We start from the raw sequence: 53854 nt of genomic DNA, 5'->3' as shown, positions 1-53854 counted from the left end.
GTCTGTGTGTGGGTTTGTTTGCTCATGGGTTTGTTTGTGTGTTCGTGTCTGGGTTTGTGACTGTGTATTTCTGGGTGTTTCTGTCTGCATGTGTGTTTTGCTTTGTAAGTGTGGGTGCGTGCTTGCATGTGTGTGTGTATTTCTGTGTATGTGTGTGTGTATTTCTGTGTATGTGTGTGTGTATTTCTGTGCATGTGTGTGTGTATTTCTGTGTGTTTTTCTGCTTGTGTGTATTTCTGCGTATGTGTGTTTCTGTGTGTGAATATTTCTGGGTATGTGTGTATTTCCGCATGTGTGTGTAATGCTTTGTGTGTGTGTTTTCCTGGGTGTGTGTGGGTGTGTATTTCTGGGTGTGTGTATATGTGTATTTAAGGGTGTGTGTGGGTGTGTATTTCTGTGTGTGTGTGTTTCTGTGTGTGTGTATTTCTATGTGTGTGTATTTCTGGGTGTGTGTATCTCTTGGTGTGTGTGTCTCTATGTGTATTTATGTGTGTGTGTGTATTTCTGGGTGTGTGTATTTATGTGTGTGTGTGTATTTCTAGGTGTGTGTATTTCTGGGTATAGTTGTGTATCTCTTGGTGTGTGTGTCTCGATGTGTATTTCTGTGTGTGTGTGTATTTATGTGTGTGTGTGTATTTACGTATGTGTGTGTATTTCTGGGTGTGTGTATTTATGTGTTTGTGTGTATTTCTAGGTGTGTGTATTTCTGGGTGTAGTTGTGTATCTCTTGGTGTGTGTGTCTTGATGTGTATTTCTGTGTGTGTGTGTATTTATGTGTGTGTGTGTATTTATGTGTGTGTGTGTGTATTTCTGGGTGTGTGTTGTGTATTTTGTGTGTGTGTGTTTTTTTGTGGGTTTGGATGTGTGTATAACTTCCAACACACAAACCAACACACATACCCGCCGACGCTGGAAGATTTACACCATCCTCCACTGAGGAAATCCTACCAATGAGGAGAAGAATCATCAAGACACCCAATGACTGGGGGTCTCAGACGGGGTACGACCCTCCTACACCTGCTCTTCCAAATAAGACAAGGGAAATCCCCCTGAGACAAAATCAGAGCCCATCAGCGCCCCTTCTACACAAATAAAGCCAGGAAGCCCCAAAAAGTAAGGAACGCCAGGATTAGCCAATAGATGCCAGGCACCGTCCACCTTCACAAACAAGGATACCAGGGACCGAACGGATTAGCCCCACCAGAACCAGGACACTACCGTCACAGAGAAGCCCAGGCCTCAAGGAGGAGGGCAACCTGAAAGTCTCTACATAAGACTGCTTGAAGGACGGCACATCAGTCCCCATTCAGCCCACCCTCCAACCGAAGAAGAGCCCAACCACGACGATCCACAATACTCAGACTTGCACTCAGGCCTTATAGTCAACAAGTAACTACCTCCCTAGTGGAAGCCTATCTTGAGAAGGGGCCAGGAGCCTCCCAAAGGGGATAACTATGGGAAGGGTAACCTACTCCACCACCCATCATACCCTCCACCCTACCCGGGTTACCACAGCTCTAACCTACTCAATCAAGCTCCAATCCCCTCAGAAGAACGGGCGCACCGACATTCCCTCTCTGGGCCCATCTCTCGAATTGATCAGGATATTCGCCATACCCCAGAACAGGATTTCCAAGGATCGAAGGTGGGCTCCCACCGAGGAGACTGCCCTCTCGACTGACGGGACTCTTTCCCCTGCTTCATCCATTCCCTTCAGGCAATTCTCGCAGTTCATCAATATGAGCACCAGCAACCCGTTCCAAGGAGCCGACATCATCGTCCCCAAAATCATTCACAGTGGCAGCCATCATCTCGCATCTGACAGTGTCACCAAGATGTAGGCCTACTCACCAGCAGAACTGCCAATGCAAGCTGGGCCCCAGCCTAGCCACTCCCCCCCCGCCCCAATCAAACAAGGATTTGGTGACATCACTCAGCTCCTCATCGCCGAACTGTAGCCAGGACATATACACCGGGAACAAATAATTATGGGTTGTGCATTCGGATGTAAAAATGGATTAAAAGATGAACAGTGCCAGAGCTTGCGAGAATGCAGCCGTTCCTGAGCTCACATCACATAACCCCCCCCCCCCCGCCCGCCCCCAAAAGTCTGTTTTCAAGCACAGCACCATATGTTTCCTGTTAATTTGGTTATCTGTGATTTGGCAGCACTAGTTATAAGGGTTTACAAGTAACTAATTACTTAATAGCTAATTAGTACTAAAATACAATGAATGGGGGCTGATGTTAACAAGAGGGGCTCACAGATTTTTGCTAAGGAGAAGCGAATGCAACATATGTGAAGAAAACAATACGGGGGGGAGGGGCATTATGCATCAGCAAGTAAGGTGACATTGTTTCTTCTGTCATAATAATGTCAATTATATCATTTCAGGTCATGTTTCCCTGAGAAAAATGTACTTTACTGGTGAGGCTGCCTTTGCATTAAGACTGGAGAAACAAGGGTGGCACGGTGGTGCAGTGGTTTGCACTGCTGCCTCATGGTGCTGAGGACCCGGGTTCAATCCCGACCCCGGGTCACTGTCCATGTGGAATTTGCACATTCTCCCCGAGTCTGCGTGGGTCTCACCTCCACAACCCAAAAGATGTGCAGGTTAGGTGGATTGGCCATGCTAAATTGCCCCTTAATTGGGAAAAACGGATTGGGTACTCTAAATTTAAAAAAAAAGACTGGAGAAATATTGTGAGACCTGTTAACCAGCACAGACACACATTTATCCAGAATCCAGGGTGATTTTAATTGTTTTTATTCTCTGTAATGTGTCTTTCTCGAAAATGCTGAATCTCTGATTAATTTGTGGATCTTACTGTAACATCCTGCACGGGACTTACAGGGTGGGAATGATTGTCTTCCCCGCGGATTATGACCTCCCCCCCCCCCTCCTGAGAGGGGAAGGATGTCCCGAAGCGTGGTACATTGGCGAGACCATGGAGACACTGCGACAACGAATGAACGGGCATCGTGCGACACTCACCAGGCAGGAATGTTCCCTTCCAGTCGGGGAACACTTCAGCAGTCAAGGGCATTCAGCCTCTGATCTCTGGGTAAGCGTTCTCCAAGGCGGTCTTCAGGACACGCGACAACGCAGAATCGCCGAGCAAAAACTTATAGCTAAGTTCCGCACGCATGAGTGCGGCCTCAACAGGGATCTTGGATTCATGTCGCATTACATTCACCCCCCCCCCCCCCCCCCCCCCCCCCAACCATCTGGCCTGGACTTGCAAAATCCTACCAACTGTCCTGGCTTGACAACCTGGTGTTGTCAGACTTCTTACTGTGCCCCCACTGAGAGGCAGGGAATCCATTTAGCATTGTATAAAAGGATGGCGAGTAAGGCACCTACTGGAAAGAGACCTGGTAGGAATCAGTCGGGAAGTGTACATACCATTTGTAAATAAATCAAAGTTCTTTCTTTTACTCGGTGTGGACTCCCTGTGTCCTATTAAACTGGCGACAAGGAGTAAACTGGTTTGTTGATTCTGTGACCTACTCGGCTGTGCCACCTTCCTGCTTTCAGTCATAATACTGCACAGTCTCTGGCAGTCTAGTTTATTGCTTCGGAATTACATTTTCCAAGTGCGTAGGGGGACTGGCCCGAATCAGTTGAACTTGAAGTATTTTTCTGGGTCAAATCGTCCAATCTATTTTGAGCAGCAGTTGCTAAGTCTCGTTTCACTCCAAACCCACTGGAGAACACCAGCGACAATTGTTAGCTGAATGAAACAGTGAGAGAGCCACATGCAATCATCTCAAACTCAATCCACACAGTATCAATTCTTTTCACACTAAGTTTTGAGTGAAGCACCTTGGGATCTTTTTTTCTACTTTAATGGCGCTATATAAATGCAAGTTGTTGTTGGGCTGGTAACAAAACTCCATTTGACAACCAATAAAACTGGCTGGACATTATTCAAACCAGGCTCGTGTACATGCGGCTTGAACGAGCTACATTTCAAAACAGAATACGTGATTGGCTGTCGAGCACTTTGTGATGGCTTGAGGTCATGAAAAGCACTATATGAACGTGAGTCATTTCTTTCTTTCAAATGTCAATTTTTCTATACTCAGTTAATATCGGACTGCAAAATGAAACACTGAGAAGAAGGGACCCAATTATATTCGCCTTCCATCCACAAAATGGAAGATCCTTTTCAAAACATCCGACCCCTTGGCAAATGATGATTGGACAGGATGTGTTGTGTACTTGAAATTCCAAAAGGCATATAATACGATGCCACGTAAAAGGTTACTACACAAGATAAGAGTTTATGGTGTTGGGATGATGTATTAACATGGATAGAGGATTGGTTAACTAACAGGGAACAGAGTGTCATTGACAAAGTTTAACTAGTGGAGTGACCACAGTGACCAGTGCTGGGGCCTCAGCTATTTACAATCTATATTAATGACTTGGATGAAAGGAGCAACTGTATGGCAACTAACTTTGCTGATAATACAAAGATTGGTAGGAAAGGAAGTTGTGAGCAGAATACAAAGGTTAAGTAAGTGGGTGAAAATTTGGCAAATGAAGTATAACGTGGGAAAATGTGAGGCTGTTCACTTTGGCAAGAAAAATAGGAAACAGAATATTATTTAAATGGAGGGAGAGAGGCTACACGAATGCTGCAGTATCTGGGTGTCCTTGGACATGAATCACAAAATGCCAGCATGCAGGTACAGCAAATAATTAGGAAGACAAATGGAATATTGGCCTCTATGTCAAGGGTATAAAAGTAGGGAGGTCTCACTGCAACTCCCTCCTCTCTCCCCCTCCTTCATCAGAGTTACGGGGGTTAATATCTGACTGCAGGGTTACCGGGGTAGGGCAGGGGTATGGGACTATGTAAGGTGCTCTTTCGGAGGGTCTGTGCAGACTCGATGGGCTTAATGGCCTCCTTCTGCACTGTCGGAATTCTATGATTCTAATACAAAACATTTGCTCCAATTAGTTTCATATAATAGACATTCCCATGATGATTCTGAACCCCAGCATATGTATTTCATGGTGCTGTTTCTCATTTATGAACCTCTCCTCATTCCATGCAATGATCAGCTCCCTGTCCTCATCATGCCGCTATCTATGGTTCACTGTTAATTGCTCTTTTCCTGTGCTTTACCATCAGTGAGTGTTTAGTCACTAATAGCCCCGTCCCCAATCTCGAAGTCAGTCCACCATGCTCCTTGTCTCGCTTCCTTCACTGTCTCTCCTCGTCACAGCCACTTATCTCTCTGTTTACCATGGGGCCTCTTTATTTAATCGGGGGCGGCGGTGGGGGTGGGGTGGGTGGGGGGGGTGCAAAATGTGAAAATCCTAATGGCAGAGTGGCAAGGCAGATTGGGCTCCTTCTGTCCTGTGCTGGGCTCCTCCTTGTACTATATTTTTATGTCATCAATACTCATTCCATTAAAACGTTTTAAAATGGAGTCCTATCTTTAAGATTAAGTCAGCAGTGGACAGAAAACCCATGGCACATGGCTCATGTTCATTTAGAGGTGGTGACCATCACATGGCTTTGTACAGTTGTGTCTGTGGTGAGCGGTTGTCTTTGGTAAACTCTGCAGTGGGGGTGGGATGGGAGGCAAGATAATGGCAGCTTGCATCGAGGCTTGTGGCCAGCAAGGGGAGGTCAGGATGAGGTGCAGTGCAGGGTTTGGGCAGGGGCATGGAGAAGTCAAAGAGGGATCCATGGGAATAGAGGGTACAGGTGGTAGAGTCAGGGCATAGAAGTGGGCAGTGGGAAGGGCCTTGCGCCTTGGGCGTGGTGGAGCGGGAGAGGGTTGGCTGGGGCAATGAGTGTTGATGAATAACATGTGGGATCTATAGGGCAGGGTCAATACTGGGGTATTCACCAGATCTGACAAAACATTTAAGGATGTGGGAAGATCGAGAATAAAAGGATACATTTTGGCAGTAGGGTCAGGGGTAGGGGAAGTTGTCGGGGGAGAGAGAGATGCCAGGGTGATGGGGACTGTGGTGAATCACAGTAGCGTAATTCACACTGTATTACACATGTTGTACTATGTCTCTGTAAGCTCGGCACACGAGCAGTTGCGCTGCTCTGCCACTAGGGGGAGATGCACTGGGAGTGTACGGGAGTTTGTACTGGGCTCCACCCTTGGCTCCACCCATGACTCCTCCCCCTAACCGGAAGTATAAAGATTGATGCTGAGAGCCTGCCTGCCAGTTCATCTTGAGTTCATCTTGTCACAGGCAGGCTCTGTTGTAAGACGATGAAAAACCACTGTTCACTTCTAACCACGTGCCGCATGAATTGATGGTCTCATCAATTTAATCGTCTTAAGAAACAGTAAGGAATGACCACGGAATCAGCCCTCAAGCCTAATCGAATGGAACTCGACCCGCAGGATGCAGAGGCGAAAGAAATCTTTTCGCATTGGCTCCGATGTTTTAAGGCCTACCTGGCTGAAGCAAGCACCACAGAAACGACGGAGGAGCAGAAACTCAGTCTACTGCACGCAAGGGTGAGCCATCGTATATCTACTCAGCTAAACTGTACCGGCTCATATACTGAGTCCCTAGCCCTACTCGATAGAATGTATGTGAGGTCTATCAATGAGGTCTACGCGCGCCACGTTTTTACTACTCGCCGCCAGCGCCCTACAGAATCGCTAGAAGAATTCCTCAGAGACTTAAAAGCCTTATCCCGGGACTGTAATTATCAGGCTGTAACTGCTGCAGAACATAGAGAACTTGCTGTCCGCGATGTCTTTGTTGATGGCCTTAGATCGAATTACGTGCGCCAGCGACTGCTGGAGAAGGGGGCCCTAAATTTAGAAGATACTGTTGAACTCGCTACAACTATGGAGGTCTCATTTCGTAGCCTCACCTCGTTTCCTGCCGACTGCATGGGCCCCCGACCAGCGACTCCCCCAGGCCTGCATCGCGCGGCCACCCAGCCACCATGCTGCCCCAGCCTGCCACTTTTGTGGCCAGCCCCAGCACCCGCGGCAGCACTGCCCGGCCCGCAACGCGACCTGCAGCAGCTGCGGGTGAAAAGGCCACTACACCAGAGTGCGCCTGGCAAGGAAGGCCCCAGCCCCTAAACCTCCAGCGGCACAAAGTAATCGCCCTCCGCACCCACAGGCCCCGGAACGCAGCGGCCTATGTCCCGACTCCGCCCCCACCCACCACGTGCGATCCATGGTGGCCGCCATCTTGGTGGACCCTCACCACACGGTCCACCATGGGCGACTCATGGGGTCCGCCATCTTGGACGCCATCTTCCTCGCCGCCCGATTGAAGACTGCGACCTCAGCGGGCACTCATCGCGGGGCCATCCCAGCGCAGCCGACCGAGCCGCTGACTACCCGCAACTCAACGCAGTCACACTGGACCAATCGCGCCCAAAGCATCTCCACAACTCTATGACGATGGTCCAAATCAACAGGTACAGTACACCGTGCCTATTCTACTCCGGGAGCACCGAGAGCTTCGTACAACCAGATCTGGTAAGACTCTGTTCGCTCCCCGTTTTCCCTGCACAGCAAACTATCTCCCTCGCTTCGGGTTCCCACTCTGTCCATATCCAAGGGCGCACCGTCGCAACTCTAACAATCCAAGGCGTTAGCTATTCTAATTTCCAACTATATGTCCTGCCCGAACTCTGCGCCCCACTCTTATTAAAAGGGGCTGTTTAGCTCAGGGCTAAATCGCTGGCTTTGAAAGCAGACCAAGCAGGCCAGCAGCACGGTTCAATTCCCGTAACAGCCTCCCCGAACAGTCGCCGGAATGTGGTGACTTGAGGCTTTTCACAGTAACTTCATTGAAGCCTACTCGTGACAATAAGTGATTTTCATTTTTTTTTATTGGGACTCAACTTTCAATGCAATCTCAAGAGTCTCACCCTCAGCTTCGGCGGACCCCTACCCCCACTCACTATCTGCAGCCTAGCCACGCTGCGAATTTCCCCCCCCCTCCTCTCTTTGCCAACCTCACTCCGGACTGTAAACCCGTAGCCACTCGCAGCAGGCGGTACAGCCTACAGGACAGGGTGTTCATTCGATCCGAGGTCCGGAGGCTTTTACGTGAGGGGATCATAGAGGCCAGTAACAGTCCCTGGAGAGCTCAGGTGGTGGTCGTCAAGACCGGGGAAAAACTCTGCATGGTCATAGACTATAGTCAGACTATTAATCGGTTTACGCTCCTCGACGCGTACCCCCTCCCCAGGATTACAGACGTGGTGAATCAAATCGGCCAGTATCGGATTTTTTTCCACGGTGGATTTGAAGTCTGCATACCACCAACTCCCAATCCACCCGGAGGACTGCCACTTCATGGCGTTTGAGGCCGATGGCCGCCTCTTCCACTTCCTCCGGGTCCCCTTTCGTGTCACAAATGGGGTTTCGGTGTTCCAACGAGCAATGGACCGAATGGTGGACCAGTATGGGCTGCGGGCCACGTTTCCGTACTTGGATAACGTCACCATCTGCGGCTATGACCAGCAGGACCACAATGCCAACCTCAACCGATTTCTCCAGACGGCCCAGAAGCTTAACCTCACATACAACAAGGAGAAATGCGTTTTCCGCACAACCAGACCAGCCATCCTCGGCTATGTCGTGGAAAACAGAGTCCTGGGTCCCGACCCGGACCGTATGCGCCCCCTCTTAGAACTCCCTCTCCCTCATTGCCCCAAGGCCCTCAAACGGTGCTTGGGATTCTTTTCGTATTATGCCCAGTGGGTCCCTCAATATGCGGACAAAGCCCGCCCACTCTTTAAGGCCACACGATTTCCCCTGTCAGCTGAGGCTCGCCAGGCCTTCAACTGCATCAAGGAGGACATCGCCAAAGCAGCCATGCGGGCGGTGGATGAATCCGTCCCTTTCCAGGTAGAGAGCGACGCCTCAGAGGTAGCTCTTGCAGCCACATTAAATCAGGCAGGGAGACCAGTGGCATTTTTCTCCCGAACCCTCTCCGCTTCGGAACTTCGACACTCCTCAGTCGAAAAGGAAGCACAAGCCATTGTGGGGGTTATTCGTCACTGGAGGCACTACCTCGCAGGTTGAAGGTTCACCCTCATCACCGACCAAAGATCGGTTGCCTTCATGTTTGACAACTCGCAAAGGGGCAAAATTAAAAATGACAAAATTCTGAGGTGGAGGATCGAACTCTCCACCTACAAATACGATATTATATATCGACCAGGGAATCTCAACGAGCGCCCAGATGCTCTGTCCCGCGGGACGTGTACCAGCGCACAGAGCGACCGCTTAAAAGCCATCCACAATGACCTCTGCCACCCGGGGGTCACCCGGCTCGCCCACTACATTAAAGCTCGAAATCTGCCTTTCTCCACCGAGGAGGTAAAAGCCATCACCAGGGATTGCCCGATCTGCGTGGAGTGCAAACCGCACTTCTACAGACCAGACAGGGCCCACCTGGTCAAGGCTTCTAGGCCCTTTGAACGCCTCGCTATTGATTTCAAAGGGCCACTCTCCTCGACTAACAGGAATGTGTACTTCCTGAACGTCATAGACGAATTCTCCCGTTTCCCCTTTGCTATCCCGTGCCCCGATATGACCTCCCACACAGTCATTAGGGCCCTGTATAGTATCTTCACCCTGTTTGGTTTCCCCAGCTATGTACACAGCGACCCGGGTTCGTCCTTTATGAGCGATGAGCTGCGCCAGTACCTGCTTGGCAAGGGCATCGCCTCGAGCAGGACTACCAGCTACAACCCCAGGGGGAACGGGCAGGTGGAGAGGGAGAATGCGACGGTCTGGAAGACCGTCCTACTGACCCTCCGGTCCAGGAATCTCCCGATCCCCCATTGGCAAGAAGTCCTCCACGACGTGCTCCATGCTATTAGGTCCCTCTAATGTACCGCTACCAACCAGACCCCTCACGAGCGGCTCTTTATTTTTTCCAGAAGCACTACCACGGGGGTTTCGCTCCCGACATGGTTGAAGACACCGGGCCCTGTACTCCTCAGGAAGCACGTCAGGGCACACAAAACTGACCCACTCGTAGAGAAAGTGCTTCTACTACATTCAAACCCCCAGTACGCCTTTGTAGAGTTCCCTGACGGCCGTCAGGACACTGTATCCCTCCGGGACCTAGCACCTGCAGGATCCCACCCCCCACTACCACTGCCGAGGTACCCCTCACACTACATCCCACCCAACTCGCCCCCCACACCTACCAGTTCGCTACATTTTTTTCACGCGCCCGTGCCAGCTAGCTCCCAGTGCCCCTAGTCCCCAGTCAAACCAGATGGGTACGAAGCTCAGGCGGAATCGCCCCTGGAGTCCGCCATCGTACCCCAACCCACAGTGCTCATCCAGCCACCAGAAGGGGCTGCAACCCCGGTGCTCCGCCGATCACAGAGAACAACTGGGCCACTGGACAGACTCAATCTGTAAGCCACCACTCCTGCCGGACTTGATTTTTTTACAGGGGGTGAATGTGGTGAATCACAGTAGCGTAATTCACACTGCATTACACATGTTGTACTATGTCTCTGTAAGCTCGGCACATGAGCAGTTGTGCTGCTCTGCCACTAGGGGGAGATGCACTGGGAGTGTACGGGAGTTTATACTGGGCTCCACCCTTGGCTCCACCCACGACTCCTCCCCCTAACCGGAAGTATAATGGTTGATGCTGAGAGCCTGCCTGCCAGTTCATCTGGAGTTCATCTTGGCTCTGTTATACGACGATTAAAACCACTGTTCACTTCTAACCACGTGTCGCGTGAATTGATGGTCTCATCACGGACAAATGTGACACGGGTAGGGCAGAGTGTCCCAGTTTGTAAATCAAGAGTCACTTGCACTAAGTAGCTGGCCATTTTCAAAGCCTCACTTGTAACTGCTGAGGTGCCAAGTGGAAGAAGGTCAGTGTGGGGTGGGTACAGTCGGTGTGGACAATGGGAGGGGTGGAAAATCTCACCACTCAGTAACTATATTGTCAAAACCCACGGATACACAGGTTCTCTTACCACTGCCTTTTTCCACACAGCTCGTTTGGTGGAATACATTTGGGCCTCTTACACCTTGGGTTGGATTCTCTGCACCCCAGCACCAACATCGCATTCAGCGACGGGCGGAGAATCCAGTTTCCCGCTCTGCCCTACCCGTGTCACATTTGTCCCCATCACCTTGGCATCTCTCTCTCTCTCCCCCGCCAACTTCCCCTACCCCTGACCCTACTGCCATCTCTGCCAAAATGTATCCTTTTTTTCTGGATCCTTCCCACATCCTTAAAGGTTTTTCCCACATGAAATCGGGAGCAGTGCCGGATCGGCGATTCTCCACCCCCCCGCCCCCGAAATGCAGGGGAGTACACCGCGCACAGTATCCACCACCGGAGGGCAATGACCCTGCTATTGAACGGCACTCTGTTTTTTTCCCTGATCCCAGCGGGCAATGCCCATTCGAGGCCGCACGTAGCTGGATATCAGGAGGAGATTGGGACTCCATTTTTAAATAGCGCCCCGATCTCGCAGCCTCCTGGCGTGACCCCCGAACCCCCCAATGCCCCAGCAGTGTCAGGGTGCCAGCCTGGTCAGAGACCAACCACCAGGGGGCCTCCTATCGCCTGTGAGACCTCCCTCCCCCTCCCCCCCACCCCAAAGTGCCATTCCTCCTGGTCTCCCCATCTGTGGGGACCAGTACTAATTGGCGCACAGCTGCGGTTTCCGCGGCGACGCAAATAGATGCCGGGTGGCCGTTCGATCCAGTATTAGCATCGCTAAGTGGGCTTTGTTTTTATTGAGTTTTCACATTTTGTATTTCACAACTCATATATTGTATGGTCCACTTTACATAACTGCACCGACCAGAGAAAAAAAAACCCAAAACAAAACAACATAACAAAAAAGAGCAAGAAATAAAAGGAAGTAAATAGACAGGCAGATGTGAGGACAGAAATTTACATACAACTAAGTGGGCTTTAAACTCACTTAACCATGTGAGAAATGACCCAGCTCATTGTGGGCGTAATTCGGATTGTGACATCTCGCGAGATCTAGTTAGATCTCATGAGGCATAACAACCGGCTGGAATCCCGGGGAAGGCCTCTCCCGGAATCTACCGGCCGCGTCCCGCTCTGGTTCCGACGAGATGCTGGTGGTAATTCGCGCTCGGTATGTTGCAGAACATGTCCACACGATGCGGTGAACCCTTGTACCAGGCTGACAGGGAGGAGCAACAGTCCTCCTCAGATGAGGATGAATGGGCTTCTTGTGGCTGCGACCAGTGACCCATTGTCAGTGTGGAGTTCCTAGCAGTCCACCGAAGGTCTAGGACCTCGCCTGTCACTGCCTCCCTCAGCTGCTTGAACATGTCTGCTCTGCTCACTAGAATGTGGTGTTGATTCTAAATCCAACCTCTCTGTGACCCGGGTGGGTGTAGCTGAGCTACTGGAGATTGTGAAAGAGAGCGAGTGAGTGAGAGGCAGATGCATTCACTTATCACTGCTGTCATTATGCTCAGGAGTAGGATCTTCCATCTCCAGGGTACCGGGACGGTGTGCTGTGGTGGATCATGGGGTGGTGTGTCCCTCTGGGATTCTGCCACCTCCCTCTGTGTCTAGTTCAGGTCAGCCAGAGCCAGGCCAATGTTCTTGACGCCCGCAGCCACGACCCGTTCAGACTGGGCCATGCTCTGGAGTGCCGCAGCAATGTCCCTGTGGTCCTGGTACATGGCTGCCTGTGACATGGCTGTCCTGTCCTGTGCCTTGGCCACTGCCCGCACAGAGTGCCCCAGGCCTTGGACATCCTGACCCATGGTCAATACCATTGCACCCAAGGCCTCTATCGCAGGCATCACCTGTGTGGTTTGGCCTGGGTAGCATACATGGTCGGCACCACTTCCTGCTGCTGGTGCTGGATGGTTGCTGACACCCCATCATGTAGTCCCCGGAACTGCGCCCACATCTGTAGCATTGATGGGACCACACGTTCCAGAAGCTAGAGACCTGTCTGAATGGCAGATAGTCCCTTGGGTTCCGACCTTCCGTCCCCTCGGGAGTTCCTACTTCCACCTGCTGTACAGATGCAAGTGTGTGGTGCGCAACCAGGAGCCTCTTCACTAAAGTGCCCAACCAAGGTGACTCTCTGGGATGGTGGAGGGTGTTGGAAACAGATGTGATGGAAAGTCAGTATCATCCCTGGACTGGTGCTCCAAGGTGTTTTATGGGCTGGCATGGGGCTTGCGTAGCTATTCCATCCAACCTCGTCACTTGACATGTCCTGGGATTGTGGCCGGGGGGCATCAGAAGGTCCCTCCTCGTTGCCAGGTGATCCTGCAAGACACAAGACATGACGCATGGTTGGTTCACGAGTGGGGGTAGTGGAGAGGTGGTGTGGAAGTGATAAGGTGCTGGGGTTGGGTGGTAAGGGGTGGTTTTGAGGTGGTGAGCTGCTGGGGTTCAGTGCTGGGGTGGGGTGGTGTGGAAGTGATAGGGTGCTGGGGTTGGGTGGTAGAGGGGTGGTGTGGAGGTGATAGGGTACTGGGGTGGGGATGTGGAGAGGTGGTGTGGAAGTGATAGGGTCCTAGGTTTGGGTGGTAGAGGGGTGGTGTGGAAGTGATAGGGTGCTAGGTTTGGGTGGTAGAGGGGTGGTGTGGAAGTGATAGGGTGCTAGGTTTGGGTGGTAGAGGGGTGGTGTGGAAGTGATAGGGTGCTAGGTTTGGGTGGTAGAGGGGTGGTGTGGAGGTGATAGGGTGCTGGGGTGGGGAGGTGGTGTGGAAGTGATAGGGTGCTGGGGTTGGGTGGTAAGGGGTCGTTTTGAGGTGGTGGGCTGCTGGGGTTGAGTGCTGGGGTGGGGTGGTGTGGAGGTGGTGGGGTGCTCTGGTGGAGGGTGGTACCATGCGTAGGGACACCGCAACTCAGCCTGGGCTCACATGGTTCCCTGATGCCGACCTCCATCTAGGTGACTGCTGACTCTCCGTGCCCACTGCCACCGACCAGGTTCAATGCCCGTTGTTCGATGAGGGCCGGAGATCCAATGGTTCCCCTCCACTGTGCTCTCTCTCTGCGTTTGTGCACTGCCTTCTCCTTTGGGGGGTGGGGACACAGAAAATGCACAGTGTGAGGCAGTCGGGCATGGGCAGCACAGGGGGTGGGCAGCTAATAACCTGTGTGTGAAGGGCACCCTGCCGTGGCGAGTGGTATGGGTGTTGGCAAGTGAGGAAGGGTGGGGTGCCAGGGGCACTGTGCTGGTTACTCACCCTGGGCCGTCCTGAGGAGGTTTTGCAACTTTTTCCGACATTGTTGGACGGTCCTGGCGGTGGGGCCCACGGCCTCTGCCACTTGTGCCCAGGCCCGGTGTACGATGGTGGGTGGCAGCCTCCTACCCACCACGAGGAACAGGCTGCCCCTCCTTTCCTCCACAGCATCCAGCAGGGTCTCTAGTTCAGCATATGTGAAACAGGGTGCCATTCTTTGGGGTGCCATTTCCTTGGCTGGAATGAGTGTATGTGAGGAGTGGAGTGCTTATATATGGCTCAGCTTGTCAGCCTCTCGAGTGTTAATCCCGATCCCGGTGAATTGTGCGGCATTTTGCATTGGAATTGCACTAGTTCCACGTGGTGCAGGTGCTAACCCATTAACGGATCCTGAATCGCTCTGGGACTGGTACCACTTTCATGGTCATAGAACACCACCGACTCAGTCTTGGCATCAGCACTTAGGACTGAATTCTCCGCCGTCGGGAATCTCCGTTGTGCCGGCAGCTCGGGGCTTTCCCAACGGCATGGAGCTGCCCCACAATGGGAAACCCCATTGTCCAGCCGGCGAGATGGAGTAACCCGGCCCGCCGTGCCACATTTCTGTTTCAGCATGCCGGCGGGATGCTCCGTTACGCCTGCTGGTCAACGGGGTTTCCCATTGTGGCGCAGCTCCACTCCATCGGGAAACCCCCGGGGCTGCCGGCAAAACGGCGGCGGAGAATCCAGCCCCTTGTCTCTGAAACAAAGACCTGGCCCAAGGCGTCTACCATTTAAGACAGAGCTGAGGAGAATTTCATTCTCCCGGATAGTTACTATTATGTGGAATTATTTTCCCAGCGAGCAGCTGGATATCAAAACTGTAGCCTTAATGCAAAGCCTCCATGCTTGTCCTGGTGGCTCTTTTATAGACCGTCCATATCTGGCTCCTGGCAGTGGAGTCCTCCAATAGAAACCTAGTCCCACCATCTATTTACATATGCTGCTCATTACATTTTGATTTGAATGGCGTGGGTGCCGGCTCTTTCCAGGAACGCTGTGCCACTGATTAAATTCTGCCCCCAGAATCGGTTAAGTGGTGGTCAGGGAGAGGGCCACACTGTCTATTGAGACTGCAACCTGGATCCTTCTCCCTTGTGACTACAATGTTTCATCAGAAGCTGATAGACCCTTTATGGAGAGGGAGAAGCTAAAATGTGCTCCAAATGAGAACTCCCTGTTACAGAGCCAGAGGACAGCTGTGGAGAAATTTGTGTAAGCGGCGAGTTGTTCTGAACTGGCCACTGCCTGAAAGAAGCAGATTCAACAGTAACTTTGCAAAGGGGATTTTGGGGAGGGGGGAGGGAAATACAAGTGCTGGGTAAAGACCTGGGGAGTGGGACTAATTGGACACGAATGGGCTGAACGGCCTCCATCGTGTCAGAGTGTGTGTGTAGAGCAGTCTACTTGTACACTGAGCGGACATTGCATCAGCTGCTGGTGACTGAATCCCGCCCCGCCCGTCACAGAGGCGGAGATCCCGCCTGCCCGAGATCCCGCCCCGCCTGTCGGAGGCGGGGAATTCCCCCCCTTCCCCCACGTTGTTTTTTTTCCGAGCTCCACGTCTCTCCTGCAGCCGGCCAATCGCGGGCAGCCACACTCTGGTTTGGTAAGAGGCAAGCGGCTTCGGAGTGAAGGCGGAGAGGACAAGTCGGTGGCAGTCGGAGCGCCTGAATCTGACTGGGGCATTGGAAACAGGAATTGGCTCAGCCTCAGCCGCCCCACCAAGGAGACTCCCGCTCATTCCCAGCTCAGCCCAGGATTTCCCGGAGGCTGCACCAGCTTCTGCGACGTTGGAGGAGGGGGGGAAAAAAGGTTGTTTCTATCAACCCCGGGCGCAGAAAGAGGAAGGAGACTTGGCGAAGTGGGGGAGAGAGAGTATGGAGACGCAAGAGGAAATGGTGACCCTGCTGATTAAAGCACCGAACCAAAGGCAGGAGGACCAGAAGGTGGGAGCAGAGCTGGGCTGGACAGTGAGGAGACTGAAAAGTTATCTGAGCGACAAGTACCCGAGTCACCCGGTGAGTAAACTGAGGCGGCTGGCAGTGGGCTTCCCTACCAGGGACCCAATTCACCGCTAATGTGGAAATCGTGCACCCTCTGAGGGGCCTCCCATAAAGTTTAGTCCCAACTTCCCGGCCCTTCCTGGAAGAGCTGGCAGACAATGAAGGCTGCGACACTGCGCAGCCGCTCTTGCCAAACTTTTTGAGGCCCCGGACGTCCAAAACAGGACACGACAGCCAGGAAGAAACTTTGAGCGGAGGGCCAGCAGGGGAAGGGTTTGGCCTGGAGTACAGGAGGAAATCCTGTACTCCGCATTACAGCAATAGGTTTGGAAGCTGCCGGATGTGGAGCATAGCCTGTGAGGTGGGGAGAGAGAGGATTGACTTGTCATATTTCCCACTCGGAATGATCCAGGGTGGGTTATGTTGTAGACGGCAAAGGGTGGGGGTGGAACAATATTAACTTTTCCAGTTCACAGCAGCTGTACATTGAACAGTTTGGAGGGAGGCAGAATCCCTGCTATTCGCTTTTCTTCCCGTTGGCTCGAGAGGCTAAAATGATCTCCATTCCAGAAAGTGTCCAACTTGATTTTTTAAAAAAATGATCAGATGCATGTATAATTCCCATCCATGGAGTTAACCCTACACTAGATTTCCTGAATCCTGACTGAAGTGAGAACTGCGTGTCAAAGTTAAGAGCCTGCATTACTTTAGGATGAGATTGTATCCCAGAAGTTTGACCTGCCCCCAGTGCTGTGACTCATAGGGGTGGGGTACGCATCACTATCTGGTAAGAGTGATGTAAGGAGGTGTTACTTAACAGTTCTTGTGCATCTTGCGGTCACTGGATATTTCAGGTGGCACCCACATTGTCACATGTGTACATATTTTCTACACCTTCTGATATCCAATCTTGGGAAGGAAAAAGGTGTCCATTATCCCTAATTTGGCATCTGCCCCTTTTAAACAAGAAACAATTGTTACTTTATACACAACCATTACCTTTTTATTTGTAAATTGGAGTTCCTATGGTAGGTCTGCTCGAGTCGATGAGCAGATGAAGCACACCGGAAGATCCTAGGCTTGAATCCCAATCTCTGGTGTGTCCCAGCAAAATGACAACTGGTGGATGTGTGATTGGTTTCAGTGCTCTTGTGTGAAGGGGGATCGTGTCGGGCCCAAGGCCGCATTCCGGTCAGTGCAGTTCCCACTTCTGGAAGTGGACATGTCCAGTCTTCAAGTGATGATAGAGTGGGTGTGATACACCACACAGTTCAATAGCCTACTGACACGTATGCGTGAGATAATTGGGTGCATAGCGGAGGCATCTGGGAATTGACACACTGGACAGAGATAGGGGGAGGGAGGAGGAAAACAAATTGCTAATGTAAGTTTCCAAAAGCTGTAACAGTAGTATAGTTTCTAAGCACAGATCACAAGGTAGCATTACACAGGCTTGAGCGAAACAGTTTTCTCTTTTCCAGTTGATGAGGGATCGCAGTGTTTACGGTGGGGATCAGGTGGAGGCCGTTTCAAGAACATTGTCGATCTGACAACTGTTAAATTGTCCCACTCTGATTACAATGTGCAACACTGAACTAAAATGGACAATTATATCCTTTTTTAAAAAAAAAGATGCTGTTACCTGACGACAACATTACCTTTGTCAGTTAGTGAACGGAATCTGGCCGGTTGTTAATAACTGAAGGTTTTTCACACTGGTTTCATATCCTGGGATCAAAAGGAGTGAAATCTCTTAACCAGTTGACATTCCAACCTAACTTTGCAGTAATAATATAAAACTAAATTTTCCAGTTTTGCTCACACTGAATTTTTTTTTCCCTTAAAATTATGAATGGGTGGAATTTTCTACACTTTCTGATGTATTGTAGTAAAATGAAAGTTTAGATGGCTTTGGATTGGTTTAGTTTGTTTTCAAGCCCAGAGATGCGAAGCAGTTTCACATTTTATGCATGGCTGTATGTGTCACTGTTTAAAAATCCCTTTCTTTAAAATAAAATGGGCAGTAGGAGGAACCAACAATATATTTAAAAAGTAGAATCTATTTATAATTTTGGAGGCTTAATTTAAAAAACATTTTGTTTCCACAATTCTTTAAAATAAATCTATAGTATAAATAATCTCTGGGGAGGCATTGGGGTAGTGGTATTGTCGCTGGACTAGTTTTCCAGAGACCCAAAGACTCTGGGGACCTGGGTTCAAATCCCACCATGGCTGATGGTGGAATTTGAATTCAATAAAAATATGGAATTTAAAGTCTATTGATGCATGAAACTATTGTCAATTGTCGTAAAAACCCACCTGGCTCGCTAATGTCCTTTAGCGAGGGAAATCTGCCATCCTTACCTGGTCTGGCCTACATGTGACTCCAGATCCACAACAATGTGTTTGACCCTGAAATGTCCTCGGGGATGGGCAATAAAGGCTGGCCCAGCTAGTGACATCTCGTGACCAAGTAAAAAAAAACCCTCTAGAAATGACAACGTCCCTCACGTCTCGATTCATAAGTAATCACCTGCTGTCATTGTTGCCAAAGAATCAAGCAAGTGTTCACCGTCTCTTCATTTCTATAACCGACTCTTCTCTCTTTTTACATGGGTTAAAATGTGTTCTTGTATTTCTGGTAACATTTACAGTGCTAACACTAGGCTCGTTCACTGCTGCAGCTAATGTGGCACTTGCTGATAATATCAGCTGTGTTATGACTGGGTGTACTCACTGTCTCCTCACATGACTAGGTAATATCTAATATTGGGCTCATTTACTGCTTTCTCCAGAAAGAACCTAGGCAAACTCACACCATTGAAGAAGATTGGCTTAGGTTCTCTCCTTCTGATTCCCATTATATGTCACCTCATATTGCTGCACTGTCAATGGCAGACATGTAACCAATGGTACCTCAGCCTGATATTATGTAGATGCTTTGTCCAGAAAAAACCCAGGCGGTGGGAGGACAAAATCTGTAATTGTGTGTTTTATTATTGGCAAGTGGACATGATGCTCACTATTACACTTTCCAGTGGCAACACTGAGTCATTATCCCCCAGTGTAATAATCCAATGTTCCACATTATCTGTGCCCTTGCATGCAAAACAAATCTTTAATTTGGGCCAATGGGCACATCGTGACACTCGGCAGGATAGGTTTTTAAAACTCTTTTCTCCCAGGCAAACAGACTGAAAACTGGTAGCTATGAATAAATAGTTGAGGTATAAACAGCACATTGAGGATGAGTGGTCTAGTACTTGGAATGTATCATTTTTCACTACAAGCCCTTGGTAAAACACAGTCTGTAGATCTTATTTTATTAACAAATGGATCCCGATAATACTGAGCTATTAATGTGGGGAGTAAGTGTGCCAGGAAGTGGAATTGGACTAGCTGACTCCAGGATAAAGACAGTACAACAGTTCTGAATGCTCAGTTTCTGCTCGGTAATGTTCTGGGCCAGTTCGTATGCTTCGTTGCAACATGCTGCCACTTTGTTTTTTAATTCCCCCCCTTCAGATAGAACATGGCCTATCAACTGCTTTCAGTGCACTTGGCTCTCTGCAAGAACAGTCCAAAGCAGATGTTCTTTAAACACAAATACTTTCAGATAGAGGTTCCAGACAGCAGGAAGTGAATGTAATGTTATTGCTACATAGCGCCAGGTGGCACAGTACCAACCCTACTTTTGTGACATAAGCAGGCTTTGTGCCACTGTTGCCTTGTTTGTTCATATCACTTTGGGGGGCGGGCGGGGGGGGGGGGGGGGGGGGGGAAGAGAGGCTCGGCAGCATTCCATAAGAGTGCATTATCATGATTTTAACCAGTATTAGTTACAACCCAGGTCCTGCCTGTTGGAAAGAGACAGTAGAAATTGAAAACAGCCTGCTGCGTCACTAACACAATGAAAACATTTTTTTAACGATTACATTGCGATAAAGGCAAAACAAGTTGTGCTCACGCTACTCTGTCAGTTGCTTTTCATTCGTGAAACAACAAACTGATGCTTCAGATCCCTCTTCACCTCGATGGCGAAGAGGGAATTTTCCCAGTGCTCCCCCCCCCCCCCCCCCCCCGACATTCCTCCCTCATTGCACACAACCAAATAGCCAAAAATTGATTGCATATCAAAAACTGACAAACAGAAAGGAGACAAATGCCCAGGTGCCGGCTGCTCTGTTTGTCTAATGCAACTTCTTGTGTGAAGCACTTTTACATCTCCCTGAGACTGCTGAGCTGCAACTATAGATACAAGACAGGCTGTCTGTTTGAGGCACAGTGTCAAAATAACGTAAGACGGTGGCAGCCCTGAGAGTCTGGGGGCAATGGAGGAGACATGTGGGAGCAGATGAAGCATCGGTCTGGTCCCCAATATAATAATCATCGGTTTGCCCCGGGAAGTATGGATGGGGGTTCCGGATATGATGGAGAGCAGGGATTGAGAGGATGGGGGATATGTTTATAGAGGGGAGTTTTCCAAGTATGAGGGCACTGGAGGAGAAGTTTGGGTTGGCGAGGGGAAACAAATTCAGGTACCTGCAGGTGCGGGACTTCCCACGTAAACAGGTGTCAACCTTCCCGCTCGTACCACCAAGGAGGTCCAGGACAGGGTAGTTTCCAGAGGGTGGGTAGGAGAAGGGAGCATCTCTGACATTTACAAGGAACATATGGGGTCAGAGGAGACGCAGATCGAGGAGCTGAAGCGTAAGTGGGGGGAGGAGAGATAGAGGCTGGTCTATGGGCGGGTGCATTGAATAGAGTCAACGCGTCCGCAACATGTGCCAGGCTCAGCCTGATACAATTCAAGGTCGTTCATCGGGCTCACATAACAGTGGCCCGGATGAGCAGATTCTTTGGGGTGAAGACAGGTGTGCAAAATGTGTGGATGGACCAGCGAACCATGTCCACTTGTTCTGGGCATGTCCGAAGCTTTGGGGATTTTGACAGGGGTTTGCAGATGTCATGTCCACGGTGTTAAAAACAAGGGTGGCACCGAGTCCAGAGGTGGCGATTTTTGGGGTGTCGGAAGACCCGGGAATCCAGGCGGAGAAAGAGGCAGACGTTCTGACCTTGGCTTTTCAAGTAGCCTGGAGACAGATATTATTAGCTTGGGGGGACTCAAAGCCCCCGAAGTCGGAGACCTGGCTATCGGACATGGCTAGCTTTCTCTGTTTGAAGAAAATCAAGTTCGCCTTGAGAGGGTCAGTGTTGGGGTTCGCCCGGAGGTGGCAACCAGTCGTCGACTTCTTTGCGGAAAATTAATCGTCAGCAGAAGGGGGGGGGGGGGGGTAGTTTAGCTTAGAGTAGGCGGTTAATAAAGGTGGGACCTGTAAGGGAGGGAGATGGCTTTTGCACTATGTTTATAGATTCATGTACATCGTTTATTGTGTTGTTGTAATACCAAAAAAGACCTCAATAAAATGTTTATTAAAAAGAAAAAATAGCGTAAGGCAGCAATGGTGTCAGCACACGTTGATTTGGGTCCCTCAGAATCACTGTCAACTTGAAGGTTTCTGGCTGATTTTTCGTAAAGTGTGAAAGTGACATTCATTCAGCACCTACGCACATCTCCTAGGAGCGCCTCAAAAGTGCTTTGTTTAAGAAAACAAATAATTTTGAAGTGCAGTGACACTTGCTGTACAAGCAAGTGCCTCATCCATCTAAGACCAGGAGTGAATCCAAGGCCACTTTGCTTATGATGGGTTGAATGGCAGAAGCACCATTGAAATTTGAGGAGGATTGAAAGCAATCCCACACATCCAGTGCCAACTACATCTGTGACTGACCATCACTTGCATGTGTTTGCTTTCTCAGGCTGAATCCGAGCAACGGCTAATTTATTCAGGAAAGCTGCTGCCTGACCATCTTTTACTGAGGGACGTGCTACGCAAGGTCAGTACTGTGTGCTCCTACTAGAGGCGAGAAAACAACTGGAGACATTTCTCCCATGCAAACCTGCTGCGTAACTCAAAACAATTTCATATTGGCATTTGTCAGTATAACAGTCGAGTTCAGTGTTGTCCTGCTTATGCTTTCTAGAAATATTCCTTCTGTATTGATTTAAATGTGTGCAATCAATGGGGATAGAAGAGAACAAATTTCCTGTTTTCCCCATGAAGGTGATCTTGTTGAAACGTATGATTCCGAGGGAGCTTGCCAGATGCTGAGAGTGTGTTTCCCCTTCAAAGGGGACATCTTGAGCTGGGGGGGGGGGTCACGGTTTCAGAAAAAGGGGTCCCATTTAACAGTGAGATGAAGAAGAATTTCTTGCCTAAGGGCTGTGTATGAATCTTTGGAATTCTCTACCCCATGGAGCTGCGGGGACTTGATAATTGAATATATTTAAGGCCAAGAAAGACTGAAGCATGAACTCTCGGGGAGTTGAGGATGATGGAGAACAGGCAGGAAAGTGGATTCAAGGCCAAGGTCAAATCTGCTATGATCGTATTAAATGGCGATGCAGGCTCAAGAGGCCTTACGATCGCCTCCTATTTCTTGTGTTCACATCTGCATTGGCTCAGTTGGTAGCACTTCTACCTAGCAGTCAGGAGATTGCAGGTTCAAGTCGCATGCTAGGGACTTGAGCACGTTCCTGTAAATTAGGGTCACACTCTAATTCAGTGCTAAGGGAGTACTGCACTGTCGCTGGGTCAAAATCTTGGAACTCCCTTCCTAACATGAATTGTGGGTTACCTACACCACATGGACTGCAGCAGTCCAAGAAGGCAGCTCACCACCACCTTCTCAAGAGCAATTAGGGATGACCTAGCCAGTGATGTCCACATCCCACGAGTGAGTAAATCCATGAGTGCATTAAAGAAAAGTTGACTGCTGCATTTCCTGCATTAAAACATTGATTGTACTTCATTGCTGTAAAACACTTTGAAATATCATGAAAGGCACCTATAAAAATGCAAGCTGGTTCCTTCTCTCAACCCTTGTGTGAGCTTGAACCCAAGAGTGTGAAGTCACAGAGTGATGCCAATGAAGGAATGTGCTATTTCACCGAAGTACTGTCATTAAGCTAGCATGATTTGGTTGAATATCTACTGTTGATCAGGGTGATGACGTGAGGGCAACACTTGCTCCAATTGACAGATGTGGTGTCATTGTGCAGCACTTGCAGGTTACCTTTTGCACAGATTAAGCAGAGTAAAGTTCTCCAGCAGAGAGCTTTAATTCTAGCTACAATCCCCTGTAGCACTAATGAGTCTTGCAAATGCCAAATGGAGTTGCCAATCAGCAATGAATTAGGCTACGGTCTCGTGGTTGCTAAGAATGTTATTTGGATTGACCTGAGCTCATATCTGATTAGAGGAGATTTTCATCTCTGGGCTGAATTTGCTTGCAGGTCGGTACCGGGGTGAAAGGCTTGTAGGTTGCAACGCTAAACAAGTAGCTGCTGATTATTTGGTCCTCAGTTAAGCTGGTCACACAAGTTGCCCAGTTCATAGCAACCATGTGCTGAAACCATATACAAGCCAGGCTGCACCATATAAGAAACACTGGTTATTACCAGGTATATGTCCTTTATGATTTAATTCATGGATACATATCACAAGAATGGGTTGCAGCAATACTGATACCAGCTGTAGTAATCTGAAAATTTTAAGCAGATGGTGTTAGCAAGTTGTTGCCTACCTTTTGTTACGACTACCTGGGTGAGTGTGCAGTCAGTTCCAGCCCAAGAGACCCCAGAATCCCAACATAAATGAATTAACGAATAATTTGTGTTTTCCTGAGATCTTTAACCCTCGACTGCTCCACTGAGTTACAGTCACCAGATTTATAAGTAAAATATTAACAATCTTTTTTTGGAGGCCTTCTGTTCAGAATAGCATCCCTAGAGTGCAGAAGGAGGCCACTCGGCTCATCGAGTTTGCACCGGCCCATGGAAAAAGCACCCTAAAGCCCTGACTCCTGTGCACAATGGCAGCAGTATTTGAAAGAATGCTCCCAGTTCAATCTCTTCACAGCCTCCCAGAGAAAGGATTTAAACGTTACAGACCTGGGGCGGGATTCTCCCCTACCCGGCGTGACGGGGGGTCCCGACGTAGGGGAGTGGTGCCAACCACTCCGGGGTCGGGCCTCCCCAAAGGTGGGGAATTCTCCGCACCCTTGGGGGCTAGCCCCGCGCCGGAGCAGTTGGCACCAGAAGACTGGCGTAAAAAACCGGCGGCAGCGGGGCTGGCCGAAAGGCTTTTGCCGGTCGGCGCATGCGCTGGCGGTGATGTCAGCGGCCAGATACCGCTGACGTCACCACCAGCGCATGCGCAATGTGGGCTTCTCTTCCGTGGCAGCCGCGAAAGAGAAAGAGTGCACCCAGGGCACTGGCCCGGAGTCTGAGCAGGGGGCTCCGATCGCGGGCCTGGCCACAGTGGGGGCACCCCCCCCGGGGGCCCGGTCGCGCTGCCGATCCCGCCGCCGCCAGAGGTGGTTCAAACCTCGGCGGCGGGAGAGGCCTCCCAGCGGCGGGACTTCGGCCCATCGTGGGCCGGAGAATCGCCGCAGGGGCCTCGCCGATCGGAGTGGCGTGATTCCCGCCGCCGCCACTTCCCGGGTGGCGGAGAATCTCTGCCACGGCGGGGGCGGGATTTTCGGCGGCCCCAGGCGATTCTCCGACCCTGCTGGGGGTCGGAGAATTTCGCCCCAGGTCAGTGACTGCGTATTTTCTTACTCCAGAAGCCTTCCACACGAGTACTGTTTGCCTTCTCATTGGAGAGCCTTCACAGAACTGGCTTGGAGAAATATATATTCTAAGCCTAGATCTTTGTATGTAAAAAAAAAAAAAATTTTTGCTGAGGAAGTGATTTTTAAATAACTAATATATGAATAATACCACTGCAAAGTGTAAGAATATTGTTGTGAAACCTTTTGTCTGCCTTGTGTTCCCCTTTTTATCCCTGTCCTGCTGCCTGCTTGAATCTGCAGTCTTCTGGTTAGCTGCTACAACATTACTGTGCCAATTTGGCTGACTCCAAACTAGAGAGAGGGTGCCTTCCAGCTATGACGTGGCTGAAACCTGCTCAGAATTGAAGACAAAATTGAGCTCTGCAGAAGACCCGCCTTCTTTCCTGAAAGTTTCTGACTGGCTTCACCAATCATAGGCAATGAATTGGCTAAGAATCCTACTTAGCTGCTTGCCAAGTCTATCAAATCAACATCATGAGTTCTGCCACAGAACCTAAAGGGACGTCTTGGCCTGGTCCATTAGGACAAGGTGTTCCAGCTCTGCCTAAAATCTGTAGTTTAACAGAGATCCCAAATGGCACAGTAATGTTGGAGCAGCTAACCAGAAGACTGCAGATTCAAGCAGGCAGCAGGATGGGGATTAAAAAGGGGAACACAAGGCAGACAAAAGGTTTTACAACAATATCCTAACACTTTGCAATGGTAATATTCGTATATTAGTTATTTAAAAAACACTGCCTCAGCAAAATTATTTCTTTACAAAGAAAGATCTTGGCTTAGAATATATATTTCCTCACTTTGATGGAGTTGAGAAATATAAATCAAAATCCGCAATTTTAAACTTGACATTCTTTTTGGAGGTCTTGCCAGCCAGTTTCTGCCCAACTGCTTCCAGTAATTCCTCGAGCGGATCTTGTGCTAATTGTCTCTCCTCATTCGTTTGTCTCCCGCAGAATGACGAATACCACACCCTTCACCTGGTCTGTAACTTGAGAAGTGGATCTGAATCAACGCAGGCAGCAAATGTGACGGTAAAAGGGGAAATGAGGTTGGGGGGGGGGGGGGGGGAGCACGCACACACCGAGCACGACTGTATAGATTTTGAAGCTTTATAAGCCTGTATCGCACTGCAGACGGGAACATGACCAGGACCAAGGGGATTGTGGCCTTTGTTTAATTTGATATTTAGTTGAGTGAAGTGAGGGCCCCTGTACATCACACATTGTTGTACAAACTGATCTGACTGCCACAGTATCTGCAAACTAGAAGCTTTAAAACTGTGCACAGAAATGCAGATTGTCCATTCTTGTGCAGGAAGCTGGGCCTCAAGGAAGGTGGTTATCAATTCCACCTCCTCCATCTCTCACTAATCGTGTTTACCTGCCTTTTGATTTGGCGCTGAGCTCACATCCCTCTGCTCTAAGCCAGAAATTAATTGGCTTTTTTGTTAATGCTTTCGCTAATCTTTGATAGATAATCAAAGAGCGAGTGAATGAATGGCCCCACTTGTATAGTCCCTCCCATTCCATAATTTATATAGTAGGGTAGAACAGTGGTTTTCAAACTTTTTTTTTCGGGGACCCATTTTTACCAACCTGCAGACCTTCGCTGCCCATGCCAGCCAGTCTTCGCGACCCACGCCGGCCAACCTGCACAGCTCACGCCAGCTGACCTTCACGGCCCACGCCAGCTGACCTGCGCGACCCACCATTTTCTCTTACCTTGTCATGTTTAAATGAAATGTGGTGAACCTCCAATTTCTAGAGGATGAAAACATTTTCAGTTTCTGCATTTTTTCCCCTGATAACACCCCCCCCCCCCCCCCCCCCCACACAAACTTGTTAAAAATGGCTGCGACTGTATAGTAAAAAATGTGGCCACACTGCCTATGCGTGCCCGTATACCGATGCGCATGCGTGCCCGCTCAATACGGCTGCATTTTAAAAATATGTTCGTGGCCATTTTGAAGGCTGCTTGCAGCCAGCGTTAATAGCTGGCTATAGCAGGTCGTGCCCCTGACTTTGACAATGCCTGGGGTACAGGATACTGCTGCTAAAGTAGATGCCAAATTTGTGAATTAAGAACTGAGGTAGAGACTGAGTTGGTCGAGTGTCCCTTCCTGTCTTCGTAACTCCTCTAAGCCACTTAACCTGCTGATGGTAGGACTCTATCTCTGCGGTCATCCTTCAGTGTGAATTTCCTTTCTTCATCTCCAGGATCTCCGTCTGATGACGTTCAAAGCCAGCTCCAGAGACTTGAGCATTTGATCTTCTTACGGACTGTACTATCTCAATGATTTGGATGAGACATTCAACTGAGCCCCCATCTGCCCCCTTATGCAGATGTTAAGGGTCCCCTAATATTATTTGAAGGACAGGGCATTTCTTGCAGTGTCCTGGTCTACATTTATCCTTTATCCAACAGCACCAATTCCCATTAACTACCATTATCTCATTGGTGTTTGTGGCCAATTGCTGTATGCAAATTGACTGCCACGTTCACCTTCCAAACGAGGAGTGACTCACTACAGAAGCAGTCAGCTGGCTGTCGAGCTCTTTAGGCTGTCCTGGGATGTGAGAGGGACTATCTACATGTAGGTTAGCTTTTTCTATACTAGTGGTGGCAGAGTCTTCAAGTGCCTGGAGTCTTACACCCTGGACTCTGAGCTGCCCTGCTTCTCATCTTGCCTTTCAAAGGTTTTAAAAATATTAATTTAGAGTACCCAGTTCTTTTTTTTTTCCAATTAAAGGGCAATTTAGCATGGCCATTCCACCTAGCCTGCACATCATGGGGAGAATGTGTAAACTCCACACGAACAGTGACCCGCGGACATAGTCAAATCTGGGCCCTCGGCGCTGTGAGGCAGCAGTGCTAACCGCTGCACCACCCTGCCACCCTGCCTTTCAAAGCTACCTGAAAACCACACCCTCTGTTCCCTCTTCTAACTCGCCCAAAGGTTTGATAGAGATTACTTCTTACTTTCTTCCTCCTTGAATTGCTTGGGTCATTTTGTTTTCATACTTTCAAAGTAAACATATAAATGTTAACATTTGTAAGCATCAACACTTAATACATGTGCCTAAAGATAGACTCAGACATAAAGAATAGAAATAAAATATTAATATTAAAGTGTGTTGCACTTTAAATAAAAACTGCAATGAGGGTGAAAATGTTCAATTCTAACTGGAGTTGAACAGTACAGCATTGAGGCACACTCAGTATTTTTAAAGTGCTATGAATTTGAGAGCATGCTGCTATGCTGTGGAGGGAAGGAATCAGCCCAGCTATTGAGATGCCGTCAGAAGGGTGTGAGGCTTCTTGCCATTTGCTTTGAAATACTGTTGAAAGCTACCTTCTGGATGAGAACAGGTGCAGTGCCAAGCACACACTGAAACCTATTTTCAAAGAATGTTGTTCCCTGCCCTGAAGATTTGCATACTTGTGGTAATGCAAAGTGCCCAGCTGTGTCTTAAGTTGCGAGCAAGTTATTTATATCCTAATTGGTTTTAGTCTTCTGCTAAAATCCTACATAGGAGGAATCTAATTGGAAGTTGTTGCTGTTCTGGATCCTATTTAATTTATACCTTTTGCATTGGAATTTAATAAATCTGTATTTTTTTTGTGAATGGATTTAGTCAGTGTCACAGAGATTCACTGGGTAAAGATAGTAAACAGGTGATGGTACATGGGCAGCCTGCCTACTGTCTTCAATGGAGTAGAAAATCGGCCAAAGTGTAAATCAGGTTGTTGGAGCCAAGATGAATTATTTGCCTTGTTGTGGGTGACAGAACCAAAGGTTTTACTTAGTCCGGCCTTTAATAAGGACATGGGGTGACTACACCGAATAAAATAAGAACAAAATTTTATTTATACAAACGATATATACACTACCCGGTAGACCCCTACTGGGTTCCTGCTTGATCGGTGCCTTACTGGCTGACCTTGCATGCATTGGGTAATTGCGATATTCCCACCCCCTCGGGGGGGAACTCGTACTCCACAAGGAGCACGGGAAAGAAGAGCATTCACACCCCGACGTTCCCGTGTGGGATATTACACAGCCTAAAGCCAATTGTTTAGTTCAGGGATGTGAATTGTTTCCTTTTTGGGATCAAATGGCGCTTTGGGGTGAATCACAACAATGTGGCTCCAGCACGTCTGCTCTGGGTATTGGAAATCATAAACCTTGGATTACTGAATAGAGAAAAAAATAAGGAAAGTGCAAATATTATCATGGAGCTGTAGCTGTGAGTTATTGCTGATTTGGGAATAGATCAAAATTAACTTTTCCCAGGTACCTTTAAAGGGAGAGGTAAACAAAATGGCAGACAGTAATTTTGATTGTTCCTCTGTCCACTGTTCATGTTTCTCCTCCACTCGTAGAGATTGGATTGGAGATGCAAGCTAACTTCTCTTTTTGTTTCTCTATTGCTCCTGTAAGCAGGAGACAGCTACACCTACAGCCTCTGGTCAAGAAACCCTCACTGTCCCCACATCAGCAGCTGTAGATGGCCTCCGTCACCGAGGACCTGCCTCCTTTCCTTGGGCATATGGCGCCTGGTAAGTATGAAGAGAGTCTCTAACTTCACTGACCTAATGTTTTTCTTCATTGGTTAAGTACTTCAACTGGTCTTCCAATTTTTCATTGAAAGGCCTGCAGGAGAAGAGCCTCAGAGACCAATGGGAATGTCTGGTCTAGCTGCATACAATCTATACAGCTCTCAGCAAATTGTCTGGCTCCAGCAGATGTACGCAAGGCAGTATTATATGCAATAGTAAGTATCTAGCTTGTTCTACGATTCTCTTTTAAAATGAATTTGAAGGGGCTTTCTTGGGGTAATTCCTGCTTCACTGCTCTTTTTTTTTCCAATTCTGCTCCAATATTATGACCCTCGATTGATGCCCCTCTCTATTCTTATAAATACTGTCATTCATTAATAGAGAGATTGCCCCAGGGTGAATGTAGCCACACAAACTCTCGCCCAGTATGCCCAGTGGGGATTAATGGGTGTTTCTCTGGTTGGCAATCAGTAGCTAGTGGTGTCCCTCAGGGATCTGTGTTGGGCCCACAATTGTTCACAATTTACATAGATGCTTTGGAGTTGGGGACCAAGGGCAATGTGTCCAAGTTTGCAGATGACGCTAAGATGAGTGGTAAAGCGAGAAGTGCAGAGGATACTGGAAGTCTGCAGAGGGATTTGGATAGGTTAAGTGAATGGGCTAGGGTCTGGCAGATGGAATACAATGTTGACAAATGTGAGATTATCCATGTTGGTAGGAATAACAGCAAACGGGATTATTATTTAAATGATAAAATATTAAAGCATGCTGCTGTGCAGAGAGACCTGGGTGTGCTAGTACATGAGTCACAGAAAGTTGGTTTACAGGTGCAACAGGTGATTAAGAAGGCAAATGGAATTTTATCCTTCATTGCTAGAGGGATGGAGTTTAAGACTAGGGAGGTTATGTTGCAATTGTATAAGGTGTTAGTGAGGCCACACCTGGAGTACTGTGTTCAGTTTTGGTCTCCTTACTTGAGAAAGGACGTACTGGCACTGCAGGGTGTGCAGAGGAGATTCACTAGGTTAATCCCAGAGCTGAAGGGGTTGGATTACGAGGAGAGGTTGAGTAGACTGGGACTGTACTCATTGGAATTTAGAAGGATGAGGGGGGATCTTCGAGAAACATAAAATTATGAAGGGAATAGATAGGATAGATGCGGGCAGGTTGTTTCCACTGGCGGGTGAAAGCAGACCTAGGGGACATAGCCTCAAAATAAGAGGAAGTAGATTTAGGACTGAGTTTAGGAGGAACTTCTTCACCCAAAGGGTTGTGAATCTATGGAATTCCTTGCCCAGTGAAGCAGTTGAGGCTCCTTCATTAAATGTTTTTAAGGTAAAGATAGATAGTTTCTTGAAGAATAAAGGGATTAAGGGTTATGGTGTTCGGGCCGGAAAGTGGAGCTGAGTCCACAAAAGATCAGCCATGATCTCGTTGAATGGTGGAGCAGGCTCGAGGGGCCAGATGGCCTACTCCTGCTCCGAGTTCTTCTTATGTACTCTGAGTTATTGTATCTGAAATGTCTCCCGATTTGAAAATAAGTGAAGGTTATTTTGCTTGATTAATATTTGAAAAGTTTACATTTTGGAAACAGTGCCACTGCATTGAAATGCGTCACTTCCAACAACACATTTCTTCAGTCTATGGGAGAAAACACTTTTTCTGCCACACAATACCCCACCCCACCTATCCCACCCCCAACCCCACCTATCCCACCCCTAACCCCACATCTGCAGGTGAAAAGGAGCAGGCCCTCTTCCTGATCTTGGCAAATGATTAGTGCAGGCACAGGCTCCTTTTCCCAAAGAGACAGGGAATGTGTGGGTAGTCTTAAGATATCTGAATGTTCACCATTCCTGCCCCACCCATGATGACATTATGGGCTGTTTTTAGTCTCTGGGTGAAATTGAGTTTTGCCCCAGTGGTCCGCTATCAGCATAACCTGATTGGCGTCCTCCCAAAAAGTGGCAGCAGTTGTATCAGCCATCTACTTGGGGATAATCGTGGATGTTGCCGTCACTGATTTTGGAATAGCGGAGAGCCAGATAGGGAGCTCTACCATTTGCCTCCATTGCGTCTTTAGCACCTGGCCATCAACATTCAGAATTTTTGTCACCATTTTTTCCCTCCCTTTTCCTTTTACTGTACGAGTCGACCGGTGAAACTTCAATATCCCTCCCCAAACAGGAGCCGACTTAATACCGAGTGTAAAAGTGAACAACCAGTGTGGATGTGATTGGTCATCAGTTTGAAATGTCAGTGATATCCAATGGCTAAAGTGGATTCACTGCCCAACACCGCTCACTCACCTGCTTGATCCTTTGTGCCCAGTTATAAGGTATTGCACAGTAAAACAGGATGAAAAATTGCAATTGACTTCTAATGCATGACAGCATGCCATGCTAAAAAGGAGGGGTCAGTTTATACATTGAGAACCATGGGGTGAATTCTCCACCGGTGGAATTCTCCGCTCTGCTGGCAGCGCACCCCCGCCCGTGGGTTTCCTGCCGGTGGTGGGTGGCTACAGTGTGAAATCCCATTGGCCAGCAGTGGGAGCGGAGAATCCCGCTGCCAGCGACGGTGCGAGGCAGAGAATTCACCCCCATGATTTTTAGCCTTCAGGAAATGAGGTTGTCTTGTACGCCGGGTCGACTTGTATGCCATGATATATGGTAAATATAACCGGTGTTTCAATGCCCGTCACTGCCCTGCTGACTCTACTCCTGCAAAGCAAAAGGCAATAATAAAATTAGGCTTTTCAAGAGTGAAATCAGAAAACGCAACAACAAGTAAAAGCAATGTGGAATTCTCTTCCCCAAAACACGGCGTTATCAGCCAATTGAAAGCTTTTATTAGGTCAGAATTTAGAGCAATGTGTGATAAATAGAATTGTAATACTAACTGAACAGGTTGATGTGGCTGACTCTTATTCCCCTGCCCAAGTCTGCGCTTGAAGCTATGCTGCTTGAGCTGGTTTCAGAAAACCAGGTGCAGTCAGCACCGTTTCACTGACACCAAATTCTAACCACTGGAGAAACTGAGGGACTTCAGTTCTGTGGTTAGTTTAGAGAAACTGAGGCTGATTTCCCGAGAAGAGGAAGTTGAAAGGAGATCTGATCGAAACGTGTGAGGTGGGGGTGTGTGTGTGCGCGAGTGGAGTGGGGAGGGGGCCTGGACACAGGATAAACCAGGAGAAACTGATCCCAATAGCGGGGAGGCAGAGTCAGTCACGACTTTCAAAAGAGAATTGGATAAGTGTCGAAAAAGAGAGAATTTCCAGGGTTGCGGGGTTGGGGTGGAGTGCGATGGTGAGTGTTGCGACTTGGCCGAGTTCTTGCAGAGAGTCAAATTGGTCCTCGGCTAGCATACCTCGAGCCTCCAACAGACATTGCCACGGGTAATCTGTTTCCCTTTTGAAATAAATACCAATAGCAATCAGCCCGTTAGTTAATTAGTGGCCTGAAGTATCCTTACGGGGTAATAAAACTCTTCAGTTTTCTCTGTAACCCTTTGACCAAATGGTTGTCCCTGTGCAGTGCGAATAATATCCACCCAGTAACAAAGCAAGCCAGGTATTCTTGGATTTATTTTTGAATTTTTCTTTTCTTTTCCAGTCAAGCGGCAGTTGCTGCCGCCGCCACCAACTCGCAGCAACACCCAGTGGTCGCCCCGGGGACGCCTCCGGACCTACCCAACCAGCCCCCTCTGGTCAACCTGCCGGCAGATCGGAATGCCCCCCTCCCTCAACTCAACAACCCACCAGCCAACCAGAACCTCCGGATGAACGCGCAAGGAGGCCCGGTGATGGATGACGATGACGAGTTGAACCGCGATTGGCTGGATTGGCTTTACTTGGCTGCCCGTGCCTGCTTTTTCCTCAGCATCGTATACTTCTACTCGTCTATGAGCCGCGTGGTGTTGGTGGTGAGCGCCATCCTGCTAATGTACCTGTAAGTATTCCGCGGTGCCGAGAAAGGAATTTGTTCTCGTTAGCACACCCCATCTGTCTGAGTGGTCGGGTTGCCAACTCTCCAGAGCTGGAATCTCCAAGAATTATAATTCTATAATAATAATAATCTTTATTAATGTCATAAGTAGACTTACATTAACACTGCAATGAAGGTGTTAGCCTTGGGTAGGGTGCCCTTTCCAGGAGCCGGTGCAGACTCGATGGGCCGAATGGCCTCCTTCTGTACTGTAAATTCTATCATTCTAGTCTGAAACTAAGATCAAATCAACCTACTCCCAATCATTCCAGTGCACTCCATATGCCTATCCAATAACCGCTTGATCCGAAAGTGTCCGACTCCACTATCATAGTTGGGAGTGCGTTCCACACCCAAACTACTTTCTGAGTAAAGAACCTACCTCTGACATGCCTCCTATATCTTCCACCAGGAACCTTATAGTTATGCCCCCTTGTAACCCCCTTTGCTACAGGGCAGCACGGTAGCATGGTGGTTAGCATAAATGCTTCACAGCTCCAGGGTCCCAGGTTCGATTCCCGGCAGGGTCACTGTCTGTGCGGAGTCTGCACGTCCTCCCTGTGTGTGCGTGGGTTTCCTCCGGGTGCTCCGGTTTCCTCCCACAGTCCAAAGATGTGCGGGTTAGGTGGATTGGCCATGCTAAATTGCCCGTAGTGTCCTAAAAAAGTAAGGTTAAGGGGGTGTTGTTGGGTTACGGGTATAGGGTGGATACGTGGGTTTGACTAGGGTGATCATTGCTCGGCACAACATCGAGGGCCGAAGGGCCTGTTCTGTGCTGTACTGTTCTATGTTCTATGAAGTTACTGTGAAAAGCCCTAAGTCACCACATTCCGGCGCCTGCTCGGGTACACAGAGGGAGAATTCAGAATGTCCAAATTACCTAACAGCACATCTTTCGGGTTGTCCTGGACAATATTGCAGAGAAAAAAAATCACTGGGGGCATTTTCTCTGAACTTTTTAATTTATGAGTTATAGCAGAATTGGTGATTAGGGGATTGTTGTTTGATTGGCCAGGGCTGCTGGAGGTGTAAAATCGTATGAGAACTCCTCCAGGAATATGTCCAGCCAGAGTTGGCAACCCTGCGTTTAATGCCATTGCGCTACACAATTAGCGTCAGGCATTGAGCCAAGTGACGGTGATGCTTTAAACTGTGCCATCTTTAAACACAATTATTTCCAGAGATTATTACAGATTCACACCATAACACAATGTTTGGATATCAGTAATTATGTTAGTAATAATTCTCAGTTCTGCTTCAATTATTTGCTGCTACCTTTCCCATCGTGCCCAGCCCCTCGTTCTGCACCTGGACAGTAACCAAGCAACCAACACCCTGTCAATGCTGTTAACACCAGGAGTAGGAGGAGATGGTCATTCAATCCTCGAGCCTGCTCCGCCATTCCATAAGATAATGTCGGACCTGACCTTGGCCTCAGCTCCACTTTCCAGCCTCTTCCCTGTAACCATTGGCGCCCGCGCAATTCAAAATCCTCATCTGTAGTAAACTGATGGGAAGGGAGCAGCGTTCATCGTATAAGTGTCCCATCCGTGTGTGCTCGTGGCCCCCAGTCACCTTCCAGCTGAAGCACTGGTGTCCTGTGAAACGTTCTAACATGGTGAAAGCTGGTGGCGAGTGGTAAGGAGCAAAGCAAATTCTCTTTTTGGGCAGATTCCTCTAGAATGTTAGGAGTAGCTGGGAGACGGTCGATAGGGGCTCGGGAAATTGGAATGCTGAGAGTTTTCTTTGATGTGGTTTGTTTAAATTGGCATTTTCGTGTAGTTTACTTTATGTTCTCTTTGACGTATCTCAGTGAGCTGTTGATGGAAAGGTCAGGGTTCAGTAAACTTAATGCTTCAAAGTCCAATATATCATTGAATGGAATTCAGTGCTAAACACAACAGACAGGGGGCTCTGATTATTGCCTGCATTCAGCTGAATTTCCATCTAGTCTTTAATCTCATTTAAGGGTTACTAGTTTCAATGCTGCTTTCAAGTTCTCTATTTCAATTACAGCCTAATAGCTGAAGTAAATGGCTGGCTTCCTTGTTTATGCTATTTAGTGTTTGAACAACCCTAATCTTGCTCAATTTTATCTACTGAAATGTGGAAAAGAATCACAAAGATATGTCACTTTGAACTGACTTTGCTAGAGATTTGATTTATTGTCATGTGCACTTGGGTGCAGTGAAAAGTTCTGGGCGGAACTACCCCCCCCCCCCCCCCCCCAACGCCGGGTGGGAGAATCGCCGCCGCACAAGTCCCGCCCCGGCACCCGCACGCAATTTTCACCCCCCCAAACTAGCGTGGCGAGAATCACGGCTGGCCGCTCGGAGAATCGCGCTCGCCGCTTGCAAAAGGCGAGCGGCGATTCTCCGGCCCAGATGGGCCGAGCGGCCGCCCCAACACAACAGGTTCCTGCTGGCGCCGTCCACACCTGGCCGCTGCCGGCGGGAACTGCGCGGGAATGCTGGGGGTTGTGGCCTTGGGTGGGGTGGCGGGGGAGGGAGGTTCCTGCACCGCGGGGAGCCTCCAATGGGGTCTGGCCGACCTCCCTAAAGGAGGACCACCTTTCCACCGCCGCCCCGCAAGATCCATCCGCCACCTTCTTGCAGGGGGGCCTCGGGAAGGAGGGCAACCGCGCATGCACGGGTGACTTCATTTACACAACGCTGACCGCGTCAGTTATGCGCCGCCGCTCCTAGCCCTCTGGGGGCGGGAGAATAGGGGGCTGGGAGCGGGCTCTGATCCCGGAGTGAAACACTCCGGCATCGGGACTTTGTCTCCATTTCGGAGAATCGCGCCCATTGTTCTGTGTACAGTCCAGACAGATCTTTCCATACATGTAAAAACATAGGACATACACAAATACACAATGTAAATACATAGGCACTGGCATCGGGTGAGCATACAGAAGTGTCGTACTACTCAGTAGAGAAGATGTGTGAAGAAATCAGTTCAGTCCATGAGAGGGTCATTCTGGAGTCTGGTAACAGCGGGGAAGAAGCTGTTTGTGAATCTGTCGGTGCGTGTTCTCAGACTTTTGTATCTCCTGCCCGATGGAAGATGTTGGAAGAGTGGGAGGGGTCTTTGATTATACTGCCTGCTTTCCCAAGGCAGCGGGAGGAGTGGACCGAGTCAGTGGAAGGGAGGCAGGTTCACATGATGGACTGGGCTATGTTCACGACTCTTTGTAGTTTCTTACGGCCTTGGGCCGAGCAGTTGCCATACCAGGCTGTGATGAAGCCAGATAGGATGCTTTCTATGGTGCATCTGTAAAAATTGGTCAGGTTCCATGTGGACATGCCGAACTTCCTGAGGAAGTATAGGCGCTGTTGTGCTTGGTCGTAGTGTTGACGTGGGTGGACCAGGACAAATTGTTGGTGATGTGCACACCTAGGAATTTGAAGCTGTCAACCATCCCCCACCTCTGCACCATTGATGCAGACAAGGGTGTGTACGATACTTTGTTTCTTGAAGTAAATGACCAGTTCCTTAGTTTGTAGACATTGAGGGAGAGATTTTTGTCGTTGCACCATGCCACTAGGTTCTCTATCTCTCTTCCCTGTACTCTGACTCATCGTTGTTTGAAATCTGACAGTTGTGTCATCAGCAAACGTGTAGATGGAGTTTGAGCCAAATTTTGCCACACAGTCGTGTGTGTAGGGCGTATAGTAGGGGGCTAAGTGGAGCCCCCAGTATTGAGGACTATCATGGAGAAGGTGTTGTTTATTCTTACTGATTGTGGTCTACGGGTCAGGAAGTCGAGGAACCAGTTGCAAAGGGAGGAACCAAGTCCTAGGTTTTGGAGCTTTGATATGAGCTTGCTGGGATTATGGTGTTGAAGGTGGAGCTGTAGTCGATGAATAGGAGTTTGACATAGGAGTCCTTGTTGTCGAGATGCTCCAGGGATGAGTGTGGGGCCATGGAGATGGTGTCTGCTGTGGACCGGTTGTGGCGGTATGAGAATTACAGTAGATCAAGGCATTCTGGGAGTATGGAGTTGATGTGTGTCATGACCATCTCTTGAAGCACTTCAAGATGATAGATGTCAAGGCCACGTTGCCTGGTTGTTCTTTGCCATCGGTATGATGGTGGTCTTCTTGAAGCAGTTGGGAACCTTGGAACGGAGTAGGGAGAGGTTGAAGATGTCCACGAACACATCTGCCAGTTGTTCCGCGCAGGATCTGAGTGCACAAGCAGAGACTCCGGCAGGACCCATTGCTTTCCAAGTGTTCACTTTTAAGAAGGCTGATCTGACTTCGGAAGCTGTGATGATAGGTATGGGTGTGTCTGAGGCTGCTGGGGCAGTTTACTGTTTGATGGTTTCCTGCTCGAAACAAGCAAAGAATGCATTGAGTTCATCAGGGAGGGGTGCACTGCCATCGGAGATTCTACTTGGCTCTGTAGCCTGTTAAGTTGTTTAAGCCTTGCCACAACCAATGAGAGTCCGTGTCGTCAGTCTGTAACTCTAACTTAATCTGGTATTGTCTCTTGGCATCCCTGATGGCTTTGCGGAGGTCATACCTGGGTTTCTTGTATAGGTCAGGGTGTTGCATGTCTAGAAAGCCTCAGACCTGGATTTCAATAGGGAGTGAATCTCACGATTAAACCGAGGTTTCCGGTTGGGGAATGTTTCCGGTTGGGGAATGTTTCCGGTTGGGGAAAGTTTCCGGTTGGGGAATGCATGTGCTACCTTCTTTGGCATGCAATCTTCTACACACATGCTGATAAAGTCTGTGATAGTGGTGGCATTCTCGTTTAGGTTGGCCGCTGAGTTCCTGAATATGGACCAGTCCACTGACTCCAAACAGTCACGAAGGAGCTCTTCTGTTGCCTCGGACCAGCATCCTTCTTAACCGGATAGTCCCGCTTAAGTTTCTGTTTGTATGCCGAGAGATGAGCACTGTTTTATGGTCCGATTTTCCGAAGTGCAGTCGGGGGATGGATTGGTAGGGGTCCTTGATGTTTGTGTAGCAGTGGTCAAGGATGTTGGCACCCCTGGTGGGACAGGAGATGTTTTGGTGTAATTTTGGCAGTACATTCTTGAGGTTGACCTAGTTGAAGTCGCTGACCAAGATGAACAAGGTCTCCAGGTATTCTGTTTCACTGTTATTTATAGCGGTGTACAATTCGTCAAGCATCGTCTTCGCTCCTGCCTGGGGGATGTAGATAGCCGTGATGATGACAGAAGTGGAAGGTAGTATGAGCGGCACTTCAGTCACGTATTCCAGGTCTGAAGAGCAATAGTTCGCCAGGGTCGCCTGGAGGAGTTGATCAGGAGACAAACCCCTCCACCTATCACTTTTCCTGATGGTGCGCGGTCCATCCAGTGTATTGAGAAGCCGTCAGGTTGTATGGCACAGTCCAGTGAGGCAGGGGTGAGCCATGTCTCCATGAAACAGAGCAGTCTCTTACTTCCTACCATGTACCTTTCTACCATACCTGCAAACTCTGCACAGGGAGTGAGTATCATAGATTCTCTACAGTGCAGAAGTTGGCCATTCAGCCCATCGAGTCTGCACTGGCCCTTGGAAAGAGCATCCTGCTTAAGCCCACGCCTTCAACCTACCCAAGTAACCCACCTAACGTTTTGGACACTGAGGGGAAATTGATCATGGCCAATCCACCTAATCTGCACATCCTTGGACCGTGGGAGGAAACCGGAGCACCTGGAGGAAACCCACGCAGACACTGGGAGAAAGTGCGGCCTCCACACTATCACCCGAGGCCAGAATTGAACCAGAGTCCCTGGAGCTGTGAGGCAGCAGTGCTAACCACTCCCTGTTGCATAGTTAATTTGATTTGAGTGTTGGCCAGCTATTCAACTCTGAGAGAACTCCGCAAAGAAGTTGATGAATGGTTGCCACCCCCGGATGAACCCTAGCACTGACCCTCTCAAGGCGAACTTCATCTTCTCTAGGCCGAGAAAGCTAGCCATGTCCGATAGCCAGGTCTCCGACTTCGGGGGCTTGGAGTCCCTCCAAGCTAATAATATCCGTCTCCGGGCTACCAGGGAGGCAAAGGCCAGAAACATCTGTCTCTTTCTCCTCCTGGACTCCCGGATCTTCCCAAACACCCCAAAAAGTGCCACCTCTGGACTCATTGCCACCCTTGTTTTCAATACTCTGGACATGACATCCGCAAACCCTGCCAGTATCCCTTAAGTTTTGGACACGGCCAGAACATGTGGACATGGTTCGCTGGTCTCCTGCACATTTTCCACACCTGTCCTCTACCCCAAAGAATCTACTCATCCGGGCCACTGTCATGTGGGCCTGGTGGACCACCTTGAATTGGATCAAGCTGAACCTTGCGCAACTAAATCAATGTTGAACAGCAGTATGCAAATCTGTCTAGCTCGTACCACACCAAGTGATGTGTCTTATTATTGAACCCCCCAACTCCAATGTATAAATATTTTGTTTTTCCATTTGAAGCTTTCCATTAATATACAAATGATTAAACATTTTAATAACTTGTTCTGAAATATTTGGCATGTTAAATGTATTTAATCTTATTCATGGTGTCTTGATTTTGAACAAACCTGATTTCAATCATGCGGCCCACTGAGATGAAGGAGGGTCACTCATGCGGCCCAATCACTGGCCTAGATTGCCCATCACTGGGCGATGTGCTTTACTGTTTGCTTGGGAACTGAATGTGTGTCCTGTTTCCCTTGCAGGCATCGTGCTGGTTGGTTCCCGTTCAGGCATCCAGCACCGCTTGAGCCAGTACCAAATGTTGACGTACCAGCTGAGGCAGCCGATCCAAATCGTGTAAACCAAGAGCAACAAGAGAATCAGGACGGCCAGGATATTGTGCAAGAAGAGGTCAGTGAAATTTACACATGGTTTATCTGGATAGAGGATATGAAGGTGGTAGCACGGCAGGCCAAACAAGTCCAAATAAAGTTAATGCAGTGGTTTGACGAAGACAGTTACCCTGGGATAAAAGACTGGACTAGGTTGTTGCTGAGATTCGGAGTCTCCACTTGGGGGAGGGGGTGTCAGGTGCTGGTGTGTCTTCACACCCAGGCGGCAGCCTTCCACCTCCAGACCCTGCAACGAATACCTCTAGGCCGAGCCCCCTCCTAGATGATGTGTCTGGTGATGTACTCTTTCTGCCAGATGCATGGTCTAAACTATGATGTGCAGCTCATTTATACCTGAAGTGGCCTTTGTAACTCCTTGCATGGGTTGACATACTCAAAGTCTGGAACGTAGCCATCTTGCACCGCAGCTCTCCCCCCATTTGGAGTAGTGACTGCCTTGGACCCGCTCCTCAGGAATCCACACCTCTACCAATATCATTTTGGATGGTTGGCGGAGAAACGGGCTGTGTCTGCTGAGGTGACCAGGATCGGGGACATGCTGGGTGGCAGAGGAGTGGACTGGATGACGCCCCACGAGTTGAAAATGAATGAAATGAAAATCGCTTATTGTCACAAGTAGGCTTCAATGAAGTTACTGTGAAAAGCCCCTAGTCGCCACATTCCGGCGCCTGTCCGGGGAGGCTGTTACGGGAATCGAACTGTGCTGCTGGCCTGCTTGGTCTGCTTTAAAAGCCAGCGATTTAGCTCAGTGAGCTAAACTAGCCCAGTTAGTGTATCGCGTGGCAATGGGTGTCCAGCTCACGGTCAGTGCCATCTGTGATCTCATAATAGTCGTGTTTGGACCCGATGGCACCCGTAATCTCGAGGCACAGGTTTGCGGTGAACGCCCATTTGAGCGCACCCCTGCTCAGACAGAATTTCACATCGACCCCAAGCCCCGAACTTCCCTCGGGAGCTGGAGCTCCACAGCCTGAGCTCCACAGCCTGAGCCACCCCGCGGAAATCCCCTCCGTGCCCTTTTTGCATTGCGTGGAGAGGTATCCTCTATGGGCTGCTGCTGCACACCCTTCACTTCCATGCCCTCGCCCACCGCCTGGACACACCTTGCTGCCATTTGGTGGAGGACCCTTTGCATAACATCAGGGACATGGGTTGGAGGGTGTTGCACGCAACAGTCCCATACAGCCATAATGTGGATTGGTTCACGGACGCCCAAGAAACCTGCCTTTTTCTGTGGCCTTGAGATCTGTGGATCGTGGTTATAATAGGGTGTTTTAGACCGCCTGACCTTTTTTAGTGTTTTAAACCTTTTGTTCCAGTTTTGTTTACACTTCAGTCCCACGCTCCAGATCTATGGGCACCTGGTGCGGGGGGTGGGGGGGGTGGGGGAGGGGAGAGGAGAACCTCTTCATGAAACTGTTCCTGGGTCAGGTCAAACTTGTAACCCACCAGTCCAGGCAGTGGGTGATGCAGGGGGTGTACCATGGCTCCATTTGCAGCCGGACATCACTGGAAAGGGAGCATGTAGTGTCTATCGACACCATTGAGGCCTTCCATACCCAGTGGGCACCGCAGGGACTGGGATGCATTATCGACCCTCTCATTTGATGTTTTAAGTTTCATTTGTGATGATCTTTTTATCTAAAGACCTGTCTCTTTCATTTGTTTCTCAGTTTGTTTGATTCATTTTAATTGGCTAATTGAGCCCAAAATAGGGTTAAAACACTTACCACAAGACCCATAATCATAATGAAGAGAAACTGTTGCAATTTGTTTGAACTGTTGTAAGCGTATTTTAAATCGGATGTTTTGAAGAGACTGGTTGATGGGATTAACATTATAACTATGACGAGAGCAAAGTTGAGTGCAGATCACCCAATGATTGGGTAAATGCTGAGCTTTCCAGTCTCCTGTTCAGATTTGGGAAAATATAGAGCACCCACTGAAGGGAAAGAGGAATTGGGGTGGCAGGCATTCCAGGCAGTGATCGAGAAGGTCCTTCGCAGAGTCTTGTTAGTGGAGGGCTTGGAGCAAATCTCCAGGCCATCCACTCATCAGGAATAGGCCGAAGACAGTGGAAGGACTTTGAAAAGCCAAATCTGGCCTTTAAAAATTGTCAACTAAATGCTCAACAGTTTGGGGGAAATGGCAGTAGAGGGAGATGATCAGCCATAGTCTGTTTGAATGGCAGAGCAGACTCAATGGGCCAAGTGGCTTACTCCTGTTCCATTGTTCCTACTGTAACTAACAAACTAGAATTAGAGAATCCCTGCAGTGCAGAAGGAGGCCCATTGAGTCTGCAAATCCTCTGAAAGAGCACCTTAACCTAGGCCCGCTGCTCCACCATATCCTTATAACCCCACCTAATCTTTGGACACTTAGGAGCAATTTAACATGGTCAATCTGCATATCTTTCGATTGTGGGAGGAACCCGGAGGAAACCCACACAGGCAGGTGGAGAACGTGCAAACTCCACATAGTCACCCAGGGCTGTAATTGAACCCGAACCCCTGCTGCTCTGAGGCAGCAGTGCTAGCCACTGTGCCACCATGCTGCCCTTTATGCAAAGCATGACAGAACAGGAGATTGAAACTTACAGTATACCGCCTTGCCATGCCTGTGCACTTTCCTCTGCTGTTTGTTTTGTGATTATCTGTCACAAGGATGTTTTCTGGTTCCCTTTGCTGTTATTGGACCTGTAAAGATAAATCTAGTTAGCACCCAGTCCCTAATGCCAAGATGTTCTGGCCGCGATTCTCCGCAACCACGATGGGTGGGAGAATAGCGGGAGGTCTCCTCCCGCTATTCCCCCCCCCCCAAAAAATGGCGTGTCCGGTTTTCCGACGCGCCGCTCGGAGAAACGCAGGCCGCTGTTTTTCACGGCAGCCCGCGATTCTCCGACCCGGATGGGCCAAGCGGCCTGCCGTTCCCGACCTGTTCACAACGGCGGCAACCACACCTGGTCGCTGCCGTCGTGAACATGGCACGCCAGGTAAGTGTGGGGCCTAGGGGGGGCGGATCGGGGATCGAGCACCACGACCGTGCTCGGGAGGGGCCTGGCCCACAATCGGTGCCCACCGATCATCAGGCTGGCGTCTCAAGGGGACGCATTCTTTCCCCACCGCCGCCCTGCAAGATCAAGCCGCCACGTCTTGCGGGGCAGCTGAGGGGAAAGACGTTAACCGCGCATGCGCGGGTTTGAGCTGTCCAACCCGCGCATGCGCGACTGATGTCATTCTTGGTGCGCCGGGCCTTGAAGCCAGGGCCAAGGCCCGGCCGCCGAGTTTCCCGGTACGGCCTGCCTATCCCCCCCGGGTAGGGGAGAATAGGGGGCCGGGAGAGGCTTCCAACGCCGTCGTGAACCTCTCCAGGTTTCATGACGGCGTTGGGCCTTGCGGAGAATTCCGCCCTCTGTGTTTTGAGTGCAGTCACTCTATGCAAAGTTCTTCCATACCTTGCCCATCCCTTTTTATATAACCTTCGACAACCCTCCAAGAGCTGTGCTTTTCCGATCTTCTTTTGCATCACCATTGACAGTCGTGCCTTCAGCTGCCTAGACTCTGACCTTTGTTGTGCTAAACCTCCCCACTCCCTTCCCCCGCTCCCCCCAGCCCGCTCTCTTTTTAAGACATTTCTGTAACCTAACTCTCTCTGCTAATGTGTCAAATTTTGTATGATTCTCTTCCTGTGAAACACCGTGGGATGTTTCAAAGGCAAAATCTTGTCAGGTGAGAAAGTCTTTAAAGTGTGCTAAATAAAGATAACTCTTAGTTAAATTATGGCTCGAGGATTCGGTGTGAGAAATACTAATTTGATCTGTCTGGTGTGTAAATTTCAGAGCGGGACACCGGATCACGATCTTGATGGAACGAGTAACTCTGGAAGCAATGACATCACAGAAGCCCCTCTGGCTCCAGAGGCTGAGGTGGTTAGGACCACGCTTGCAAATAAAACCTGGGTGTTCTTCAAAACCTTCTTTGCCTCGTTGATTCCTGAAGGTCCCCAGGTTGTGGCGAACTAGTTCCAATTCCACACAGGACTGCAATGTATTCTTTATTTTTTTTTTTAAAAGTGCAATCCTAGTTTCAGTGTTTCCGGGCTTTGTGCAAAATGAAGACAGATTTTTTTCTGCTGTGACCGGGTCTCTGCGTATGATTCCGAATGAAGCACAGGGTAGTATGCGATATGAAAGTGTAAATTTTGTAAATTATTAGTGGAAAGATATAGAACTATTATAAAATGTGTACTTTAGACTCTTCTCTCGCGCGTGAAGCTGTTAATTGCATCATGGGATGACTCTGTAATGTGTGACAGTTTACAGCATCTTTTTTCAATTTCTCTAACGGCTGTGGCCAGCAACACACTTGTCTTTGCAAGTATGACTTAACTGTTAAAAGTCCTTACTCCCTCTTGTGTACGTTTTACAATGGGCATTTATTGGAAACATGAGCATTGTTGATATTTTAGCAAAGACGTAAACCTAGATTTCAACTCTCATAACAAAAAGTACAATAAAAGCATTTTTGATGGAAGTGCGGACTGCCTGATCTCTCTGATCCATTTTCTCCGGACCATTTTTAGTTCCTGTTGAAAGCTCCTCTGACAGGCAGAGTGTGTGCGTTGCTCTGCTGGGACTTCGGGTTTCCATTAAATAATGCTGACTGCAAGTCATGCACACACTGTAGATTTCTGTTCCCTTTATTTTCTATGAACTCTTTCATTTTTAATGCCTTTTCATAATTTAAACCCAGGCGTTAGTGTAAATGGAGTGCCTTCCTCATCATTTGTTTCTGACTGTAGTAGTTTTAATTTTTCCTGAGCACAAGTTTTCAGTACTGTTGTCAGGGCCCATATCCTTTGTTGCATCATGTGGCCTAGCCATTTCTTGATATCATGTGAGTGAATCAAATTGGCCGAAAACTGACAACTGTGATGCTGGGAACTTCAGGAGAAGGCCATGGTGGATTATCCACTTGCCACTGTTTCAGCCGCTTCTTTTGCATTGATGTGCTGGGCTCTCCCATCATTGAGGATGGGGCTATTTGCGAAGCCTCCTCTTCCAGTCAGCTGTTTAATTGTCAATCACCATTCATGGCTGGATGTGGCAGGACTGCAGAGCTTAGATCTGATCCATTGGTTGTCAGACCCCTTGGCTCTGCTGCTTCTGATGTTTAACATGCAAGGAGTCCTGCATTGTAACTTCAGCAGATTGACACCTCCATTTTAGATATGCTTGGCGCTGCTGCTGGCGGCGTTCCTGAACTCTTCATTGAAGCTGGGTTGATTGGTCAACTTGATGGCAATGGTAGAGTGGAGGGGGTATGCCAGGCCATAAGTTTATAGGTTGTGGTTGAAGACAATCCTGCACTTCCGGTTGCGGCTATGCCTGGGTAGGTCGCACGGTCGGCAGCTCCCGCCGATAACGGACTTTCGGGCCCTTTTAAGGAGCTCCAGCGGCATTTTGTCAACGATTCCCGGTGTGGGAAGGTAGCAGTGAGGGTCCCCCAGCACAGTATGGAGTGGACCAGGAGTGGGGCGGTCAAAAAAGTGGCTTTAGAGAAGAGAGAAGAGAGAACAAGTGCGAAAAAACAAGATGGCGGCGGGCGGGGATCAGGCAGTGTGGGCCCAGTGGTCTCAGGAGCAGCAAGAGTTTTTAAAAAGCTGCTTTGCTGACTTGAAGGCGAAGATGTTGGCCCCTATGAAGGCGTCGATTGAAAGGTTGGTGGAGACCCAGAAGATGCAGGGGACGGCGATCAAGGAGGTGCAGCAGAAGGCCTCTGACAATGAGGACGAGATTCTGGGCCTGGCGGTTAGAGTGGAAGCGCACGAGGCACTTCACAAAAAATGGCAGGAGAAGCTGGAGGACCTGGAGAATAGGTCGAGGAGGCAGAACCTGTGGATTCTGGGTCTCCCTGGAGGCGTGGAGGGGTCGGATGCTGGGGCGTATGTACGCTGATGGGTACGGGCCTTCCTGAAGCCCCTGGAGCTGTATAGGAGCCCCTGGAGCTGGATGGGGCGCACAGAGTCCTGTCCAGGAGGCCGAGAGTGAACGAGCCGCCGAGGGCTATGGTGGTGAGGTTCCACCGCTTCACCGACAGGGAGTGTGTCCTGCGATGGGCGAAGAAGGAGCAGAATAGCAGGTAGGAGAATACCGAGATCCGTATTTATCAGTACTGGAATGCAGAGCTGGCCAGGAAGCGGGCAGGATTCTCCACGGGAAGGGGGTGAAGTTCGGGCTGTTAGCCGGCGAGGCTGTGGGTCACACACCAGGACCGACACCACTATTTTTGATAAGCCGGATGAGGTGTGAACTTTCATCAAAAACGAGAAGTTGCTTTTTCCCGCGAAATGGTGGGGGCGGTACCCGAAGCGGGGGGGGGGGGGGGGGGGGGGGGGGGTGGGGGGTTATTGCGTTCGATTGCCGTATCAGCCTCCCCGGACAGGCGCCGGAATGTGGCGACTAGGGGCTTTTCACAGTAACTTCATTGAAGCCTATTCGTGACAATAAGCGATTTTCATTTTCATTTCATTGGTTCATATGGGATGTGGGGGGGGAGAAACTTTCTTTAGGGAGGGCTGGAGATTTGGATGGAAAATCCATAGGGGAATTGGAGGCGGGAGCGGCCGGGGTCAGGATGAGTCAGCTGACATATGGGAGTACAATGGAGGGGTTAAGCATTTGCTTGGCCGGGGGGGGGGGGGGTTTGCTGCTGTGCTGATTGAGGGGGAGTTGGTGGTTGGTAAGAGGGAGAGTCGGGGCGGGGAGCCTGCGCCTGGGGGGCTGGAGAGTGCGGGAGGCGTGGGCACGTGGCTGGCCTAAAAAAGGAGATGGCTAGTCGGCAGGGTGAGGGGGGTAGCACCCCGATCCGGCTGATCGCATGGAACGTGAGAGGCTTGAATGGGCCGGTCAAGAGGGCCTGGGTGTTTTCACACTTAAAGGGGCTGAAGGCAGACGTAGCCATGCTACAGGAAACACACCTGAATGTCGCGGATCAAACCAGGCCGAGGAAGGGATGGGTGGGACAGGTTTTTCACTCCGGGCTGGATGCGAAAAACAGGCGAGTCGCAATCCTGGTAAGCGGGTGACTTTTGAAGCGGTGGATATTGTGGCGGATAAGGGGTGTCGATATGTTATGGTGAGTGGCAGGTTGCGGGGGGCCCGGGTGGTGCTGGTGAATGTGTATGCCCCAAACTGGGACGATGCAGGGTTCATGAAGTGGATGTTGAGTCGGATCCCGGATCTGGAGGCAGGTAGTTTTATAATGTGGGGGGGGGGGGGGGGGGGGGGGGGGGACGACTTCATTACGGTTCTGGACCTGGCACTGGATCGGTTTAGATTGAGGTCGGGTAAGAGGCCAGCAGCGGCTAAGGTCCTGAGGGGGTTCATGGATCAGATGGAGGGAGTGGATCTGTGGAGATTTGCCAGGCCAAGGGCGAAGGAGTTTTCCTTCTTCTCCCATGTGCACAAGGCTTACTAGCGGATAGATTTTTTCGTGGTAAGCAGGTCGCTTATCCCGAGAGTGGAGAGGGCGGAGTATTCGGCCATTGCGATCTCGAACTATGCCCCGCACTGGGTGGTGCTGGAGATGGGGGACGAGAGAGACCAGCGCCCGCTGTGGCAAATGGACATGGGACTACTGGCGGACGAGGAGGTCTGTGGGCAGGTCTGGGGATGCATCCAAAGATATGTGGAGGCCAATGATAATGGGGAGGTGGCGGTGAGTGTGGTCTGGGAGGCGCTGAAGGCAGTGGTCAGGGCGGAGTTAATTTCAATCCGGGCCCACAGGGAGAGGATGGAGAGGGAGAGATTGGTGGGGGAGATACTGAGGGTGGATAGGAGATATGCGGAATCCCCTGAGGAGGGGTTGCTGAATGAGCGCCGGAGCCTCCAAACGGAGTTTGACTTGCTAACCACGGGTAAGGCTGAGGCGCAGTTGAGGAAGGCACAGGGAGCAGTGTATGAGTATGGGGAGAAGGCAAGCCAGATGTTGGCGCATCAGCTGCGGAAGAGGGAGGCGGCTAGGGAGATTGGGGGAATTAGGGATAGGAGGGGGATCACGGTGCGGAGTCCAGCTAAAATAAACGAGGTCTTTGAGGACTTTTATGGTAAATTGTACGAGTCGGAACCCCTGGAGGGGGGGAGGGGATGCGACAGTTCCTGGACCAACTGAGGTTTCCAAAGGTGGAGGAAGGGTGGTTACAGGGATTGGGGGCTCCGATATGAATGGAGGAGTTAGTTAAGGGGTTGGGGAGTATGCAGGCAGGTAAGGCCCCGGGGCCGGATGGATTCCCTGTTGAGTTCTACAGGAAGTTCTCGGAGCTGTTATCCTGCTGTTGCTGAGAACCTTTAACGAGGATAAGGAAAAGGGAATCCTTACCCTGACGATGTATAGTCTTTGATCTCGCTTATCTTCAAGCATGATAAGGACCCGTTGCAATGCGGCTCCTATAGGCCGATTTTGCTTCTCAATGTGGATGCCAAGCTGTTGGCTAAGATCTTGGCCACTAGGATTGAGGATTGTGTCCCGGGAGTGATTCAGAGGATCAGACGGGGTTTGTGAAGGGCAGGCAGCTGAATACAAATGTGCGGAGGCTCCTGAATGTGATCATGATGCCCTTGGAGGAGGGGGGGGGGGGGGGGGGGGGGGGGGGGGGGGGGAGAGACACAGAAGTGGTCGCAGCAATGGACACGGAGAAGGCCTTTTATCGGGTGGAGTGGGAGTACTTGTGGGAGGTTCGGCAGATTTGGGTTCGGGGAGGATTTCATAGGGTGGGTCAAATTGTTGTACCAGGCCCCGATAGCGAGTGCTTCAACGAGCCGGCTGCAGTCAGAGTATTTTAGGTTATATCGTGGAATGAGGCAGGGGTGCCCTTTGTCCCCCCTGCTGTTTGCCCTGGTGATTGAGCCACTGGCCATGGCGTTGAGGGAGTCCAGAAACTGGAGGGGATTGGTTCGGGCGGGGGGGGGGGGGGGGGGGTGCGTGGAGGAGCATCGTGTCTCACTGTATGCGGATGACCTATATGGGGGAGGTAATGCAGATTCTTAGGGATTTTGGAAACTTCTCGGGAAACAAGCTGAAAGTGGTGAAAAGCAAGGTTTTTCTGATGCATGCGAGGGGCCAGGAATAGAGGTTGGGGGAGCTACCGCTCAAGATGGTGGAGAGGAGCTTTCAGTACTTGGGTATCCAGGTGGCCAAGAGTTGGGGGGTCTTGCACAAGCTCAATTTAGCGCGGCTGGTGGATCAGATGGAGGAGGACTTTAGGAGGTGGGGCATGTTGCAACTCTCCCTGGTGGCTAGGGTGCAGTCCGTAAAGATCACGGTCCTCCCTAGGTTCCTGTTCGTCTTCCAGTGCCTTCCCATTCTCATGCCCAAGTCCTTCTTTAAGCGGGTAAATAGGAGTATTACGGGATTTGTGTGGGCAGATAAGACCCCGCAGATTAAGAGACTGTTTTTGGAGCGCGGTCGGGGCGGGGGGGGGGGGCGGGGGGGGCGGTGTTGGTGCTGCCGAACTTGTGCAGTTATTACTGGGCAGCGAATGTGTCTATGATTTGGAAATGGGTGTGGATGCAACGTCCTGTATAGATACTAGCTTGGGGGCACTGGTGACGGCACTGTTGCCGCTTCTGCCGACGCGATAAAGCACAAGCCCGGTGGTGGCGGCGACACTGAGGATTTGGGGGCTGTGGAGACGGCATAGGGGGGAGGTAGGGGCCTCGTTCTGGACCCCGATATGGAACAACCACAGGTTCGTTCCAGGTAGGATAGATGGTGGGTTCCTAAGCTGGCATAGGGCGGGAATCAAAAGGATGGGGGGACTTAATCGATGGGACCTTTGCCAGTCTGAGGGCGCTGGAGGAGAAATTTGAGTTACCCCCGGGGAATACCTTTCGGTACATGCAGGTTCGGGCGTTCATGAAAAAGCAGGGTCAGTGACATGACAGGGTTACTCAGGTTGGAGAAGATAAAGTTTGCCCTGTGCGGCTATTTGCAGGGGTTCTCCAGGCGGTGGCAACCGTTCCTTGATTTTCTCGCGGAACGTTAGGTGGAGGTCAGCAGCAGCGGCAACCCAGAGGGGAGGGCGGGGGCGGGGCTGATTTCATGTTATTTGTAAGGGGCGGATGCCCCACTTTGCTTTGTTTTGTTAAATTTTTAGTTGGTTAGAGGGTTAAGTTGTTTTTGTTGACATATTGCTTTGTTTTCTTTGCATTATTTTCTCTTTTGTAGTGTTTTGTAAAAATTATTGAAAAATCTGGAATAAAAACATTAAAAACATTCTGCATGGCCCACAGTGCTTCATTTTGAGTTGCCCAATTTTGAGTTGCTAAATCTGTTTGAAATCTATTCCATTTAGCATAATGGTATCGCCACATGGAAGATATTCTCAATGTGATGATGGGACTTCATCTCCACAAGGATTATGTGGTGGTCACTAGTAACAATACTGTCATGGGTAGATGCATCTGCGGCCTGAGTGTTGAGGATAAAGTCAAGTAGGCTTTCCTTCTTGGTTCCCTCACCGCCTTTGAAGACTAGGCCAAAGTCTTTGAAGACTAGGCCAGCTTGGTCAGTAGTAATGGTACTGAGCCACTCCGTGATGGCGATTTGAAATCCCCCAGACTCTGCAATGTGCCCTTACCGCCTTGGTGATGTTCAACATGAAGGTGTACTAATTCATCAGCTGAGGAAGGATGGTAGGTGGTGATCAACAGGAAGTTTATTTGCCCGGCTTTGCGAGGAAATGGTGCTCTAATGCCAAGGGCACTGTTTCCTTCAATCTGCACCATTGCTCAGCCAAACTGCAACCTGAAAGTTCCAGCACCAGTCATGGAGAATTCCGTTGGTTTAAGTTCCCTTCCGTGCGCATTAGGATACAATTGTGTACCTTGGTCAGAAGAATACATGGAACTACCCTCAGCAGTATACCACTGTGCCAGATGGGACAGGACATAGCCAGGGCTGGTGATGAGTTGTTGAGGACATTGTCATTTTCACCAAATCATACCATCAGCCAATGTCAGACTGTTCCTTGACCATTGGGAGGGACACCAATGTTACTTTTTCCAAGGATAGAGGAGTCAATTGCAAGGGGACATAGGTTTAAGGTGTGAGGGGCAAGGTTTAGAGGAGATGTACGAGGTAAGTTTTTTACACGCAGGGTAGTGGGTGCTGGTGGAGGTGGTGGAAGCAGGGACCATAGTGACGTTTCAGGGGCATCTTGAGAAATACATGAATAGGATGGGAATAGAGGGGTACCGACCCCGGAAGTGTAGAAGATTTTAGTTTAGACGGGCAGCATGATCGGCGCAGGCTTGGAGGGCCGAAGGGCCTGTTCCTGTGCTGTAATTTTCTTTGTTCTTGTTCTTTGTTTTGTTACGATTTTTAAAACATAATCGTTATTGTCACAAGTAGGCTTACATTAACACTGTAAGAAGTCTTACAACACCAGGTTAAAGTCCAACAGGTTTGTTTCAAACAACCTGTTGGACTTTAACCTGGTGTTGTAAGACTTCTTACTGTGCTCACCCCAGTCCAACGGCGGCATCTCCACATCATGGCTACATTAACACTGCAATGAAGTTACTGTGAAAATCCCCCTAGTCGCCACATTCCGGTGCCTGTTCGGGTACACTGAGGGAGAATTCCGAATGTCCAAATTACCTAACAGCACATCTTTCAGGACTTGTGGGAGGAAACCGGAGCACCCAGATAAATCTACACCGACACTGAGAGAATGTGCAGACTCCGCACAGACAGTGACCCAAGTCGGGAATCGAACCTGGGACCCTGGTGCTGTGAAGCGACAGTGTGAACAATTGTGTACCATGCTTGTGAGAGGGACTTTGCAGGGTTGACTTGCAGTTTCTGGTGCCTGCTTGCGCCATTGCCTGGGAATTAGCAACCGTAGTTGAGTGAGCACTTCACAGACTTCCGGTGGCGGTAGGCAGCCACACACTGGAGAGCTCCCGCTTGGGAATAGAAATTTTGGGGTTTTAGCGCCCGGTCCCAGGGGCAACGGAGGCTGAAAAAGCTGTAAGTAGGTACAAAGAGGAGAAAAGTCCAAGCTTGGGAAAAAATTGTTCTAATTGGGAATACCTCCTTTCCCCATATAAAGCTTGTACCCCGAAAGTGGCCAAACTCCCCCAAAATCCCCATCAGCCTGTCGAAGCTTTTGACGGGTCCAAAATGTACAGCAGGAGATCATCTGCATTCAAAGAAACTCGGTGCTCAACCACACACCCCACACCCGCCCTCAACTCAATTCCCCTCCACTCCCTCAAACCCCTAAGCGGCATTGCCAGCGGCTCAATCCCCAGGGCAAAGTAGGGATAGCAGACAACCCTGTCTTGTCCCCTGGTGTAACCCGAAATAATCCGAGCTCAACTTGTTCATCTGAACACTCGCCTTACTGCCTTATACAGCAACCCAAACCCAATCCACAAGCCCTTGCCCAAACCTGAACCATTCCAACAACTAGAACAAATATGCCCATTTAACCCGGGCAAATGCTTTCTCCTTGTCTATTGTCACAACCACATCCACTTCTTGTCCCTCCGAAGGCATCATTATAACATTAAGCAACCTCTGTACATTCATTGTTAACTGCTGCTCCATCACAACCCCCATCTGGTTCTCACCTATCACCCCAGCACCCAATCCTCTATCCGCATCACCAGCATCTTTGCCAACTTTACATCTACATTCAACAGCGAGATCAGGCAGTATGATCTACACTGCTCTCGGTCCTTGTCCTTCTTTAGAATGAGCGATATTGAAGCCTGAGATAGTGTGTGAATGGGGGAAGTTGCCCCCTCACCATCGGCCATTATACATCTCAACTAGCATGGACCTCCACATCCAACCCAAACCTCTTCTAGAACTCGATTTGGAACCCATTCGGACCCGGGACCTTCCCAGTCTGCATCGGCCCCACAATCCATGACCTCCCTCAGCCCGATGTGGGCTCTCAGTCCCTGTACCTTTGCCTCCTCACCGCTCGGCAACTCCAACCCTTCCACAGACCGCCTCATCCCATCATCCCCACCAGAGGCTCTGAATTATACAATCTCCGGTAAAAAGCCTCAAAAATCCTTCGGCTCCGATACCCCTATCATCTCTCACCCTCCTAATTTCCCTCAACTGGTGTGCGAGCATCCTGCTGGTTTTCTCCCCATACTCATATACCACCCCTCTGGCTCTACGCAATTGCCCCACAACTTCAACCTCTTGGCCCGCTCCACCCTCCCCCTGTGCGCCGGAATCAATATAAATTCCTTCCTTACCAACGCCTTCAGCTCCTCCCACACATGGAGGCAGAAGCTTCCCTCATCTTATTCTGCTCCACATAATTCCAGATGGCCACCTTCACCCTTTTGCAAACCCCCTTGTCTGTCGACAATCCCATTTCCAACCCCACTGCAGCCACTGAGCCTCAGCCTTCGCCACCTCCACCCGCAGGTCCACCCAATGCAGCGCATGGTCAGAGATCACAATCGCCGAATACTCCGATCCAACCACCGTGG

General features: G+C 49.6%; 1 protein-coding gene across 2 annotated transcripts; it reads left to right on the top strand.

Moving 5' to 3' along the window:
• The first annotated feature begins 15732 nt into the window (after positions 1-15732).
• On the top strand, positions 15733-44864 carry herpud1 (homocysteine-inducible, endoplasmic reticulum stress-inducible, ubiquitin-like domain member 1). 2 transcript variants are annotated; one of them, XM_038806872.1, is made up of 8 exons: positions 15733-16269; positions 22075-22152; positions 25905-25982; positions 29393-29511; positions 29604-29726; positions 33126-33461; positions 40183-40330; positions 44171-44864. In XM_038806872.1, exons 1-8 carry the CDS (start codon positions 16129-16131, stop codon positions 44351-44353), a joined length of 1206 nt encoding a protein of 401 aa, XP_038662800.1. In that variant the 5' UTR covers positions 15733-16128; the 3' UTR covers positions 44354-44864. The 2 variants fall into 2 exon arrangements, with proteins under 2 accessions (XP_038662800.1, XP_038662801.1); XM_038806873.1 differs by having other exon boundaries at positions 15736-16269; positions 29396-29511.
• The last annotated feature ends 8990 nt before the right edge of the window (positions 44865-53854 follow it).

Source organism: Scyliorhinus canicula, chromosome 9 (genome assembly GCF_902713615.1).
Source record: "Scyliorhinus canicula chromosome 9, sScyCan1.1, whole genome shotgun sequence".
In the NCBI taxonomy this organism is placed as follows: domain Eukaryota; kingdom Metazoa; phylum Chordata; class Chondrichthyes; order Carcharhiniformes; family Scyliorhinidae; genus Scyliorhinus; species Scyliorhinus canicula.
The sequence above is the reverse complement of the archived record's forward strand: the minus strand, read 5'-3'. Positions and strand labels throughout refer to the sequence as shown.

What these genes read in the sequence shown, in the direction of transcription:
- herpud1 (XM_038806872.1), top strand. Translation starts at nt 16,129, where the DNA reads ATGGAGACGCAAGAGGAAATGGTGACCCTGCTGATTAAAGCACCGAAC. An exon ending in CCTTGGGCATATGGCGCCTG is followed by an intron (nt 29,512 to 29,603) that starts GTAAGTATGAAG and finishes TTTCATTGAAAG; the next exon opens with GCCTGCAGGAGAAGAGCCTC. An exon ending in AGGCAGTATTATATGCAATA is followed by an intron (nt 29,727 to 33,125) that starts GTAAGTATCTAG and finishes TTTCTTTTCCAG; the next exon opens with TCAAGCGGCAGTTGCTGCCG.